Source organism: Thalia democratica, chromosome 2 (genome assembly GCF_965202585.1).
Source record: "Thalia democratica chromosome 2, ktThaDemo2.hap1.1, whole genome shotgun sequence".
NCBI lineage: Eukaryota > Metazoa > Chordata > Thaliacea > Salpida > Salpidae > Thalia > Thalia democratica.
Window position 1 is genome coordinate 24,802,030 of NC_139166.1, and position 72,089 is coordinate 24,874,118.

The 72,089-nt window shown below is 26.1% G+C and overlaps 3 protein-coding genes across 3 annotated transcripts; 1 reads left to right on the plus strand and 2 right to left on the minus strand.

The window, feature by feature from the left end:
• Positions 1–1,555: 1,555 nt before the first annotated feature.
• On the plus strand, positions 1,556–14,387 carry LOC145849912 (uncharacterized). The gene is made up of 18 exons (XM_082955016.1): positions 1,556–1,693; positions 4,238–4,282; positions 4,374–4,541; positions 4,811–4,965; positions 5,488–5,653; positions 7,116–7,270; positions 7,610–7,661; positions 7,728–7,808; positions 7,868–7,912; positions 8,496–8,675; positions 8,750–8,925; positions 9,175–9,334; positions 10,954–11,111; positions 11,488–11,557; positions 11,617–11,694; positions 11,954–12,100; positions 13,588–13,632; positions 14,144–14,387. The coding sequence occupies exons 1-18, from the start codon at positions 1,636–1,638 to the stop codon at positions 14,149–14,151; spliced, it is 1,947 nt and encodes a 648-aa protein (XP_082811142.1). The 5' UTR covers positions 1,556–1,635; the 3' UTR covers positions 14,152–14,387.
• A 3,644-nt stretch (positions 14,388–18,031) lies between these two features.
• On the minus strand, positions 18,032–23,596 carry LOC145828475 (uncharacterized). The gene is made up of 9 exons (XM_082936232.1): positions 23,290–23,596; positions 23,046–23,206; positions 22,786–22,987; positions 22,617–22,726; positions 22,321–22,507; positions 21,969–22,263; positions 21,620–21,910; positions 18,515–18,579; positions 18,032–18,158 (listed from the first exon to the last, which is right to left on the minus strand). Exons 1-9 carry the CDS (start codon positions 23,529–23,531, stop codon positions 18,032–18,034), a joined length of 1,680 nt encoding a protein of 559 aa, XP_082792358.1. The 5' UTR covers positions 23,532–23,596.
• A 9,472-nt stretch (positions 23,597–33,068) lies between these two features.
• LOC145828476 (uncharacterized) lies at positions 33,069–34,280 on the minus strand. The gene is made up of 2 exons (XM_082936233.1): positions 34,048–34,280; positions 33,069–33,351 (listed from the first exon to the last, which is right to left on the minus strand). Exons 1-2 carry the CDS (start codon positions 34,278–34,280, stop codon positions 33,069–33,071), a joined length of 516 nt encoding a protein of 171 aa, XP_082792359.1.
• Between the last annotated feature and the right edge of the window lie 37,809 nt (positions 34,281–72,089).

Genomic DNA, 72,089 nt, shown 5'->3' on the forward strand with positions numbered 1-72,089 from the left:
TTAAAACAATAAAACCATGTTTTTCTAATATAAAACTCAGTAACTTAGATTGTAACATTTGGAAACCTTAAAAGTTTAAAATTGTTTCTTTATTTTTTTTAATTTTAGAAAAGTAAACATATTCATTAGCTTTAAACTTGTTGCGTAATTTGTATTCTAATTATTAAAATACCATTTGTAGTTTTAATTTAAAAATATAGATTAATAAGTTTAAAATTTAAAAAAGATCAGTGTTTACTAAATTTAAATAATTAAACAACTAACAGAAAAATAAAGAAAAAAATACAGATTTTAAATGAAAATATTGATAGCTATCTAAACTGTCAGAAACTGATAAGCTCTTATAAATTTATACTAATATGGTGCAACTGCAAAGGCATGTTTTAACAAAATACTAGGTAGCGGATCAAATAAAATATTAAACATTTTAACTGATAAGAAGCTGTCAAAAATCTATTCAAAAAAGATACAACTTTATATTTTTAAGGTTATTATAACTTAAATTTTAGAAAATTGATGAAAACTTCAATTTAAAACTTTTTTTACAAATCTATTAGAATTCTACAACAAAAAGATTATTAACTTGTAAAAATGTATTTATAGAAACTGCTTATACTCTTCGATCGGATATATTAGAAAAATACTAATTTTAAAGGATTTAGAAATAATTTTTTTATACAAATAAGTTTACATAAACTAATATTTAGTAAAATTTCTTTAGTTTTAACTTTTCAAATTTCAAAATATTTTTTTTTTCTACCTTCGAATATATTTTCAAACCTAATGAAACACAAAAAGAAATGTGTTTCAGTAATTGATGTGATAACTAGTGAAAAATATAAAAATTTAAACTTAATAAAGTTTACATTGACGCTCAAACTTTTGAAACATGAGCCGTGATTTCAAATTTAACTTATAAAAACCCTTGTAACAACAGAAGTGAATGAAGTTTCAAAAGTTTTTCACTCATACAGTCCGCATTTAAAGTACTTATGCTGTTGTTATTAACTTTAAGTATTTTGTCACAATATAAAAAGTTTTAATCATACATAAACGCGACGTTTTATGAAAGTACTCAAAAAATGAAGCCCGATGAGTTTTAGCTATTCAAATATGCGTCAACTACACTAACAACTTTTGAGAGAAATGTTAGTTTTTAGTTAAGTCTGAAATACAGTTATAAAGTAAACTTACTTGTAACTTTTTGTTACAAATTTATGTTCAAAAACTTTTTTACACAAAGGTTTCTAGTTATATAGTTTTTATACGGAGTAAGTTTATTTTAAAGCAAACAGTTTAAAATTGTACCTATAGATAATTTAAACTACATAATTAAGACGTAACTTGAATTTTTCATTAGATTGTGGGTAATTGCAATACTCAATTAACGGTGTAATAAAGTTTAGTGAAGGGTGTATAACCACTTATAACAATCAATTTTTTCTATTGTTTATATAATTTTATCACTCAATGTCAGCAAAGAGCCACTAAACACACAAAACCGGTTGTTAACTTATTGCTTCGTGTAAAACAGTCTTTTTTAGTTTTCCTTAGTTGTATAAATAGATAGACTTTTTTTTGAAGTTTAATTGAACGAATGATCCAGAACTGAATAGAACCCAAAAGGAATAAAACATGTTTAAGTTATCATGTTCGACTACTTTTACTATTTTTTTAGTTTTGTCAATAACAGGTAACATTGTTTTAGCTTTAGATTATATAAATAATAGCTTTAAAATTGTTGTAAAGTTGGTTAAGTACTAGTTATAATTATATTTATAATAGAAATTTGTGACGTAACGTCAAATTACTCGATTTTCAAAACACCTACGTGCAGTACAGATAAGAGTATGTAATAATTTGATTTTTAAACTTTTACTGCTGATAATTGTTTTTGTTATCTTTCTTACAAGAGTTTATCGAGTGATAAATATGTTTTTATACTTACTAAAATTAAAAATTACGATTGTAAACAGTATACTAGGTAACAAAATTTCCAAGTTAATAAGTAGACGAGTTATTTTGCGCATGCCTATTGGTTAAGCAGGAAATTTATAATACCCGCCCAAGTTAAAATAGCGATTGATCGTTCGTTAAACGAGCTATTGCTTCCTTTATCTGATATGTAACTAACTTCATGTGCTCCAGTTTTTCACTTACGCAACTATTTAGCCCAACGTACAAACTATTTAAGAACAAAAACAAAAATTAATAGTGTTATAATAAGTAATTTTTTGCTACTTCATTTACATTATATAAATTGATTATTTATTATTGAGTTTGTAGATTTGATATAAACAAAACAAAAGACTAAGATCTTGGTCGAAAATTATGTTGTTTAATATAAACTTAAGTAGTTTTAATACCTCTTTAAGCATAACTTAAAACCAGTTTAAAGTTTACGAACAACTCACAGATTAAGAAAAGTTTTTGAGTAATCTAAATTAATCAACTTAGTTGCAAAACATTACTCCTAAAAAATATAATCGTTTCAAAGTCAAATTCTTATCTTTCAAAACTTAAGTTTCGAACTAAAAACTTGAACGTTATTGCTCGCTAGGTTTAAAATAATAATAATAATAACTAATATGTTTGTGATCAGATAACTTGTTGATATACAAAAAGAGTAGGAATTTGTATGATGTTACTTAATCAAAACTTATACTAATGATATATTTTTGTCGTTTCTTACATGAATTTTCACTGAATACTAGTTATGTTTCATTTAAATTGAGATACAAAAGTGAATTAACAAATAAAATCATTTATTTCAACTTAAAGTTGTCTAATTTACTTTCAAATACTGAGTAAATCTAATTAAATTCTGCTTAAAAATGGAGTCTTAACAACAAAGGTTTGTATTGAACTCAAAAATGTCAAAGTATCACTGTTTTTAATCTTTTTATGACAATTTAACTTATGTTTAAAATTATGGTTTCATTAGTTGTATATAGAATTGTTTTAATTATAAAATGAACTTTCTAAATAAATGCAAACTTAAAAGCACAGCTGTTAATAGATCTATTTAAGCTGAAAATTCCGTAAAACATATAATACAGCTTAGTAAATTAGATTATCGTAGACCTTTATTAAAAGAATATTTTGTAAAATTTAGCTTTTGTGCTACTTTAATATTTTAATTGTAATCAGTCGAAAAATACTACAAGCTGCCAAAAGAAAATCTAATATTTAGTTAAGTTAAATTTTAAAAGTAAGCTCAGGTTTCAAATGTTATAAAGTTCAAGCTTAAGTTTACCGTTTTTTTTCAATTAAAAGCGTAAACTTTGTAAGATATTGAAATTCTGACTGCATTACAGTACCTTAAAACTACATGTTGTCGAAGAGTCTTATATTTAAGATCAATTTTTTATTGAAGAAATAAAAGATCAACTATAATGATAACATGTTTAATTAAGTTTGCACAATTTTAAACTTTTTGTCTTGCTACGGCGATTTAATGGTAGACTTAACCTGCTTTAAATGGATCGTCTGTCATCTTAGGCAATTTACTTTTAGTTGTTTTAGAAAGTTATTCTTTTAAGATTTTTTTAACTGATTATAGAAAGGTGAATACTCAACAGTTATACAAACATGGTTTGATTAAATTAAACTTCGGATTTTAAAGAAAGTAGCTAAAAGGCACAAGAAAAGTAGATTAAAAAAGTTCTTAACATGAAACTTTAATGTTTATAAGTACAAAGCAATAAATTAAAATGTTTTGTTTTGGCAATGAAACATGATATGATAAGCTAATCTTTAATGTCGCAATTGAAATTGATTAAGTTTAGATTATGGTTCGATATATTCAAACAAAAACTTCGCTAAGTTTAGCCAAAAAAAATTAATAGTGTTGATTTAGAACAAACTCTTTACTAAAAATATTGAATGTAAAAAATAACAGTGAATTACAATTTACCATTTATATAGTTGTAAGTTCAGATTTGCAAAAATTTCTTCAGTCTGATTGTCTTAGTCAAACATTAGCTTTTGTTTTACTAATTAAACATGCTTAAGGCCAAATAAATAGTAGAAATATGTTTTTTAAGGTTGTACGTCATATTTTCGAATCGAAGTAAAATTATATTGAAAGGTATACAAGTAAAATGCGTTAAAAATATGTTTAAAATATCAACCAGTTATTTATAAAAAAATTTGTATTAAAAAGTTAAGAAAATCTTATAACCTAAGTAGAAAGAAGTTTGTGTATTCATGAATAGTTAGTAACCTAATTTTACAGCTACATTTGTTGAAGCTAGCGGATGGACTTATGGTGATGGTAAAGGTAGGTAAAATAATTTTTTTACAAAAAAAAAACTCAATTGACTTTCTTAAACTACTTTTTGGTTGAGCTAATAATTAATACTTGTAAAAAGGACCGGCTTACTGGAGTGAAAAACATCCAGACTGCGGATTAAACAATCAATCACCAATTGATATTTCCACAAATGATGTCGTTCCCGACCACAGTTTGATGCCGCTAAAGTTTAACGGTTACGATCAATTACTCAACTCGTCTACTTACACCCATAATGGACACTCCAGTGAGTTTTTTCAACACATTTATTTAGATGTAACGAGTTTTTAAACAATGTTTGGTTGTACTACTTTTTAAATGTCTAAAGGAAACCGAAAAATAGTTGTTAAGCGGTGCATATAAAAATATTGTAATTAATAATATTTGCTGTATACTTGTAATTCAACACCTTAAGAAACTATTCTTAACAAAAAAATTGTTTGGAACAAAACTAAATGTAGTTTGTTTGCAATCTGAAACACTTGTAAATTGAGCTGTCTAACCGAATTTTCGTAGTTACGCTCTTTACCAATCGTGATGACGTATTGGTCACTGATGAGCTTGGACAGCAGTACAAAGCTCTCCAGCTGCACTTTCATTGGAAGAGCGACGATGTAAAGAGCATTGGTGGTTCGGAGCACACCGTCAATGGAAAGCACTACCCAGTAGAGGTAAGCTTTTATTTGTTAACTTTAATTGCTAATAAAAAAATTTTAAACTTTAAGCTGAAACTCTTGCTTTCAACATTGAAAGTATTCAACTTTTTTAGAACTAAGAAGCCTTTTTGTATCGTTTTATGGTACAATATGAGTTTTTCGAAAATAAAAAATAATTTTGTAACCAAAATTACTATGGCAGTTAAAATAGAAAACTAAAGTAATTTGAAAAAGAAATTAAACAATACAAGTTGAATTTTTAAGTAATGTTTAAGTTTACTCAGTAAACTTGCTCAAAAATTAAAAACAACATTTTTGATATACTTCTTGAACAGTTACTTAACTTTTGGTAAAACTGTATTTAGTTTGACTAAAAATAATATTTCAATTCATTTAAGTATAATTAATTATTTTTAATTAAGAAAATTTTGAATTATGACAACAATATTTAAAAAATGTTTTCAAACGTTCATTTAAGTTCAGTACAAATTAACTTAATTTTTAACCGATGGAAACTAATTAGTAAATCCTAAACAGATGCATATAGTTCATATGAAGAAAGAATTAGAAGACATTAATCAGGCTTTAAAGATTAGAGATGGCCTTCTTGTGCTCGGGGTGTTCTTAGAAGTCGACCCGAGTCTTTCAAGCGATGAAGAACCTTTTTATAAAGTGTTGGAAGCTGCTCCAAAGTACCAAGATAGTGAGTTCCTTTGCAAATAATTTTTATTTAGATTGTTCAAAAAATTACCAAAATTAGCCAAGTTTTCCAAAATTTACTAAACACAGAAAAAAAATTTCTATAAGAAAAACGAGATGTAGCACTAAGCGTTACATGAAAATCTAAATTACAAAAATTCAAGTTCTTATAATAAAGTTTTAGGTATTACGCCTCGTAAAATAGTTAAAACTTGTAAGAAAAATGATCGAGTAGGCCTAATTCTTAAGAAATTTACAATATTGTGATTAAAAAAAATAATAGTATTTATAAAAAGAGAAAACTCATAGCTACTTTTATTTTTTATTAAGTTTTAAAACTGCTCATAGCCATATCTCAAAAAAGTATCTCAAAAACTAAAAAAAAGAGATGTTGTTGTAGAACTAGTAATTAATATTACGATACAAAAAACATGATAAAAAACTTAAACGAAGTAAGGAAATTAGAATCCGAACTGTAAAAAAATTTGAAAGATTTCTAATTATTCGCTAGAAACCGTAAACCATAGTCAAATGATCGATAGCAACACGTAAACCATAGTCAGAATTTAGGTTTCACTCAGTTCACTCAGTTTTTAGTACAAAAGTTAATTAATTAAGGTGATTTACTTATTAACACTCTTTCTCGTACTTATTAACACGCTCTGTTAAAAACGAGTATTTTACCCATTTCCGGTATAAAATAAGACATCAAAACGAAGTTTCTACTTGACAATTGTATGTAATTCAGGGCTTTCCAAAAGTTTTTGGACGAAGTTCAAAGTAATTTTTGCACACGACTATTGAAGGAAAATTTTATATAAATACAAACGAATAAGTAGTAGAAAGTTTAAAAATAAGAAAACAAGTAGGTAATGTCTAAATACCACATATAAAGCAAAGAGTAACTATAATTTTATTTTTTAAAAGTATGGAACATTTTATTTTGCTTGAAACCCTTTGTAAAAATATACTTCAACTGATTTTAAATTTGATTTTTTTGAATAAAAAACGACATAGTTTTGATTTTTTATATACTTCTGATATTAAAAGCTTTTTGAACATAAAGTACCTGTTACAATTTTCAACTTAAACAAAGTTTTACTATAACTGTAGAAATAGCAAAAGCATTTTTTCATAGTAAACTTATACTAAATAAATATATTTATTAAGTATAAGCATGTTTAAAGCAAACTACAGAAAAAAAAGGTAACTACTGTCATAAAATAGCTTGTGTTTTATACAGAACATCTCTATAGTTCAAGCTATGTAACTTTAACGTAAACTTGTTTAAAAAAAATCTTTTTATACTTTACCAGTTAGTTTTCAATTTTTACTACACGCGTAAAAGTTAAAACCAAGCAAGTATATAAAAACTTGAAGTAGTTTTTCCGTGTCAAACTTTTATGCAAACTGTAACAAAAACTAACTCATTAGTTAAAATAAATGTATACTTTTTTCTTCTCTAGAGAATATTGAAAACAAGAACATTATCAAACTTTCCGACCTACTCCCGACTTCCAAGTCATTTTACCGGTACTTTGGGTCGCTGACCACCCCTCCTTGTTCCGAGTCCGTCAAGTGGACCGTTTTCCAAAATACTTTCAAAATTTCAAAAAAGACTGTTAGTTTTTAAAAGCAGCGTGTTACTGTATAACTAAAGGCTAACATCGTTTAATTTAAATGTGATATTTTAACAAAACTGTTGAACTTTATTAAAAGTTTTGTTAACTTTCTTTTGAACTGTTTCCTTAAACTTTCATTAATAAATTCGTTTTAACTACAAGTAAAAGAGCATTTCTGACAAATAAAACAAAACGATATTGAACAATATTTATCACGTATGAAAACATCTTTTAGTTTAAAGTAAAAACCTAAAATTATAATAGTTATTTATCGTACTTATTACAGTGCACATAAAATAAAACTTTCAAGCATGTTTACTTTTTAAATATTTCAACAGCTCGAAGATTTTGAAAACAAAGTTTTCCTTGAAGCATTCGACAAAAGTAAAGGTTTAATTTTGTAGTTTATAATTTCATAAGTATTAGAAAGTTAAGTATTTATACTAAAATTTTCAGATTCTTACACAAAGCTTGGAGGAAACTATCGACCTGTGATGCCTTTAAACGGTAGACAAGTCACGGAGTACGTAGAATTCGGTATGATTTTTGTCATAAATGTTAAAAAATACAATTGTAATTTTTTCTTTAATTTTTAGAAGGAGATACATCACACCACGATTGGGCTTATCATGGAGACAAAGGTTGTTATTTGAACTAAATATAATCAGTTTGTGATGAATAGTATGAATTAGAACTTTGCTTCTATTACACATCACTATGTTGAATTTTTTAGTTTAATAATTTAGTTTAATAAGGCTGTTTCAAAAATACCTAAAAAGTCAAAGTGTCTCTATACTTACTAAACTTTTAAATTTAAAGCATATTATTTAAAAGTTAATAAAGTAAAAAAGCAAGTCAGTACGGGCTTTTTTAGCAATTAAATTTATTTTCAGTGTTTTGTTTTAAACTTATAGTACAAAATTTTTTGTACTTCTGACCATAGTATAATAACTAATTATGGCTTAGTTGATGAAAATATTTTCTTTACTCTTATTTTATACTAATTAATTAATCATAATGGATGATCAACTGTACATTACTTAAAATCTTATAACTAATAGCTAAGTATTTTAAGTTATATTACTCATCTAAAATAACAGAACTATCTTTTTGAGTGTTAGAATAACCCTTTAATCGATATCAACCAAAAATATGTTTAATTCTCTTTACCGTTTAACTTTTTATTTGTACAAAACGCAACTAAGCTTAATTGTTCTTTACAAGGTACTTCAAAATGGCATGAAATCAACGAAGTGAATTATCAATGTGCTCATAAAAAACAATCACCAATTAACATCAACACTGGTTCCAAAGAAATCAAAGCTTTCAAAGACAAGGCTTTGGAGTTTTCAAAAAGCTACAGCGAGAAAACAGTAGGAAGGATTGAGAACAACGGGCACTCAAGTAACCTTGCACCAAAAATAGTTTAAAATTAATTAGTCAGCTGCAGTGATATTGATTAACCTTGATGTTTTCAGTTACATACCACCTGAACGACACCCTCGAGCTGACATTCCAGCAAAACGAAAGGTCGTTCAAGGCGCTGCAGCTTCATTTTCACTGGGCACCTGTCGCGTTCGAGCAGTTCAACGAAAAGTTTTCAACGAAAGGCGGCTCGGAACACACGTTGGACAGCAACCACTATCCGATTGAGGTGGGTTTTTCTGTGAAAGATTGCATATGTGCGTTGATGAGAAACGGTTGCCTAACGATGTATGCTAATGACAAATAGTTGCTTGACGTTGTATGTTAATGACAAAATGTTGTTTGAGGAAGTATATCAATTACATGTTTTGCTTCTAGCATCTAAACGCGAAACTGGCGCTTTTTATTTAAAGTGCCATAAAATCCTTTTAAAAATTGTTTCTGTAGTATAATAAGCTTTTTACTCTTTTTAAAATAGATGCACATAGTTCACAAGAACAAAGACGAGGTTGTAGACGAAGACTTTTTGGCTGTTTTAGGAGTTTTTATGGTGCCTTCGGAAGACAACGAAGTCGACCAACGAGTAAACGATGCAGTTTCCCTGCTGACGTCACAATTCAAAAATGCCAAAAACAAAGGTAGTTATAACAAGTTTTCGCCGTAATTTGAAGTTTTAAAAGTATGCCGTGTTTAAATAAGTTTGTAAAAAATTCAAAATACTAAAATAGTTTTGTTTGATTTAAAATGTTTAGAAATTCGTTGGCATCTAAAATAAATTATAGCTTTAAGACTTAATTACGGAGGTATTTAATTTATATACTGTAATAACACTACAAGATTTAGTTACAACCATAGAAGAAACCATTAAAGAAAAAGAGAAAAAGAAAAAAGACCATTTGAGAAACCATAAAAACTTGAAAAAGTACCAATAAACCGGCAAAAAAAGTTAAAACTTAAAAGCTGTGATAAATTATGACAAAAAAGTTTTAAAATGATTTTAGACACTCATTTGTGGTATAAAAACCATTTTTTTGTTGCTGTAACCAGTATAAATTTTATTTTTTAACTTTAGAAAAAATAAAACACCTAATGGTTGAGTAACTGATAGAAACGTGAGAATTAAAAAAAGAATAGATTAAACAAATTGAACGTAGTAGTTAGTTATTTTGACAAAAAAAAATAAAACGTACTGTAAAATATTTTAGAATAAAAGGAAGGAAAAAACAAAAAATATGTATTTACGTATTTTACATGTACAGAGTCTAATAGTAATATATTATGCATTCACTATTTATTTTATGTAAAAAAGTGTATTTTTAAACTTGTTTGAAATGTCTTTTAAAAGCTTAATTTTACATGCCATAAAAAATATTTTGCTTTTTTAAAGTAAAAAACATTCTAAAATGTCGCGGTTACAATAAATCTTCTATTTACTTCACGTAACTAACATGGTGTTGGTTTTTAAAATTTTTTGCACCCGACTCTTTACTTTTTATGAATAAAATAATACAAAAAAAACATTAAATTGATTGTATTTACTTGGCAATAAGTAGCTCATCAATTAATTTCTAGTGCTTTTAAAACTTATGAGATTGACAGATTTTAATAGGCGCCTTTTTACCGAGACTTAATGAAGCATTAACTACTGTCCTTGAAAGCTTGAAAAATGTTCGATCACGGATTAACTTTAGTTTTTGGTTTAAATTCATTGTATGTATACATTAGCAAACTCAACTAACTTTTTTAAAAATTATTTAATTAATGTAACTACCTTTATTGCTCTTTTTAAGTGAAACTAATTATGTATTTATTTTACCTCGAAAACTACACGTACGATATTTTTCATTTTGATTGATGAGTTTGGAAAAATACTAAAAAAGGTTTAGTGCAGACTGCAGACACAAAACACGTGCAAAATTAAAATGAAGTCGTTGTTATTAAATAAACTTGAGCCGTGCATATTTTTTTAAGCAAAAGGAAAATAAATTAGTTTTTAAGCGTAACGCAAAAAAGTACTATTGTTGAACAAACAGTTTTTAAGGTTTTAAGAATTTTTTTAAAAGTAACTTGCTGAAATAGAAACTTTGTATTCTTTATCAAACTCAGCTTGTTTAGATAAAAGGAAAAATGTAATGTGAATAAATTTAAAAATCATTTTTGAATTATATGCGTGTGGAAACTCATCCAAGCACTAATAGTTGTAAAATAAACTTTGTACCAAAAAACTTAACGACAGTTTTACTAAAAATATGTCCAGGAAAGGAAGCAGAAATAAGTTTCGGACCGCACCTTTCAAACTTGCTGCCGTTGGACCAAAAATTTTACAGGTACTCGGGGTCCTTGACCACGCCCAAATGCAGCGAGGTGGTTATGTGGACTGTGTACCAGGAAGCTATGAAAGTGTCCAAGCAAAACGTACGTTACTTTGAAGCTGATGGTTACAAAAGTTGTAATGCAAAAAAAAAAATATTATTTACAATATTTTTGACTGAACATAATAAATTTTATCTTTGTGGTAAGATAAAGCTTGTAGAAATTTTTTACGTGTAAATATTTTCAATTTAAAGCAACATAAAAATAAAAGTATGTTTTAAAATGTCGTCTTATATAACTTTATTTTAAGTTAAAATCCAATAAACGATCAAAGTTTTTACGGCGAAATTTTACCGTAAAATCATTATTTATTTTACTATGGCTACAAAAATATTGTTCAGTTCTAATTATTTTCTTGATTTAGATTTAGAAAACTTAAAGTATTACTAACCTCTAACTACAAAACAAAATTCCGCAGTTTTTCGAATTCCAAAAAATGCTTTCATTTACCGAGGAAGCTGGTAAAGCTCCAACAAGCAAACAAGCAGGTATTGTTATTAATGTTTATATAAAACAAAATAATTAAAACTAAACTACTTAAAAATAGATAATAAGGAAGCCTACATTTCGGGAAATTACAGACCTGTACAAGATTTGAACGGACGGGATATTTATTACTTTGATGGTTAGTTTTTACAAAATTGCGAATTGAACTTGTTGTTTAGTATAAGATATTACTTTTAGTTACTTATGTTTTCCTGAACTTGCTAAACTAGTTTTATAATTAATAAAAGTTACTTAAACTTGAGCATGTTAAAATAAAAATCATGTATTTGAAAATAAATGATTTTAAGAATGTTACTGAACTTTGTAAAAAAAAAATGTTAAACCTTTTTAAGTAGTTTTACAACAACTATTGCAAAATAATATAAGCTACTAAACAGATACTATAGGAAGCAAAAATGAAGGATTGGCGTCTGGAAGTATAACGTTCTATGTAATCGTTATTATCCTAGCGCTGTTAGTGATCGTAGCCGGTGTATTTGTGTACAAGCGATCTTTGTCTAGAGGTCGTTCAACCTACACAAAGGGTAAGTTGATTGAAGTTTTCAAAATGTATTAGAACTATTGAGCTTTAAGTAATTGTCTCACATTTTGATGCGTATCCAAATTAAAAAAAATACTTTTAAGTATCAGGAGAAAAAAGTATATACAGTCTTTTTGAGCTTAAATTTAAACATTGACCTTTTTAAGTTGTTACATCTGTAACTTTATTAAACAAATACTATAAAAAAAGTTAGTCACTCATTATGGCACAAATCAGACGTATTGTTTTTACATTAACTTAATTTTGTTAATTCGTATTAGTGTTTTTATTACAAGTTTTCAAAAGTTTAAATTGTTTTAAATACTAAAACTTACTAAAGGTTAGGAAAATAAGTCTACTTCTCATCTATTACCACCCCTTGTTAAAGTGAACTTTAAAAAGTATTTACTTATGAACAAAAAAAATTGAAAATAAAACTATCAGTGCTTATATTACAAATATTAAAACCTGCCTTTTTTAAAACCTCACTAGTTGTTTATAAACACCTAGATGACACGTACTTAATATAAGTAAATTTAATTTTAATTAAGGCGATTATCTCTCAAATGAATTGTAGTTTATTAAATGCCGAAGTAACCAAATTTCTTAAACATCCTAAATACATTTGTCATTCAACCTTTAAAGGTTTAGTTTTTCAAACTAGACATTTCAAACGTAAAAAGTAACATTTAACTGCAGGCTAATTAATAACTTAAGTATTTTTCATAAATGGTAGCTGAACACACTACGTGCTCAATAAACTTGTGGTAAATTCCAACTAGCATATTGGAACAACTTTAAAACTATTCGTCTGAATTATGAACATAAATTACTAAAGTTTTTTACGCTTAATACCAAATCAATAAAATAAAAACGAAAATTTACAACCTTTGTTGTGTTGATTAATTGCAAAAGTGATGTATTATGCCATATGCGTTCGTATTTTATTCATTTTCCTTTTATTCAGTTTTAAATTTATATAGCGTAATATAAAAGTAAGTGATTATTTTGAAAAGGTCAAAATAAAACAAGATAAAGTTACTTGTAAAACCTATTTTAATTTTCTTATTATGAAAAGAAAATTAAATAAGTTTTATAACTAAAGTTTTAAGTTTTATGTATTTTAAATTAAGCTTTTAAAAATAACTTTTATAGCATTTTCATCGTGTTTCCACCGTTTTCACAAATTAATTTATTAAAAACTGTGTTATTTTTTAAATTGAAATTTATATATATAAGCTATTTTGTTTTTAAATCAATGTAACATATTGTTATTATAGTTTTAACTACAATATTCATAAATGATGAAAGAATTGCTTGCTTGCAGTAAGTTTGATCTAGTTTTTCATATGTAAACCAACAACAGGAACTTACTTGACATATTTATTTGAATAAGTAAAATAATAAAAATTTGTTCTGCTTTTGTAAACTTGTTTCAACTATGAGTTGTTGTTTTTTAGCTTAGAATTAGCAAAAAATATATTTTAATAGGTAACCAAGAAGATCAATCACCTGAAGCTGAATTGACAAGCTTCGGTTAGTTTTTCTACCAGCATTATTAAAACAATTGTTTATATCAAAATAGCTTAATATAAGTTTAACGAATTTTAATATATATAGTATAAGACAGTTTATATTTAAAAAAAAACATCTAAAGTTTTATAATTAACCAAAGATTCACAATTTTTGAAGTATACTTAGACAGTCACTTTTCATTGTATTTTAAAAACACTATTGATGTCTTATAAGACTTTAATTACAAACTTGACATTTAGGTTTGTAAGAAATTATTTCTAGTAGCGGTATCTAAAAAAAATTAATAAACAAAAATAAACGAAAAATATAAAGCCATTACAACTAAAAATTTACGTTTATCAATAAATCTCACAAATTAAAAAAAAAACAGACCAATATTTTCAAAATTACCTTGTAATATAGACTTTTACTTTTTAATTTAATCCAGATGTTTTAATTTTTTTTTATTTTATGCGTTTAAAAAGACATTAATTTTTGAAATTCTGATGTTAAAATAATTTTTTCAATACAGAGGCATAAACAGTTTCAAAAGTGAACATACAGCAAGTATGTTTGGCAGCAAATGGAAAATTGTTGTATAAGCATTTGTTTTATAGACTAAAGTTCAGCACAAGTTCAAAGGCTTTTTTTCAAGCAACTTAAAATATTCCATAAAGCTTTTAGACAAGTGTTATTTTATGAAAATGTTTTCTTGTTTTTTTCGAGTTCTTGCCATCGCTTTTTAAGCTTTGAAAAAATAAAAATACGTTTTAATAGTTGATTTTGCTTTCTTTACGGTTGTTCTATTTTCGATTAGTTAAGCTGGTTGTACTACTTACTTTAACATAAATGTATGATCATACCACTCGATCATTAGACCACAAGTCTTTAGTAGATCTATAGAGAGCTCGTGGTCTGATGATCGAAGTGGTATGATCAAGTTTTAACTTGGGCTTGTCTTACAGCACACGTGAGCTTAAGCTTTTGCCTGAAAGAATTGTTTTCTTTGATTATACTACTTAGAAAAATAAATTAAAGTAATAAGTCTTAAAATATACAAAAAATACTTAACAGCTTTTCAAACAGTTAAAATAAAACATTTTAGAAACGAAATAGAAACGAAACGAAATAGAAATTTTAATTAATCTGAAAGAAAGTTTATTTTTCTCTAACAGCTTTGCATTATTGCTAATTGAAAAAAATTAAAACTTTGCTAACATAAAATTAGTACTTCGAAATTTTAGTAGAACTTATGTAAAAAAATTTCAAGAAGCTTCAAATGTTAAATTATTTAAAATATGAATTAAAAAAAAAAATTGATATAATTTAAAAACTTACTGGTTAAACAAAATTTATTTAAGTAAAAAATAGTTCAAAACATAAAATTAATAACTTTTTCCAGAAAAATATTTTTTAGCTGGTTTTAATTTAGTGTTTAAATTATAAAATCGTGCTCGTTGTATTATCAGATAATTTTCGCTTTATAGCATCGTAAATGTAAAAAAAAAAATTACAATAAAGTTAAACAGTTATGTAGAAAGTTGTATAAATTTTATTTTAATAGTTAGTATTTGAAAAAATATAATTACTACAAGCATCAAAAAATTTATATTGCTCAAAAGTTTAATAAACGTTTTTTTCAACTTCAACAACTTTAATGATAGACATCTTAATTAATACTTCATAACAAAATTTACTTGTCAAAAATTTAATACTTGTAATCAATTAAAGCAATAACATATCAAAAATAAAAAAATATAAGTATACTTGAAAAGTTTGCGTGAAATATTTTTAATTTCTGTTATCTATTTGTAGTTTATAGCTGTATGATATAAAATAATTATTTTTACAATAAGTAAATTACTTTTCGGTTTTACAAATATTAACTTTATTGATATAAACCTTTGTTCTGTAACGACTTTGCGTTTAAATAAAAAAGGGCGCTAGAGAGTTTTCTAAAATTAGGGACTTTTTATCTCTTTGTTTACTTATCGAACTGCTTTAGCATGACGCGGCAGTCTAGTTTTACCTTTGTACTGATAGTATATCATTTGAAAAGATTTTGGTCGCCTCGTACTTCTTGTACGAAGGCGACTGTTTTTTATATTAACTTGTAAATTGGAATAGCTTATTTGTATATTTTGTTATCATGTATCGCAGTTTATATTCATTTAAATACAATTTGTGTTTCTAGACTCGATTTCTTATATACAATTAGTTAAGCATTCTAACAATCTAACTATTTAATTAAACTAAGCTTAAAAGATAGTCTAAGTTTAGTTCGCAATTCATTAAGTCGACTTAGCTAAATAACTTAGCTAAGTCATATCTAAACATTTAAATAACATCACCGATAAATACTTATAACGCGCACGGAGTCAGATAATAACCAGCATCGCGCGTATAAGTATCATTATAAGTAATTCGGGATAGTTAAATGGTGAACCCTAGTTGTGTAACACGTACCTTATTTAAGTCCGTAACTTCTTTTTATTTTCCACTTTTCGTGGTGGTGACCCAAAATTAGTTTAAAACTTTATTAAGAATTTAAACAAAATCTACTAGTATCATGGATATACTTTATTTTAGGCTTAGCAGATGCCAACTTTATAGGGACTTGAAGGAATTTAAACAAGACAAATATAAAACATTAATAACAGAGTTTTCCTCGTCTGATTCACTCGAACCAAATCTTTACAAGAATTACGCGAATTAGAAGCCGAAAGAGCCGAACTCGATAGAAGTGAGGCTGCTAGAGAATCAAAACGCAATCGCGCTGTCGCCATACCAAATTATGACGTCACCAGTACTTCGTCAAGTAATGCAACAAAAATATCTATTAAGAACCAAAGTTCTGAGCAACCACGGCCAGAATCACCAAGGCCAGAGTCAACGACCAAAGCCAAAGATCAGAGCCATGCCAACCAGCACCAGAACGGGCAGTCCCAACGGTCAAGGCAACCGCAGCCAGAATCGACAGGGCCAGAGTCAACAGTCAGAGCCACAGCAGCCAGTACCTCCACGACCGCCAGCAACGATCAGAGCCATCATAGCCAATACCACATCAGGACCCCAACAACCTGGGCAACCGCAGCCAGAGCCAGAACAGTTAAGGCCAACGGCCGATATAGAGGCTTACAAAGAGCCGTCTCCACCCGTGAGAACACAAGCATTACTTGCACCATCAGATAAGGATGCAGAAACAGAGCCAATCATAAAAGGAAGCACAGCAGCGACGAAACAAAACAACAAAACTAAAAAAAATGTTAAAACTAATCGCGAATTCTTAACAAAAAAACACATTTCTTTCTCTAAACGCAAAACGATTGCGAATAACAAATAACCTTTAGAAATTAGCTTACAGCAAATTTCTAAAACAAACCACGAATTAGTTTAGTTTATATTTCACAAATGGCGTCTTAAAACCAAAATATCTTTGAACAAAATTGAAGCACGCATTTTTTAAAAATAATCGCGAATTATTTTGGTTCATTTTTCACCGATGGCGTTTTGAACATATCAAAATCACATACTTGTCAGAAACCGTTGCAAAACTTTGAGTTTTTGTTCAGGCGCTATTTTTCACCGCTGGAAAATTAAACTAAGATGTTATTGAAACTTGACGGTTAATTAACTTTTACAGCAAAACTTTAAAACCACCAAAAGAGTAATGAACTTTTAAACGCAAAGTTAAGGCCACCAAATAGTAATTTATTTTATTTAATTATGGCAGACAACTAGTCTAAGAAGCTTTCTGAACAAAGCTTAGGACGAAATCGAGTCATAAGAAATTGAAGGAGTATTTTTAAAGTTTATTCTTTAACTTAAAATTTTATTTTGAGCTCTTACTAATATAAAAAATTGCCTTAATTTGTTAAGCTTTATTTCAATTTTTTTAACAACAACTTATGTTCAAACTTGAACTATAAATCTACAGTTAAACTATAGTAACCTTAGTGATTGATGTTAAGAAGGTTTATTGCCTTGTTTTTTGTTGTTATACACTTCAGCTTACTTATAAAAACACAATTTCAATAAGGTCATTTGAGCTATTAAATATCTTATTCAACATTTAAACGCTAACAACAACTTTGTTTTTAACTTTCTTAGAATATTAAAGTTTTATAAATTAGTATAAAGTTCAAGAGCTATATATTTTTACGAAAACAAGTTTAAGCTTTTGAAATGAATATAATTGTTTGTTTTGTCAACTAACTCATGTTGAATGTGAAATGTTTTTAATATACTAAAAGTTTATATAACGAATAATTTGTTTAAACTGAAGCTATAAATTTTTTTAAAGTTTCTTATAAACATACTTAAAAGTACTTGAAAATACTTGAAATAGTATTTTCTTTATATTTTTGCTTAAACTTTTTTTTGAACTTCGCACGAAAACGGCTCGAGAAATCGAAAGTCGTCAACAAGTCGGCGAAGGTGTCAAAGAGATCTGATCCACCATCAACAAAGCGACCGAGTGGAGTACAGATGAGGAGACCGTGAATGCACGAATAGCGTCTACGGGAAACAATGACTCGCGAGCACTACTAGCGAATAAAATTCTAAAAATTCTTTCAGTTTTTTTCATTTTTGTAAATTGTTAAAACTTTTTAATTCTGTGCGTCATTTACGAAATTTAAAGCATTTACAAATATAATTATTGGATTTTTATAGTGGATTTTAAGGTTTTTTTTTAACTTAACCTTTTTTAACATCTTAAAGTTAAAATTTTTAAAAACGGAAACCAAGTTGGAACATCAAATTGGTTTCCGTAGGACAAGAAATGTAACGACTTTGCGTTTAAATAAAAAAGGGCGCTAGAGAGTTTTCTAAAATTAGGGACTTTTTATCTCTTTGTTTACTTATCGAACTGCTTTAGCATGACGCGGCAGTCTAGTTTTACCTTTGTACTGATAGTATATCATTTGAAAAGATTTTGGTCGCCTCGTACTTCTTGTACGAAGGCGACTGTTTTTTATATTAACTTGTAAATTGGAATAGCTTATTTGTATATTTTGTTATCATGTATCGCAGTTTATATTCATTTAAATACAATTTGTGTTTCTAGACTCGATTTCTTATATACAATTAGTTAAGCATTCTAACAATCTAACTATTTAATTAAACTAAGCTTAAAAGATAGTCTAAGTTTAGTTCGCAATTCATTAAGTCGACTTAGCTAAATAACTTAGCTAAGTCATATCTAAACATTTAAATAACATCACCGATAAATACTTATAACGCGCACGGAGTCAGATAATAACCAGCATCGCGCGTATAAGTAACATTATAAGTAAATCGGGATAGTTAAAGTTCTAAAGGTATACAAATCAACGATTTTTTTCGGATTATTCGTTTATCAGTTTACTCTGCTATAACTTGTCTCGAAACGTTTGAGTTTTTTGTTTAAACTAATTTGCGGTTTAATAGTGTAAATATTACTCAACACTTAATCAAATAGTGAAGAAACAATATATCCTATCTTAAAGTTATGTAAACAAGCTATGATAATGATTGTTTTTTACGTAGATTCAAAATATAAGTAAGACTATGCCATTTAAAAAAGTTTAATTTATACGAAATTCAAGAAACATTTTTGAGATATGATATTTAACAAATTTTTGTAAGATTTATAGTTTTTATGTATAATTATCCGGTTTAACTTCGTATACAAAAAAAATAACATAACTTATTTACAGTTTAATTTGTAAAGGTTAGATAAGTAAAATTAATAAGTTTTTAACTTGTGTTCAAGTGTTTATACAACAAATAAGTATTTATTAAAAATCATGAACTAATAATCAAAAATTTAAAATACATTGTGGTTTAAATTTTAAACTCTCTTTTTGAAGAAGTATCTACTTTATAATAACAAGTAATTCATTTAAAATCCTTCTAACAAACCTGTTTACACTTTTCACACGCCTAAATTTAAAAAAAAATCGTGAGTTGGTTTATTATTATAATGTGCTTAAAGTGTTTCAACTAACAATAAAATACTTTAAGATATTAGAAATATAACTTAATTTGTTTAAACATTTAAACTTCTTAAATTATCTAAGTTGTAAAAACACACGAAAATAATAGTTTTAAAGTAAACTTATAAAACCTCTTTTTTCTTTGTTGATTTTGATGATTAAAATTTATAAAACAATTAAACCATATAATTTTATATGCTCTTCTTAAAATTAGTAAACTACCGGGTCCGGGGCTGCTTTTCAAGTTAAAATAAGGACCAACTTATCAAAAACAAAAAATAAAATTTTTAATGTTAAACTACACATTTAATTTAATTTTTATTCGTTTATTACCTTCAATAGAAGTAAGCAATGCTTTAATGTGACGTACCAGATTTACCTGAAAACTTGATAAGTGTTACCGATACGTAGTATGATATTAATAGTACATTTGTTTTATATAAAATTAATGCTAAATATTAAGTGCAAGTTGACTTCAGTCTTAAAAACTCATTGCACGCCGGAGGCTTTTGCTTGGCGGGTCATGACCATCCAACGGGCTGTAGGTTTCCAGTCCTTAGGTTATCGTTATGTTCTATAACCTAGATACTAAAATGAAGTCAAGTAAACTACTTTTAGTTTATAAACTTTCAGCTCAATCAAAGTATAGAGGTAGACAGCATACGGCTTGCAGGTAAAACGCGGTAAAAATTATGCACCCTTAGATATCCGGAATCAAAATATTCGTAATGGAGATAATAGTTGCAACAGTTTAAACGGTTTACTATTTGTTATAAAAACTATAGTTTTGTAACGAAACTTGTGTAATCTTAAGTGGCACAAACAGAACTAATTAGTCAGAATTCAGCGTAGTTCAAAACTATAAAAATACAGTTACATAAAAACTATAAATCTTACAAAAATTTGTTAAATATCATATCTCAAAAATGTTTCTTGAATTTCGTAAAAATTAAAAAACTCACCACAATGTCTTATAAAAAGTTATGAAGTTAAAAAAAAACAAAAAATAAAGTATTTAAAAAGAGAAAATATTTATAACTACTAGAAATAGCCTTATTCTAACAAGTTTCAAAACTTTTTTAAACCGGTTATCAAAAAATAGTTTAAATTTAGATAAGAAATTAAAAGCCTATTTGAAGGCATAATTAATATGATTGAGATAATAAAATATATTTTGAAAAAAAATAAAAATAGATAATTCACATTTAACACAGTTTTAAGAACATAAAATATCGAAGTGTTATATAAAAAAAACCGAAAAATTCGTTGACTGCTTTTACAAAAGGACTTATGAAAGAAATGTGTATATTTCAAAAATTTTTGAGTGAATCTTGAAAATAAAAAGATTAGACAGTAAAATGAATATTAGTTGTAAAACGTTAATTCCAGTTTTGTTAAGTTTTAAGACTTTATAATTGTAAAAACTTTGATTTAAAGGATTTAATTCAATTTTTTACCTTAAAAAGTAGCAAACTTAGTTACTTTAAATCCTTTTATTATATCATATAATAGTCATGCTTGTTTTGGTTATTTAAAGCTTATCGTACTTACACGCTGCAACTTAAAACTGTTGTTGAAGTTTCACTTATTATTTTAATTTGTTTTAGTTGTACCGGATTAAAGATTTTTGTTTTTGGCATAAACTCAAAAACACAATATTTAGACTGCTATATTTTGTTTACTTTTGATCTTTAATAAGTATAGCTCTTTATAAAAAATGGAAATTTAAAAACAAATAAATATCTTAATTTAGTAAAAGAATATTCTTTTTTTTTTGTAAGAAAATCAAAATTTGATCAAAACAAATATGTTTATAAAAAGGATATTTAATATTAATTTTTAATACAACAGCAATAGTGTTTAAAATTTATTGTTTGAACGTAATATATACTGTACAAATTGTAAATGTTTCTTGATCCATGAAATGAAGGACAGGTCAAAATTTACACCACATTTCATTTTTATCTGAAAAAAAAGCAGGATTATGAAAGTTGAGAACTTTAAAGAAAATATAAACTTACCTAACAAACATAAAATCTGCAACTTTCTACACATGGAGCACAAAAGTTCCATTTGTAGCTGAGTTTAAGAGATGGAGTGGTGACCTTAACACTGCATTTCAAGCTGCATACATAATGTTCTTGCAATTTTGGTTCCCATTCGTTCCAAAAGTCGTCGAACTTTTTTAGAACATCGAGCACTTTTTGGTCGATCATTTGTTTGTAAGCCTTCTTTTGTTCAACCCAAACTTCTTCTTCTGGAAGATCTCCGAAAGTGCAATCGTAGAATTTTTCGAATACTTGCATGTGACATTCAGCAAGCTAAAAAATATTATTAGATTTATTTTTTAAACAGAAAAATTAAAAATGAGTTACATACTCTGTTCAAGTGTTTTTCAAGTTTGGCACGTTGGGCAGTTCTTCTTTCATCCAAACACTTTTTGTAGTTAACAACCTTTGTTTCTTTTGAAGCGACGCATTTATTAAATTGATCCTTAATTTTGCCAATGAAAGCGATTGATTTAGCTTCCCAGGCGTTAATTTTTTCAGTGACTCTATGTTGAATACACTCAATTTGAGTAAGGAGGTATTTTTCTTGAGCTTCAATCCAGACATAAGCTTGTTTTTGCAGTCTTTGACGGAAACAGTCGATTTCTTCTTGAGTTGGTTCAACTCTAAAACATTATCAAGTTAGTTTTCTACAATATAATAAATACTATTTTGTGACTTACCCGCAGTAGGTCATTGGAAGCATTTTTGAAACTTTTTCTTCGAGACATGTACTAGCTTGTGCTTTCCAATCAGCAACTTGTTTGTTCCATTCTGCAACCTTTGCAGCAAGTTCAGCTCTGTTTTCTTCAGCAGACTTTTTGATAGCATCGATGTGTGCTTGTTCATCAAATGATTGACATTTTTCAGCTACAAAAAGTTATATAAATTTGTTAATCTTTTCAAAGTTTGGTTTCTTAAATTGTTGCGGACTTACAATTTTTTAATTAGTTTTTTGTATAAATAAAACAAAACTTACCTTCAGTGCAAGTAGTTAAGCACTTGAAAGCGCAACCTTTCCAGTCAGCATTGAATGCACACATTCCAAAAAGCTTGTAGCTGCATTTTTCTGGGGTTGGGAATCTTACACTATAAAAAATTAACTAGTTATTCTTGATTTGAGCATACACAAGTAAGATCGATCTTACCAAGATCTTGAGTAACTCTTTCTTGAAAATCCGTAGCATCCAGTGTTAAATGAACATTTGTAGCTGCATCTGTAGCTTTCTTTCATTTGAGCGACAGCTTTGTCTACTTTACCGTTAAAATCTCCAGTAAAAACAGCCATTTGAATGATGAGAGAACACTGCAATTTTTCTACAGCAGCATCTGCGTTTCCATCGGTACCAGCTGTTTGAAAAAAAAAATATTAAAGAAAGTTTAAATAATAATTAATACATTCTTATACCGTAAAGCTTTTTGAAGACTTTATCAGCCCACTCAACACGTTTAACAATAATATCTTCAAGTTTTTTTGCGTATTTTTCTTTAATTTCTACGGCCTTAGCATCAATGTCAGCGTTGTACTTTGTGATTTTGCTACTTCTTGTTTTAAGACAAGCTCTGAAACTGTAGTAAATTTATATGTTTATAAGTGTTTGTATTGTTTAAGAAACTTTCTTTTTAGTTTTAAAAATATTAGAAAAATTCACCTAGCAATAAGTCTATCATGGAAGCACACAATCCTTGCAATAGCGTTGTTGACAGCAGTTTCGAAGTTTTCTTCAGCTTTTTGTCTTGAAACAAACAATTTTTCTTTGTATTCAGCAACTGCATTCTTATATTCATCACTTTCTTCATCGTAGCAGTTTTTCAGGTAAGTTTCAAAGGTAGCAAGGTATTCAGCTTGAGCGTTTTCGACATACTCGAGGAATGCATCTTTGTTGTTAAGCATTTCTGCTCTGATGTTTTCTCTGGCTTCAGCAAGTTTCAATTCATATTGAGCAACAAACTCGTCCAAGTTTTGATACTCTGTGAAAATATTTTCATCAACGAATTAATTTATCATGTTAATTAGTAAAGATAGATATCAAAGAAGAAAATATGCATGCTCCCATTTCATTTTTTTCCAGAAAAGTTTTTATTAGTAAAGTTTTAAGTTTTTAAATGCTGAAGACTTTAAAAAAGTGATGTAGGTGAACTTAAGAACAGAATCGTAGAAAATTATTTTATAAAGTCATGAAATAAGGTTTTATAATAATTTAATTTTATAATTTTTAAAATTTGACTGATTCATACCAGCGTCACATGAGCCTTCTTTGCTTACAGGGAACTGAACCAAGCAATCAGCAAAATACTTTGAAGAACACCAAACATTTTTGAAAGCAACTCGGTAGCAGTAGTAGCTTTGTGGTGGGAACACTTGTAAGTTATGAGCACACCAATACTCATAAGATGGTACAGCAGCTTGCGCAGCCTGTGAAATTTATAAAGTTTTATAACTGTACTTAAAGAAGAAATAAAAAAGTTCTTACAAAAATGCAAGCCAGAAACACGCAGACTAATTTCATTTTTTAACTTTGTTTAGTAAAAAACAAAAATTGATTTGAGTTTATAACTTCACCTGAGCTTATATACTATGTGTAAAAACATCAAATTTGTTTAAAAGAAAACAAGTTTTAATCATAATTAAGTTAAAATAACAAGTAATGTACTTGACTTCTCTATGATATTATTCATACCTTAACAATAAAAATAAAGCTAAACATTTCGAAATAACATAAGTAATTATTACTATATAGGACAGATGATTGATTAACAATTTATTACCTTATTAATCATAGTTGTATACCAGTTAAAAGAAAAGAATCACAAGCACACTAAAAAAAGAGTTATTTTTAAAATAAAAGTTCATATGTTTTAATTCATCCCAGCAATCTTTTTATTTACGTACTATTTTATTAACTACTAGTATTTTACCATAACTACGATTTATCATCAAAAAACAAATTCTAATAACTTAATAGCTACTTTAATAATGCTTTAGGTGTTAAAGTGTTGTATATAAAAAATTAAAAGAGTTGCTGTCAGACAACCACTTTATGTTTATTTTTATTTTTAGGCCTAGTTTACCAAACTGTTTGTATTTAAATTTCCCGATAGAAAAACTATTTTAGTTATTTAAAAAACAACTCTTCAGCAGTTTTTTAAAATAATTCAATAAGTTAACAATTCAAAGTAATGTTTTCAAGTATATTATGTATTTCTTCTGTTCAAATCAAATTATATTTATTTGATAAAAGCTAATTTTACGAATTTATCAAAATTCTAAGCTAAATAGTTAAACTTTTCTTATGTAGTAAAAGCCATATTAATTTAACATAAAAACATGCATCAGCACAACAAATAATCTACAAATTAAAGTATAAGTCCTGGACATGGCATAAAACTGTATCCTGGTGTATGACTCAACAACCGAAAGGTTTTTTTGTACACCAGATTCTGGACCAAAAATTTTTGAGTGGTGTTTTTCGTTCAATAAATAGCATATGTATATACAATTTCATTGTATTTAGCAAAACCTATGTAGTTTAGTTTTGTTGTTTTATGGGTAAAATTAACAGCCAATTAATATCTAGTCTGTATATAAGTATATAAAAATCTTAACATGTAAAAATATATTCCTAATAAATTATCTATATTTATCGTAAAGCTAAATTTTATCATATTAAGAGAAGGGTTGCCAAGTATATCATACCTTGAAATCAGCCTGTGCAAAACAATTAAACTTAAGTTTTTCTAAAACAAGAATCTTGAAATATTTCTTCAGTTTTGTTTTCGGTACACACAGTAGAGATCTTTTTGATTCAATAATTTGAAAGAAGTAATAATCTTTTTTATAGAAAAAAAAACTTCTGTATAAAAATCTAAAAACATTTCAAACAAATTAAAAACAAATAAAAATAATTGCTATAGGTTTTTACAGGTTAATGATCTATAATAAATGAAATACTTAATATTAAATCTGACTGTTATAAAACTATATGATATTTGTAATTATAAAGTCTACATTAAATGAATTTAAATATTTTGTAATGGACACATGTATATACCTACTTTAGCTCCTATTCTTTCCTTACAATATTTATTTTTTTAATAGAGCTCCGTTGAAGTCTGTTAATCCGTTAACACACAGAAACATGTGTTAGTGTAATAAAAGAAGATACTGTATAACATGTTATTGTTATATATTCCAGTGAACTTGTTTCGCCAGGATATTTTGTTAACAAACGCTTAAATTTATATTTTGAATAGTCATACTTTATATATTAATATATAGTAGTGTTGGAAAACATCTCTAGTTGGTGAGTTAGACGTGGGATTACTTATTTAGTACTAAACGGTACGAATTTGTCCGACTAAGACTTTTTAGTTTAAAAAAGATTATGCATTATTTTATGCTGGGTGTTGTTATTATTTTATAAGTCGTGGACCAATTTTCGTAACAAAAATGGGCCACAGTCATTTAAAATGTTAAACAATATAAAAATAATTTTTACCCAAGTTTGATATAAAAAAGCAATGATAAATCACTAATAAGTAATAATTATCAATTTTTAAACCTAATTGTATGTTTTTACTGCAAAAACTTAATGTTTAAATTTCTTGAAAGGAAGGTTTATTATAGCTGAAAGTTACATCTCAGGAAGTATATTTTCGCTTTGTGGACCTCAATTTGCTAACTCCTGCTCTAGTTTAGTTTAGTTTATTGAACAAAAACGAAAAAAAAAAGTTCGCTCAAAAATTTTTTGGTTCAATGACCTGGATAGTAAAAAGACTCGGTCATCGAAAATTATAATGAGCTAAAAATGAAAAAGAAGAAAAATTTAAACTCTAAAACGAAAAACTCTATGAAAAATGAGACTATTGAAATTTAGAACATTAAATATTCTTCTAAAATAAAAAAATAAATAAATATCCAAACAACTAAAGATTTTTTTTTGGATATTCTAGGCAATGCTTATAACTAATAAAGTCTAAAAAAAAAAGTACAATTATATTTGTACTACTTACATTACAAAAAATCAAAAAAGTAATCATAATTAGTACAACAATTTACACCTAGTTAAATTTTAGTGTTAGTGTTTATTATACAAAAAATAAAAAGAAAATAAGGCAAAGTAAACGGTGTATAAAAATTTTAATAAATTAACTATAATAAAAAAGTTTAGTTGCATAAACTATGGTAATAGATTAAAACAACAAATTAAGTAAAACATGTTAGCAAAACATATATTCCAAGACTTATAAAATGCTGTCGTACCCCTTACTAAATGCATGAAACACTGTATATTTTAACAACTCCAAGTATAAAACTATAACTTTGTTATCTTGTAGCTTTACTAAAACAGAGTTGTTAGTTTTTCTTTGCACCAAACTATAACAGTATGCTTTTGAAAAAATACTATTCCTTACTTTCAATATAGTTTACATAATACATCTAAATTTTTGTTCTAAAATATTTTACCATATCTTTGTATAGTAGAAATTGTTATCATTAAAGTTTTATTAACAAGCCGTATTCTACATGCAGGTAGTATAATGTTAATTCATGTTCTATAAAATACTAATTTATCTGAAAACTAATAAATCTGTTTTTTTACATATATATTTAATTCACTATTAAGTAGTACACAACCATGGGTTAAGGATCGAAAACGTACGGCCCACGGGCTTGACTTAGTCTACAATGCAGGAACCTCTGGCGTGCGACGAACTTTTAGCTAGAAAACAACTTGTGAAGAACAACTAACATTGAGGATTTTTATAACAATTGTGCATTAAGTTTGAGTTCCGTACATAGTACTTATACTTATAAAAAAATACTTATAAAATGAGTGTTTTAGTACAGTTTGGCGTTAAAAATTATATTTTATGTACAGGTTTACATAAATTCATAGCCAACTTAGTTTATTTAAAAAAACTTCAGGCCTGCAATCTTTTCAAGCAAATGTAAAATTTTGTTACTTCTTTTACAGGTTATAAACGAGTAAAAAATTAAATATGAAATGGAATCTGAAATAAAAAAATTCGTATTTTTATTATTTTTCTTTGAATGAAACTAAATAAGATTGCTTGAATCGTAGCTAAAATCATACCTGTTCAAATTTATGAATTGCATCAATCTTATTAAACATTTTAGAACTTGTTTCAATATTTGTTTGATAATTTTTTATGTAGAAACTTGATATTAAAAATATATAAACTATTAATATTTTAATAAAACTTCAAATATTTATTTACAATTCAAAATTAAAATTTATATTGTAGTAATTTACCAAAACAAGCTTGTTTGCACGACAAAGTTTTTGTTTTGTCAAATGATATAAAACTATAATTAATTAGATTTTAAACTTTTAATTAATCATCTGTCCTATATAGTATTAATTAAGTTTATTGTTTTGAAATATTTAGCTTTGTTTTTATTGTACAGGTATGAATAATATCATAGAGGAGTCAAGTAGATTATTTGTTATTTTAACTTAATTATGATTAAAACTTGTTTTCTTTTAAACAAATTTGATGTTTTTACACAAGAATATATAAGCTCAGGTGAATTTATAAACTCAAATAAAATTTTGTTTTTTACTAAACAAAGTTAAAAAATGAAATTAGTCTGCGTGTTTCTTGCTTGCATTTTTGTAAGAACTTTTTTATTTCTTCTTTAAGTTCAGTTGTAAAACTTTATAAACTTCACAGGCTGCGCAAGCTGCTGTTCCATCTTATGAGTATTGGTGTGATCATAACTTACAAGTGTTCCCACCACAAAGCTACTACTGCTACCGAGTGGCTTTCAAAAACGTTTGGTGTTCTTCAAAGTATTATGCTGATTGCTTGGTTCAGTTCCCTGTAAGCAAAGAAGGCTCATGTGATGCTGGTATGAATTTGTAGCTTAATTTAGTAAAATTTTAAAAGTTATCAATTTAAAATATTATAAAACCTCATTTCATGATTTGGTGAAATAATTTACTCCGATAATTTTAACTCTTCCTTACTTCATTTACTTCGACTTTTTAATGTCTCCTGCATATGTTTTTAAAATATTTTAAACTTTATTTATAATGAAGTTGAAACAAGTTTTTCTTTTTAATCTTAATCTTTACTACTGAACACAATGAATTAAATTATTGATGAAAATATTTTTACAGAGTATCAAAACTTGGACGAGTTTGTTGCTCAATATGAATTGAAACTAGCTGAAGCCAGAGAAAACATCAGAGCAGAAATGCTTAACAACAAAGATGCATTCCTCGAGTATGTCGAAAACGCTCAAGCTGAATACCTTGCTACCTTTGAAACTTACCTTAAAACCTGCTACGATGAAGAAAGTGATGAATATAAGAATGCAGTTGCTGAATACAAAGAAAAATTGTTTGTTTCAAGACAAAAAGCTGAAGAAAACTTCGAAACTGCTGTCAACAACGCTATTGCAAGAATTGTTTGCTTCCATGATAGACTTATTGCTAGGTGAATTTATCTAACTTTTTAAAAACAATAGAGAACATTTTTTTAAATAACACAAACACTTCTAAACAAATAGATTTACTACAGTTTCAGAGCTTGTCTTGAAACAAGAAGTAGCAGAATCACAAAGTACAACGCTGACATTGATGCTAAGGCCGTAGAAATCAAAGAAAAGTACGCAAAGAAGCTTGAAGATATTATTGTTAAGCGTGTTGAGTGGGCTGATAAAGTCTTCAAAAAAATTTACGGTATAAGAATATATTAAATAGTATTTAAACTTTCATTAATATTTGAACTTTTTTTAAACAGCTGGTACCGATGGAAACGCAGATGCTGCTGTAGAAAAATTGCAGTGTTCTCTCATCATTCAAATGGCTGTTTTTACTGGAGATTTTAACGGTAAAGTAGACAAAGCTGTCGCTCAAATGAAAAAAAGCTACAGATGCAGCTACAAATGTTCATTTAACACTGGATGCTACGGATTTTCAAGAAATAGTTACTCAAGGTCTTGGTAAGATCGATCCTACTTGTGTATGCACAAACCAACAATAACTAGTTAGTCTTAATTTTGCTTTTTTTAAAGTGTGAGATTCCCAACCCCAGAAAAATGCAGCTACAAGCTTTTTGGAATGTGTGCTTTCAATGCTGACTGGAAAGGTTGCGCTTTCAAGTGCTTAACTACTTGCACTGAAGGTAAGTTTTGTTTTTATTTATAACTAAGTAAGAAACTGTAAGTCTGCAATAATTAAAAAATTGAAACTTAAAAAGATTAACAAATTTATATAACTTTTTGCAGCTGAAAAATGTCAATCATTTGATGAACAAGCACACATCGATGCCATCAAAAAGTCTGCTGAAGAAAACAGAGCTGAACTTGCTGCAAAGGTTGCAGAATGGAACAAACAAGTTGCTGATTGGAAAGCACAAGCTAGTTCATGTCTCGGAGAAAAAGTTTCAAAAATGCTTCCAATGACCTACTGCGGGTAAGTCACAAAATAGTATTTATTATATTGTAGAAAACTAACTTGATAATGTTTTAGAGTTGAACCAACTCAAGAAGAAATCGATTGTTTCCGTCAAAGACTCCAAAAACAAGCTAATATCTGGATTGAAGCTCAAGAAAAATACCTTCTTACTCAAATTGAATGCATTCAACATAGAGTGACTGAAAAAATTAACGCCTGGGAAGCTAAATCAATCGCTTTTGTTTGCAAAATTAAAGAACAGTTTAAACAATGCGTCGCTTCAAAAGAAACAAAGGTTTTTAACTACAAAAAGTGTTTGGATGAAAGAAGAACTGCCCAACGTGCCAAACTTGAGAAACACTTGAACCTAGTAAGTGACCTATTATTTCCTTCTTTTTTATTTTTTTTTATAAAAAAATTTTCCTCAGCTTGCTGAATGTCACATGCAAGTTTTCGAAAAATTCTATGATTGCACTTTTGGAGATCTTCCAGAAGAAGAAGTTTGGGTTGAACAAAAGAAGGCTTACAAACAAATGATCGACCAAAAAGTGCTCGATGTTCTGAAAAAGTTTGACGACTTCTGGAACGAATGGGAACCAAAATTGCAAGAACATTATGTATGCAGCTTGAAATGCAGTGTTAAGATCACCACTCCATCTCTTAAACTCAGCTACAAATGGAACTTTTGTGCTCCATGCGTAGAAAGTTGCAGATTTTATATTTGTTAAGTAAGTTTATAGTTTTTTATTAATTTTTAGCCTAAATTTAAAGATCAAAATTTAATTTTCAGGGTGGATACTTGGTAGCAAATACTATTTGAATCAAAACTTACCGTCTATTATTTAACCTTAAAAACAAAAACAAAAAGCATGAATTTTTAATTTGTAATAAATTATGAACTCAAAATGTGATTTTTTTGTATTATAGTTTAAAATAATATATCTAAAAAGTCATCTTAATATGAAAAGTAGCTTAGATAAAAACACAAAAAGTTTTGAAAGTCTTTTTTTATTAAGAAAAGTTTCCTAGATACTATGTATTTATAATTCACAAAAATTGATTTTACACATGTTCCGGACTTGATTCTCTATTCAAGTTCGAAACCAAAATTCTGAAAAATATACACACTCGGTGTTTGTTTATTATCAGCATATGCTGTTTTTTGTTTTGCTAATCAGTACTTCAAACTCACTTTATTATAAATAACTTTTTATCTATATAGTTTACATGTGTGTTTTACGCTTTTTAAGGCACAAACCAATATTAATCTTCATCTGAAATGAAGTATTTTTGTTTTCAAAAGTATAAAAGCTGAACTTGATATCAATAAGATATGTAAAAAATATTGAAGCTTAGAAGTGTTTCAATGTTATAATCATAAACAGAGGTTTTTAAGAGTGATGGTTTACCAGAACCTACTCATTTTTATGAAAATATAAAATAAAATAACAATGTATACCAAACTTTGCCAAAAGAATACATGTTTCAAAAACTGAAAATAAGATAAATTTTGTTGTTGTAAAGTTATTAAGTTTAATCAATTATAGACCTTAAACATATTTTTTTAATAAGTTAAATAAACTTTTGGTTTTTAGTACTACTACATACTATTTTTTTAAACAATTAAATAAAGTTATAATCAAAAGTTATTTATAATTCTTACAAACTTTACTGTACTAAACTTACTTTTTGCACTTTCGTAGGCGAATTAGCTTTTTTAATAATATTATCTTTTTTGTTGTTCAAAAAAAAGTTAATTTATGTTATTAATAAATCCTTAAGTCAAGTTAGAAAAACAAACAAACAAGGGGTAAAAAAAAAGTTTTAATTTAGTTTTAAACAATAAAAACTCGTTAAATTTGGAAACAGTAGTTGGTAAATATTAAACACTTAAATTACTTTTTATATGTCTTCAATGTTTTTAAAGCTGGTCCATGGTACCTTTTCAGAATTATTTCCTCGTTTAAAACAAAAACACAACGTGAAGCATGTGAGCATAAAAAAACAAAACTTTACGCTAATAGTTTTGTTATAAACAACTGATATACGAAGAAAATTAAGTAATTTTTAAAACAAATGCCATGCTTAAGTTTTTTTTTCAGTTTTATTCAAGAAAGCATTTAACGTAAACGTACAGAAAGTTTAAAAAATAACTCAATTTGTAAAAGAAATTGATGACTAGTACAGTTAAGCAAAGTAGTTTTTTAGCTCTGCAAGCTTTATTTAGTTAGTTAATATAGAATAAATCTTGACAAATTTATAGCAAAATATTTTTTTTTCTATCGGTTGATTGAAAAATGATTTTTTTTTTAAACGGTTTAAAAAAAAGTTTACTAATGGAAAGAATGATGCTTTGTTTTTGATGGTATTTTTGGTTTGTTTTTTTATAACTTAAACAATAATATCTTAGTATAATTATGTTTTATTTACTTTTTTAAAACAAGTTAAATATCGGCTAACAGAGTTTGAAAAAACCTCATAAGCAATTAGATTTTGTTTTGCATTAGTCATTTAAATGTTTTCAAATGACCTTATTGTTTTTATTGCAGTACAAGATGAAGTTTTACTACTGAACAATATGCAACTTAAACATACTTACTAGTTTGGTAACTTTTAATTTACTGAAATAGTCGACTAATTAAGTAATACTGAACGTACATATATATATTTGAAAAGTAAAGTAGTAACAGATTTAATAATTGGTGTAAATAGATCACCTATACAAATAGAATTTTTACCAAACTAACACAAACTATTTTCAAAAAATTACTTATAAAAGTTATAAAAAAAAACTGGTAATAAAATGGAACTCTTTAGTCACTTAAAAAAATTAATTTTTTTTATGTTGTATCGCTTATGTGTTAAAAAACGTTTTGTGGATTAATTCATTAATATTACTATTGAAAACAAGCTTTAAAAAGTTTTTGAAAATTGAGCTTTTTTTTTGAAAAACAATATACCTATTTACATACCACGTCATGAAAACATGGCAACGAAAATGCTCAGTATCTTTCGCAGTCGGCGCTCGTGTACTGGGTGCACCTGCTGTTCCACGTTTCCTCGCTGTAACCCTTCAAACCCGAGCCTTCCACCAGGTTGTGCAGGTTGCAGTAGTTGGTGCCGAAATCCAGGAAGGCGTACCACAGCTGGGAGGTGGAGAAGGCCTTCACCCCGCACGAGCCTTCACTCGCGGCAAAGTCGAACGTCAAGTCGTCCACGTAGAGCTTGAGGGGGGTGGTGTGCGTCGCTGTCACTTGCCGCTCGCTCTCCGATGTCAAGTTGTACCTGGAAGTTGTAAAAGTTTTGTTATATTTTGAACACAAGTAGTTGTGTCAAGATTGAACTTGAAATTGTTTCAATTTTTTTTTTTTTCAAAAAACCGACTGGCTTTAAAATATTAATCGTTGGATCAAGAATTTAAAGTTTATATCAACGTTATCAGTGTTCTAACCACTGAGTTATGTTTATATTCTAATAATTTAAACATAATTGTATTATTCAAATTTCAAGAATGTTTTGTAAATAGTTCAATGTTCTAGTTTTGAAAATCAAAAAATAAAACTTTAAATCAACAATAAACTACAGCATATTACAAAGTTAACGATGTAAACTTACTTATAATTAGTAATTAACTAATTATTTAATGAAAACAACGGTGAAAGTGCTTAAAATAGTGGTTTTAATTTTTATTTGACAGTTGTTTAAAGCTCTACAAAACTTTAAGCGTTATTTGTATCTAAACATATGTAACTGAAACTAAAAAAGCTAAATTACAAAACCGTTGAAATAGTAATTACATGCAAATAAGTACATACTTATTAAAGTTTTTATTACCTTTAGTTTATTACTTAAATAAATAGTTTAGTATCGCCATTAATCCTGAAATAACTAGCATGATTCAAGTTCAAAAAAAAGTTTAAAAAATTGTGCTGAACATTGTTCTTTAACAATAAACTTTAAAATCTAAAACTGATAAATTACTTTTTCTTCAAAAAGTACCTGCATCGTTGGTGAACTTGATCGCCGTTATTGCAGTTTTTGTGGTTCCAGTCGCCAATTTGGCGCACCAACGTCGCTTTAACGTCTTCGCATGTCTGATTATCAAACTTGTAGTCTATTTTGCAAGACGCGTGCAAGGGATAGAAGCCGTTCACATGAGCCGCACAGCTAATAACAAGCATCACAAATACTTGTGTGTGAATTCCACAACTCATGTTTTTTTGATGATCTAATGATCAAAAAAGTATTGTAAAATTCAAAATTATTCTCTAGTCTAAAATAAATAATAAAAAATTATTCAAAATAGTCTAATTAATGAAGAAAAACTTTTCACAATCTAAGACTTTCTGGATGTTAATAAACATAGAACTTTAACTTTACTTCACATGCATATTGCTAAAAGAACTATCAAATATTTTGAAAAGTAAAAAATATTTTAACTACAAAAGAAATGTTTTTTTTAAATTCATTCAATTTAAAAAAAAATCGTGCTTGCAGTAGAAAAAAAAAATTAAAACAATCAAACTCAATTTATACTGAAACTACTTCGAATTCACTATTGCAGTCTTATATGCAACTAAGCTCATGCTTGAATTGTTAGATAACAAAATCAAAGTTCATTAGTTAGGTAAACAAAAGTAAGCATTACATAACTTTTAAATATATCTTGATAGGATTTACGTGGTTTTGCTACTTCATTCGGAATTATTATCAAATAATGATAAATGAGATACTTTTGGTAAATAATTTTGTTCTAAACATAATTATAAAACTTTTTAGACCTATCATCTATTACTGTTATAAAATTAAGCGTCTGTTATATTTTTTAGTTTAGCTTAGTTTTATTATAAGCAGATTTATACAAACTTTTATATTTCACTCAATTAGGTGTGGTATTTCTTGGTTTTATTTATTTCATGTTATAAGTTTATCAATGTCGGTCTTTTCCGTGTTAAACAAACTATAATAAATGTTATGGTGTTTAAATATTTCAATCTGTTTTTAATGCTAAAGTAAAATTATGTACTGTGCATTATGTGAAAAAATCACAACTAATAATTATTTTTTACTTTTTGTAGCTTTAAAAGTATTCAATTCTTTAAATAATTTAGTTTTTTTCTTAGTTTTTTTAAGTTTTAGTTTTTTTACATTATTATCAAACTTTTTTTAATTTTTATCATTAGAAAAGAAGTTAGCGTTTTAAATAAAAAAAAATCTATATGGCCGCTAACTCTACTACTTAGTAGTTAGTTTTACTAAAAGTTTATGTAAAATGTTTAATCTATTATAAAAAGTTAGATTTACTAAAAGTAGAACTATTAAATCCTTAGCATGTGTGGTTACCATTGCTGTATTGTTTATATAAAACTTGTGTTGTTAAAATTGTTACATGTAGATATATTTTGTAACACTTCACGTATTTAAAGCACCTTAGTTTTTGAGTTTTCACTTAAAAATCGACACACTAAATAAAGTAATTTTAGTACTTCGCAAATGTAAACTGTTAGTCTTACGTCTTACAATTTTACAATAACGTTTTAAATTTGTTTAGACTATGCCTTAATTTGACTTATATGTTCAAGTAGTTTAAGCAAAGTTATTTGCATTATTACAAAGAGCATATGTACACTTTAACCAAAATTATTGATACACTTGTTTTAAGCAATATACAAAAGACTCGGTGCAAAAATTCAGATATATTTCACGCTATTTTAGTTAGTGGATACATAGCAATAAATAAAATATAAATGTAACTTATATAGTAACGGTACTAATAATCATAAACAAATATTAATTTTATACAAAGTCAATTGCACCTGATTATTTACAAGCATATAAACACCAAAAAGAGCATTAAGTAAACAAAGCAACACTATTTTCAAATTCGTTTTGCCTACTAACGGTAGGTTTTCTATTTAAAATACATATAGCTTCCATTTTGACTAAGTCAAACACGTTACAACCACTTTTAAACACCTTAATTCTCTTCAAATTGAAGTTTTCAGGACAACTCTGATTGTTTACAAGTATTCCGCAATAGCAGATCTTTTGCATTCATAATTTTATTAGACTTCTTTATTTTTTTCTTTTTCAGCTATCAATGCAAGCAGGTATATGTCCTTTTACCCTATATTTTACTATTTATTTGACACATAGTCAATTAAATTATTTTAAACATTTCTAACATTAGTATAAGCTTTATTTAACCAACGAAAGTTTAAAAAACAATAATTGTTAAGTTTTTTAGAAAGAATTAAAAGAAGGTGCTGAAAGATGATTTGTTAACTCAGTTCTTTAGCTAAATTATAAAAATAACTTTACTTGAAGCAAAAAAACTTGAGTTAAAGTTACATAAAACCGAATACAGGAATAACATTAGAGCATTTTTATATATATCTTAGAAAAATAGTCTTACTGGAAGCCAAATAGTCTGTCTAACTCACTTTTTTATAACGTTTTACTTTATGGTTTGCTATTTAAATCTTGTTTAAAACCTTTTTAGTTTTATGATAATAAGCTAACTACTTACTTTAGATAAGTGCCAAGCATTTCATATACATACATATAAGGAAAATTATATACCCACTAAACCAGTGGTCGTCAAGGTGTACACTGGTGCACACTAGTGTACACGAAACTTTTTTTGGGGTGCACGAAGTTTTTAGGGTAAACGAAACACATTTAGGGGTGCACGAAATATTGAAATACACTAAAAATACATAGAGTTAGATTAAGTATGTAGTTAATATTCAATAAAGTATTTACAGAATACTGAACTGGGGATTTTGTAGTAATTGCAGAGAAGTGTTCAATTAATAAGTATGTAAGACAAAGCCATATAACTAAAATACCATTGTGAAAATAAGGTAAAACAAATAGGAGGTCAATTAAAAAAGAGGATGAAATAAAAAATTTTTAGCTTCAGTTGTTAAATGGTTTGCATGTAAATACAAACTGAGTCATGAATTTTAAGGAGAAATGCACTAATAAAAGTGTTTACGCTAGCGGCGCTTATTAAAATTAGATCTTGGGGTGCACCGATTTTATTTTTTGCAGCTTGGTGTACACAGAATTTGATTAGCTTGACGACCACTGCTTTAAACAACGTTAATTTTAACTTTTTTTATTTTTTAGGACTGTTGATATATTAGTCAACTGTTAAAACTGACCCAATAAAAATGGATTTGAGATAAATAATACTTTTGTTTTTTAAAACAGTATAACATTCAAAAAAGTTATAAAGTGCTGCTTTAGATAGTTTATCTTTGTATTTTAATTCGGAACAAAATAGCAGATTTATTCTAAAACTAATTTTTTAAATAATTTCATTTGAAAGACAGAAATAATAACCCTTTCATTCTACACAATAAAAAAATCAATATATCTACCAAGTACAGGTACCGATTTCAATGAACCTGAAAAAAAACCGGACGTACTAAGTGAGGTAAATGACAAAAATGATGACGTGGCATTCGGAAAGAGAATGTGTCTGTGGAAAAAGTACATTTTTATTAAAAGCGTATTTTTACAACTGTTTGCTAACGTCAGTTGATATTTATTTAAACATGTAACTTTTTACATTAAAAGAAATAATGTATCTTCTATTTTCACTAATAATAAAAAAAATATGTTACATTAATCAAAAAAAAGTAAGATATATATCTAAAATCTGTTTATTTAAATAAGCTTTTTTAAATTTTATATACACATCGATTAAATATTTACTTTGAATTTGCTAATAAAATAGTTATAGCTACAATACTACCTGTTTACAATTTTTAATAACTTTTTGTTTAGTTGTTGTATTAAATAATCAAACATGCTGAAATTTTTCTAATGCCATTTAAAAAAAAGTTCTTATTTCATAAACAAATTCAAGTTAGATTGAAGCTTTTAAAGTTTTATTAAGATATAAAGTTAGACTCGTTTTATGTAATTTCATAATTTCATGCCGTCAAAATATTAAAGATAACGGAGCTCATATTTAGTTTTGGTTAACAAAAATTGGTAAAGTTTTTTTTTAACGCATTAGCAAAAATAAGTAGTTAAGTTATTATAAAGATCAATATTTTGGTTAGTTAGTTAAGTGTTTTAATTTTCTATACACTTATGAAAAGAAAACCTAGTATATCTTCTTAAAACGTTAGGTTAAGTTAAATTGTAGAGTACGGTTTTCCAAACTTTTTTTTCAGTTTGCCCCCTTTAAAGAAATTAAAAAGGCTATTGCCCCCTCAAACAAGACTACTCAAAAAAACTACCATTTAAAAACTCCTAAGATCTTTTTTTGCTCTTCATCAAAAATTTTAAAAATCTATGACTGCCCAAATTTTAAAAATCGCCTTCCAGTTCGATCCTTTACAAGTTGTTCCCCACTACTTACTTAAATCGTCCCTAGATGCGATTTCACCCATTTTTAGTCTACTTTGTCTTAGTGAATTAAAAACCAAAACTAATTTAACAAGACGATGTAAATAAGTGAATCATGTTAAATTCTTTCTTTTTTAACTTTAAACTTAATATTGATTTAGTTTGAGCATAAGTTGTACAGGATCATTAAATGATAAATATTAAACCTTTGCGTTGTACTTTGAGTGGGAATGCTTCTAGCCTAAAACTTTTGTACCTTCTTCTAAATACTACAACTACATTAAATTATAATACACAACAATTTTTCAGCTTAAAAAAACAAAGCTAATATACAATAAATATTATCAATTTTAAACAATCACCCTTTATAACCCAATAATACTTTTTTTTTAGAAAATATATTAATTATTATTTTTTAAGCTTACCGTTGTTTTTTCAGTCTAAAAAATACATGACAGAAGTTGCTTAAATTTGTTTTTTCTAGATCAGCCGTGTTGTTTGGTTTAAAATTTGATGTTTGATGATAATATAGAGAACAAAAAGAATGAAAATCTAAACTAAAATGTAGCTTAATATAGTAAATATAGTTTTAGGAAAATTACAACAAGCTTATTTCTTTATTTATTTCAAAAACTATTAAAAAAAATTGACTGATTTTTTCGTTTTACAAATATTTAAATTTATTTTTCAATCTACAGAGGTTTAAGCTAGTCTAAGTTCAGCATGTTGGGATGCACACTATATAAATAGTTTTTTGGAACCTTTCTTACTTTTTTTGTAATATAATTTACGCTCTTAAACCATTTTTATACTTATTTCTTGAATAATTTAAAATTTCCATAATCTTAGTAACAAGTAGCTTCTATGTAGGACAGGAGTCGGCAAACTGCGGCCCGCGGGCCATTTGCGGCCCTCGAATGGTAGATCTGCGGCCCGCGAGCACGTTTTATTTTTGAATGGAATGCGGCCCGCGAGAGAAATTTCTGCGGCCCGCGAGCATGTAAATATGGCCCGCTAAGCAAAAACATATTTTAAGTTAATTTTTTTTTGGTAATTTACTTTAATTTGATTAATATTGTTTTAAGTCCCTGTACAAAATTTTAAAACAGTTAAAATAATTTACTGGTTTTGCTTAAAAATGTAGAAAAGACAAAGTAGCGTTCGACCAGTGATTTTCTATAAGTTTCACAATAACTTTCTTATTACAACAGCTAGTAATTAGCTTTATTAGCTGAAAAAAGAGTGTGAGAAATGCTTGGATTCAGTAGGTTATTTTATAACACATATCTAGTAAATAAACTTAACGCAAATGTTTCCATTATGTACAAAAGTGATGTTCAATTACTAACTTAAATATATTTACCTTAAAATTTAAGTACTATGTTTAACATTTAATTTATACCTAAGTTTTTTAAATAGATGTGTTCTTACTATAAGTTGTATTTAAGAGTACACAAAAACATTTAAAACAACAAAATAATAAAAATTTACGTTTATTTAATTTTGATTTTTGACACATTTTTGTTTAGAGTTTTCTGTGAACTTTATTGATTACTATTCACATCAATGTACAAGGATGTTTTTAACCATTTTTTGATCTTTTTATTATTAATTTTTAATTAGAATAATTTTAATTTAAATATAATTTATTATTATTATTGCTTCAAGATGCAATATTAAGTGTGTATATAGACTATTTTAAAACAGTATGACATAAATAAAAATATTTTTTGATAGGTATAACTTAAAGTTATTTAACAATATTTTTTAGTAAATCATGTTTATTTCTTTTGTTTGCATACTAATATACACAGATACTATTTTTTAGAAAAATCTTTTTTTAAATGTACTAAATTTAGGGATGGCAAATTTATTAAGTCTACAAATTGGTAATCAAAATAGTTCAAATTCGAGAAGTTTAGCAACTTAACATTGCCACAAATTCAGACATAGTTTTGAACACTTTTCAAATCTCAGACCAACTTAGGCATTTTTATAATATTTAGCACGAATTGCTTTTTCTAAATCTAAATCTAAATTCTAAATCTTAATCTAAATCTAAAGTATCAAACTAGTTTTTGGTCACTCATGCTGGCTTTTTTGTTTTAAAGAGTGGCAAACAAAACTTCGGATGTATGTTTTGATATATTTATAGTTTCGGTTTTAATTATAATATTTTTATATTTTAAGTCTTTAGCTGCTACAGTTTTTATTTTTATATTCAGTAAAGATCCAATTTTATTCCTTTATTCGTAGACTCTTTTTAAAATCAAGCAAAAACTTAAGCAAAAAAGAAGCTAAAAGCAAACTAGGACAACATATTGACTTTCCGTTTCTTCTAATATTTCTCAAAACTGTAGGTGGTAAAGTTTATTTGACAAAACTGTGTTCACAACTTTAACAGTTAACTTCATAAATATTAAACTTGTTGTCTTCGCACATAATACTTCTTAGTTTATTACTAAATGAATTTAATTGATAAGAAGATAAGTCCAAGATCTAGTTTTTAAACAAAATCATATTACTATACTGTATTTAGCAATAATTGCAGTAGCAACACTGTTTCTCACAAAAACTTAAGATCAACACCCTTTATAGTTGTGCACTGCACCACTGCTTTTAAAATGTGTTTACCTATGGCTGTGTTTTGAATTGAAATTAAATCTATAAATTTTTCTCAAGTGTCAAAGTTATTAAAGCATTCTTATAAAAGTTCTCAGATAAGCACTATTTGTTGTACCAGTGCTCTCATCTTAACAGATAGATTAACGTCTAATTTGATTTATGTGGCTTTCTGATATTCAGACATTTCCTCCATACCACTTCTTGTTGACATTATAAAAATAAACAAAAATCTTTTACTACCGCCAATAAAATTGAAAAAAAATTAAATTCTAAACCGTATCTCCATTTTAGTAACTACTTCAGCTATTTCATAAATGACTTAGCAACTTTTTCTAGTCAGTCTGTAGTTACTGGAGATAGTCATATGCTTTGTTAAAACTGGCTTAAATAGCTTGTTTATTTGTTTTTCGATTTTTGCAACGACTGCTAACTAATATAGTTAACTTCTTATAGTTTGTCTTATATTTTACATTTACCATTTTTAAACACAATACTTTTATTGCGGATAAAAAATTGTAATAGTGCTAAATAAGAACTAAATTTTCTACTTTATTAATGGCTTAATTAATGTTTGTATCTTCGTTATAAATGTTTAAGAAACTTAATTGTCCATTTAAGCTGACTTTTAACAATACTTTTTTTTTGCTGTATATATTTAATTCACTGTTAATTAACTTTGTTTTTTCTTTTTTTTGTGAACTTTATTTTAAACAGGGTTACGAAACAAACAGGCTACTTAAAAAATTTGAAAACTCAAAACTGGTTTAACCTGTTTAAGATTTTTTTTAAAACTCAGATTTGTGTGAAACTTTTATTTCAAGTACTTTGAGTAAATATTCAAATTCTCAGAAAAGTTTTTCTGACTTTAGTGTAGTTTATTTATTGTATTATAGTTCTAGGCTACTTACATATTTTCTTCTTTTTAACGATGATGATGTTATAGTCAGGTATATGATAATGATTAACAGTAAGTTTTTAGCTTTGTCCAACTTTTATTAAATTTAGACTGGTTTGATATAACTCAGACATTTTTTCTGTTAAAGTTACAAACGTGTAAAAGACTAATAAATTACTAATAAGCTATTCGAACAATCATTGTACTTAAAAAATTGTTTTAGACTTTTACAATACAAATAGGCAAAGTTTTTTTTAGTAAACTAATTACTGAACTTATTAAACAGTACAAACTATTAAAAACGCAAAAAATATTACAAACGGTAAATATTATTTAAATATGAAAATCGGTTGATAACAAAAAAATGTATAAAAGTGACCCGTAAAGTGGTTCAAAATTGGTTTTTATAGAGAGTTAGGTTGTAAGTAAATAATAAAAAATATCAAGTTAAACTTATTAACTGTTTAAGATAGTACATAATTTTTTAAGACTTAATTGTATTAGTCATCGTAAATTTAATTCCTTAAATGTTTATAATTTAAAAGGCATTCTATGTGTAGCTAAAAGCAAATTAAATTAACAAACTGAATAAAAGTAACTTAAAACTATCACTAAAACTATAACCAAAAGATTATTTAAATATCACTAAAACTAAAACTGCGGCCCGCGAAGATTTCTAAAACTTGAAATTTGGCCCGCGAGCACCAACTGCCTGCCGACCCCTGATGTAGGAGTTGCTCTGGTCCACAGAAAAGATGTAAACTGCATGTGACGTTCGCGTAGATTTTTTCTGATCACTTAAGTTTAATGTAAAAACACTCAGACACTTATTTTGGTAGTGTATCCTGGATTGACTGTTACGTTGTGTTTTTTAAAACAGATCTTCTTAGCTTTTAAAATTTAATTTTTTTATATATTTCAGGTCAATATATTAAGCTTTTATTCCTAGCTTTTTAGCAACTACTAATTGGCTGCCTCCTGATAAAACATATTCTAATTTTTAGAATAGTCTTGATCAAAGTTACTAAGTAGCTCCAATATATAAATAATTGGAAGTGTGTAGTACTAGTTAATAATTTATAATGTTTTTAGTGAAGTTGAAGCGTGTTTAAAAACTTACCGGAAGCGAAAAAATATAATCAGAATCGTTTTAGTTGAAGCAAATGATTAAAATAACTTATGATGTTACTCTGAACCAGAGTTACCAGAGTTTTGAATTTGCACATGTATAAATGCAATTATATTAAATTCGTATGGCTTTTAGCAGATTAAGATATAGCAACTATGCTCTAACTAATCTAAGCTTACTAACTAATCTAAGCTTACTGTTATTTTTAAGCATTTGGTGTCGTTGACTTTAAAATATCAACTTTATTTGTAGAATTATAACTTTAAAATTTAGCTGGACTAATTTACTTCCAAACTTAGTTGTATCTTATGCTAAATAACTTTTTATAAATCTTACTTTTTTTTTTGGTTTTATATTTAATATATATTTTAAATCATCTTTAGTAAGTCTTAACCAAAAAGTTGTATGAAATTTTTGTAACAAAAGTAATACTTTATTAATGTTATGACAGTAAAGCTATCACGTGTCGATAAAATCAAGAAGTTATAAAAAGTTTAATCAAGGTTATTTAATCTGTTCTTAGAATTAAATATAATCATATTTAAAAAAATTTTAAAAATAATCATAGTTAAAAGTAACAATTTAACTTTTTTTAGTAACTAACAAAAAAAATCAAAACGGCAGAGTATATTTTAATATAAGCTGCTATTTCTTCAAATGGTTATGCAATTGTAAGTACTTTACAAGACTGTGATCTACCATCGTTGTGGCTCCACAAGTTCAGCATCGTTGCAGGTTCTGCGTTGTTATCTGCGCACGTAATCTTTCCAGGCTCCCCTGTGAGTGATCTTCCGATCCAAACTTTGTCACCTCTGTAGTCACGCCCTGAGTATACGGCGTTCTCTGGAAAAGTGTCACCTCTGTTTATATCTACCCATTTACAGACACCGTTGGTGAGTAACATTTCACCCGACTGTCTACTGTTGTAACCATGCATCCAGTAGTTCCATATTTTGCCATTGTCTAAGTTAACTTTACCGGGAGTGTTGTCAACTCTTCCAAAATACACAGCTCCGTCAGTACCAGTATTGCCTGCATAAACAGCGTTTTTTGGTAGGACGTCACCTCTGTTGAATGTTTCCCACTTTATGTAAATCTTCTTCTCCAGCGTGATAGGAACTTCCAAAACTGTTGTGTTTTCCACACCATACCTCATTTTCATGTACTTTTTGGCTTCTTCGTAAAGTTGATCTACAGTGTAGCTTTCTTCCAAATTCAGCACAATGACTTCCTCGGTATTTTCAACCATCGCGTCTTCGATGACGTATTTGAATTTAAGCGATCTTACCAGCAGAGTCACGTCGTCGTAATACTCCTTCAACATCTCGTTAGAAGTCATCGTTTCATCTTCAGTCGAAGTGGAGAAAGAATGAGTGTTGTTCCAGCTGGTTTTAACGGCGCCAGAAACCTCAAAAGCGGGGTTTTTGTAACTGGCGCTGACCTCTACGCTTCCCGAGTACTGGTCGACTGTCTCCTTTGCCGATTTGCTTCTTCTGTAGGAAACTGTTTTTTGATACTCTTTTTTCGCACCGGGTCTGGTGGTGTATTCGCACTCGATTACGACTTTAGCTTCAACAGATTTGTTTACCAAACTCATGGTATTTTTTATAAACTGAAAAAAGTTTATTTTCATTATAAATTTTTGTATAACTTACATCGATAAATTTTAAATAAAATTGATTCTATTTCGGTATTAAATTAATAAAACTAATAAAAAGGTATAAAATAACGGGTAGGTAAAAAGTTTGCAAAAATTTTACAAAAAACCTGTTAATGCTGAGTCTGCTTTATTTTTTATTATTATTAAATAACTTGTTTATAATCTATACTGTACCCTTATCCCTAACCAACTTTACCCAAGCATATAATAAAAGCATAAAATAAAAAGAAAATTTTTCATAATCAAAAGAAAAATAACATGAATAAAATCAAAATTTGCTGACTCAGCATTTGCAGGTTTTTCTAGCTACCCTAAAAGGATTACGTAGCAAAGTAAAATTTATCTAATTATTATAAACATTTAATTATTCTATATACACTTCTTCACAATCTAAATGTTTAAAATAACTTTTGTGTAATATTTATTCGTTACAGAAATTAATTAAAAGTTTATACGTAAAACAACATTAAAAAAAATATATTTTAGTGCAAAAAAATATTTTTTTATTACCTCAACTAAATTATAGTGCGTCATTTTTAATATAACTGAAATTTTATAGACACATGAATCAAGATAAAGTTGTTCAATTCATTTTGTTAAACACAGAGCTAACTGATTTTTTATATGTCCTCTTTGAACAAAAAAAAATCTTATTTTTTAGACATCGCCCCTTTACTAATTAACTACTTATTTAATTTTTCGCCCTATTACTAATAACCGCCCTGGAATAACGAAGTTTAAAACTATTCATTAAAACTATTTTTAGTGTAAAAGTTTTGAATTACAGTTAATGTTTATTAGACTCACTTTCATTAGTGATCTACCGGATTAAAAATATAGTTCCCTGATGGATCCGACTCTAGTTTTGAAATTAGGATCCGGATTACAATCCAATTTTGAAATTAGGATCCGAATCTTATTTTGTGATCAGGATCTTATAAACCTCTCAAAATTTCCCGTAATAACTTATTTAAATACTTATATGGTGTAACTTTCAGAACTACCCTAAAATAGGCCAAAAAATTTTTTTGCTCTTCATCATGAAAAACCAGAATATCTAGTGTAAATTTAATTTTCTCGTATTACTTGGTGTAAATTTCAAAACTACCCTAAAATGCGCAAAAGACATTTTACCTTTTTTTTGCAGAAAAGACTAAAAGGAATGAAATATTTTAAGTATACCGGATACAGACTGTTTCTTTTTAAAATTTATACCCTGCCAGATCCAAATACTATTTTTAAGTTTGGATACGGCAGGATCCGAATTCGAACCCAAAAAGGCAGGTCGGATCCGAATCGGAATACTAGGATCCAGTAGATTACTAGTTTCTACAAGAAAAAAATTATTTATGGCTTTTAATTGTCTAGTTGTTTTAAAAAACAATTTACACGCTTTTAAATAAATAAAGTTTAAAAAAAAAGTCATTCCTTAGCTAAAATAAAGTAATAACTGAACTTATCTTAAATGACTATTAATAAATAAATATATATAATACTTATAGATTATAGATTAAAACATATTAGTTGTACACAAACTTTTTTTATATAAACGTTTGGAGATAAAAATTCAAGAAATAATTTAAAACTGGAATTAATTTAAGGGTTATTGTACGCTACACAAGCTTTTTTTATTATCTTTTTTATAACTACGTTTATTTTATGAGGAAATTACAATATTTTTCTGTTTAATTAAAACTAAGGGCGTTTTCTTTAGTATTTTATGGTATTTAATTGATAAAAGTCACTAACAGTATTAACTATATATTACCGACCTATAAGTAGTACATAAATGTTTTATGAATTTCGTAAATCTAAATTATATTCAACTTAACTTTGTTAGCTTGATATTCACCTTCAGAGAAAAATATAAGTCTTTAACTGTTTAATTTTACGATTAAAAATTAATTGCGGGTTTTATCTTTCTCTAAAAAACATACAAATAAAAAGTATTTTTCACTTTTTTTTAATTAACTGCGACTATTAATCAAAAGCTATTTCATACAAACTCTGAAAATTTAGTCAAGTAATACTAACAATTATTTGCACAGTAAGCTTAAAAGTACCTTTATGATTTTTTTGTTAGTTATTCTTTTAAAAGATTTACACTGTTTTGAAATAAAACTTCGTAAAAAAACATGTCATAGAATAAATTGTTTTAATCGATCTTCAAAAAGCCAGACTTTGAAACATCTGTTTGCATATAAAAAAACTAAGCTTATTTTAGTTAGACATAACCAAAAAGTTTTTAGTACTGTTGTTTGACAAGTCCGACTAAAAGTATTTCTTTTTGAAGTGTATTTCATAACCAAAAAAAATATTCATCTATTTAGAGTATACATTGGCTGTAAGTGCTAATATACGCCTTATAATTGTTTTAATTTTTCAAATATTAAGTTTACCCACAATAAAAGTCTGTTTTAAAATAAGACTGTTTTTTAAATCACCGCATTTTCGTATGAGCTACGTTATTAAAAAGTAAGATAAGAATACTTATTACAATATAAAGTTGTTTATCAATGAAAGATAGATAAGTAACTTTTTATTGAAAGTCAGCGTAACATAGTTTTAAAAAATTCTTAGTAATAAAAAGAATATGTTGTTTATACAAGTAGTAAGTGTTTAATTTAAAATAGCTAAGTCACTCTTTTAAACAACTATTTTCAAAAAAAGACAGTTAACAGATTATTAGTCTTTGAACTTTAAATGCAAGTACTAATATTAAAGAAAGACTAAAAAAAATTAGGGTACAATACTTGGTAAGTAATTAATGTATGGTTAAATTTATAAGAAGTAAAATTTATGCTAATGATAATACAAATGCTTCTGAAACTATTTTAAACAATAAAAAAATGAAATTACTTAGAGTAAGTAGCAACACGTAAGTGGGTGGAGCGGAGTTATCTCAACTTTTAATGCTTTTTCCTGCTTACATGTTCAATTTAAACGTTGTTAATGTCATAAATTAAATAAATATAAAATGAATCTCAAGAACTATGTTCTAAAATCTAAAACAGCTGGTTTTGCTATGCTTCAAAATGTTTTTCTCCTATACAAGCATGATCATCATTTTTAATTTAAACATTTGCCCACTTAAACAATTGTATTTAACAACAGTTTAATGGTTTATAATAGTGTTCAATACAAAATTTATACTTTAAGGGGTTTCTAAACTTAACTTTTTAGTTCTTTTAAGCTAAATAGTAGTTTTTTATTTTATGAAAATTTAGGTTGTGTTTTATATAACAGCCTATTTTTAAAATTAAGCAAGTTATGTAAATTAACAACGAGCTTGGGAAAAAAATCATTGGTTATGGAATCATAACAAGTGTTTCAACTCAAGATTATATGCATTATATAGTTTATTTAATTCTAACTTAACTATACTAATGTGGTTATATAACTTTATAAATATATCTTATCCTTAATATAAAATATTTACAAACTTATTTCTGATGAAACTAAATTTTTTTTTTTTGGTCAAATTTACATTTCAGTGTTATTATAAATTTTTCAGTCCAAAAATTTTGTCACGTTTTTTACGTCAAAACTAAAACAAAACGGTCCAGATTTTTTTATTTCTGTATAAGAAAAACTATTAATTATGTATAACAATTATGATTGTTAATAAACTATGTTAAATTTCAAGAAAATATTTCATACTTAGTTTTTTGTCAGCTATAAGAACAATCAACAAAAAAAATCAAAATATTATATTTTTTAGTGCAACATACTAGTAAAATAATGAATTTGAATCTATAGACTAAATTGGTCAAATAAAGTAGTGTTATCAAAAGTTATGCTCATAGTTCTTTTAATGGATTCTTATTTTTAATTAACTTGTTAAAAAATAGCTTTTAAAATAAGAAAAAATATATGCATAGCTATATGGTTATCAATTATCGCAGTACTTTTGATCTTAAAAATATGACTTTTACTAGTTTAAAAATAAATAAAAGGTATTTAAAAAGAGTTAAAAAGTTTTTCTTGGTTATGATTAAATGCGTACTAATCTTTGACTATATTTGGACCGGTTAACTACAAAATTTTATAAATTTTTAATGCAAATTTGTTTTTTAAAAAGTTAACTTTTTATGTAAATTGTTTTGATAAATTAAAATTTTTTAGATTTACAAAAAAAAGCTTGAAAGGCTAATGCAACTTATATTGTCAATACCTTTTCCTATTTTTTTTTTCTTCTGCACTCATCAAAACCTTACAAATGAAAATCTTAAACTGGCTGTACGTTTTTGTAAATTTGAAATAAAGTTATCTAACTTTAGTTACATAAAATCACCTTAATTTTTTTAACCTCCTTTACAAGTAACTAAACTTCAAACTGATACCTGTTTTCAAAAGTATCTAGCTACTTATACTCCTAAATAAATTATTGTTTAGTATAAACAATAACAATACAATCTTCCACGTAGAAGCATGTAATATGCGTTACTGAAAATTTTATTACTCATTGTTTATTGTTTTGGACATTCATTTCCGCACGTAATACTTATTAATACCTTTTTAATAGTTATTGCATACAAGTTAGCTAATACTAAAGTAATTGCTGTTTTTCACTAGGTAAAAAACTGCTTGAAAAAGTGCTTTCAGATTTGTTTTAATAATAAGTTGTATGCAATCATTAACATAACTAAAAGTACATAATATTTTATATTCAAATTAAATGTACTTATTAAATTTGCTCAAAGACTAAAAAGTTCGCACCGTGGATTTTCATTTTTCGCTCAACAACGTCACGAAACGCTTTCTGACAAACAAAAAGTTTCATTTTTCAGAAATGAATTCGAGTTTAACAAAAAATAAAAGTCCCTTCGCTTTGCTCACAATTACCCCCGTGTTTGCCTGCAAAGCACATGGGAGTGCAGAGAACGGGGCAAAAGCTGCGAAATTGCAAGCCAATTTTTCTTTTTTGTTTCGAACAGGCAGTTCAATGGACCTCGTGGCTTCAGAAAACCGACTGAAGCTTAGTTTGAAGGTTTGCAGGCAAACACGGTGGTAATTGTAGGGAAGTGACTTTTAAACTTGGTTAAACTCGAATTTATTTTTAACTTAACCTTTAATAAATTTTGTGCAGAAATAATCTTAGTAGTTCAAGGTAGTGATCTACCAGACCTACTAATTAGGAACCGGATCCTAAACATTTTGTGTTTTCTGTAGTGTTAATAGAGAACAAAGCTTTCAAAAATTAATTGCTAAATTACAACTAATTAGTAAAAAAATAATAAATACAAATATCTTGTCTAAAATTAAACACACTGTTACTGTTAAACTACTTTATTAATACCAATTAAAAAAAACGTCGTACAATTAAAACAAGAAATTATATCTATATGAACTCTCAGTTTAACATTTCAAGCTACTTATACGATTGTCCTTAGAGTTTGTACCTTTTACGATGTAAAGGAAAAAGAAAATAAATGTTAAAACACTCAAAAAACAACGAACTGTAGTTGAATTTTTGTGATTAACTTAAACTAAACTTTTATATGCAAACGTTTGATTTAAAATATGATGATAAAACTCTTTTGCAAATGTTTCGCTAATGTTTAAATGAATTTAGTTCACTTTAAATAAGATTTAATTTAATATAGTCTTCAAGCTTAATGATATTACAATTTTGTTTTATATATGACTTAACACTTATTTAGTTTTAAAACAGAACATTATTAAAATGAAAATAATGTTGTATTATTTCTTTAAACATAAACAAAGGTTAAGTTACTTAAAAAACAAAATGAACTTTAAAAGCTCAAGGTTTGGCAGAATTTAGGTTTACAACAAAATGTTTCTTATTATTGTTTGTAATAAATTGCTTAAACTTTTTTAGCTCAAATACCTGGATACACAAAAAGACTTTTCGGTCATCAAATTGCAAATCTAACTTAATCAAAGTTTTAATAAGCTAAGAATGAAAAAGAAAGAAAAAAAATCTTAAAATTAAAACTAAAACTCTAAAACGAATCTATGAAAAATCAGACTATTTTACTTTACAACAACAAATATTTTTCTAAAATATATCCAAAAAAAAAAAGAAAGTTTTAATAAAATAGTGTCTAACATTATACACAGATAATGTATATATTGAACTCTACTTTAAAAGGTAAAGTTTCAATCTGAAATGTTTTCAATTAAAAATTCTAGCAATTATTTTAGAAATAATTTAACCTTTTCTATGGTTGAAAAAAAAGAAAAAAAAAAACTAAAATAATAAATAAATTCGAAGCTTTTTTAAAAAGTATGTTTGACACTAAGTCTTGGAGTTAAAGATTTAGATTATACTAACAACTTATTTACACTTATTAAAAACAAGTAATAATAAAATGAAGTTATAACACTAAAAATAAATAATAATAAATAGATAAAATAAAACTGCAATATTCAAAATATATAATAAAATAAAGCTGTATCCAATAAAAACAAAAAAATAGTAAAAGTTTTATACTTCAACTTGTACCGTTTTTCTACTAAACTTGAAAAAGTTTTTTTTGATACCATCCGGTCCTTAAATCCTTTATGTACACTTCTCATTAAAAAACCTTGCAGGTTTGTAACAAAAAGCTCCAACTAATACAAGAACTATAAGTATTGTTTAAGATACAACCGTGGCAATTAGTTCTAATACTGAAAAATAACATGATTAGTATTAGTCTGTATATATTTAATAAAAATTTTCTAATGCCGTAAATATATTACAGTTTTACAATGAAAATATTTTAGAAGTACTTAAGGGTTATTTATTAAAACATGAACTTTCAAGAAATGCTAGTTATATTATAATAAGTGTATTACAAAAATGTCAAAAAAAAGTATTTTATTGGTTTACAATTCAAGTATTTATCTATATTAATCATTTAATCAAATTTGAAAGGTGAATAACTGAGAAAAATTATTTTAACAATTTATACGAAAAATGTTTATACTAAAAACAAAAAGATCTAAAAAATAAAAATTATAAATTCAACACTTTGCTTTAATGATAAAGAAATAATTTTAAATTAAACACCTAATAAACGATTTACGGTTAAATAGCTTTTTATTTTTTATTGTCATGAATTAAATATTCTTTTATGAATATTACCTAGGTTTAGTTGTCTATTGAAGTCAGTGTTTGATATAAATTAAAACTATATAAAGAAAACAGCTAATACAATTTTTTTTTTTAAAGTATTTTTGTTTTAGTTACTTATTTAATAAAACGATTTCTTGTTTGAAATAAACTTAACGGTTCTTACAGTTTATAAAAAAAATTATAGCTTGAAACTAAAACTCAAAAGATAGAAAAAGCAAAAAAAAAAACATAACTATGTTCAAAGATAATTTTTTTAGTACGTAAACTTTTAAAACAAAAAAAAAACCATATGTCAAAATATTAAAGTCTTTACTTTATTGAAACCTTTTTATTTATGTTTTTTGATTAACTGTAAAAATTATTAAAAAGTTAGTATTTTTATTTTATTTACGTTTACTGTTGGTGAAAAAATTTTATATAAAAAAGGAAAACTATTAAAAAACTTCTTAACGATAAAAGCAAAAAATAAATGACTTTTTTATTTGTAAAACGTTGTATTTTATACTTCTACAAACTTAGCTTTTGTAATTTAAAGATCTTTTTGTAGTTATATTCACCTCTCGCGAATCGCACATTGTGTCCACTAAAAAAACCGTAATTAAATGAGAGAATGTAACTAAACGAAAGGTAGGTAATATACCTACCATAAAGCCTATTTTCTTATGTTAGATCTGATTGAATACAGTTTGTGGCCTTTCCCACTTTTTTTGTTAACAAAAAAAGTTTTTATTCAAATTGTACATATGTGTCAAAAATATTTACACAAAATTCCTTTTGAGTTAACAGCTTTTTTTATACTATGTTCCTTGCCCACTTAAAATTGAGCACGTATTGCATGGTATTAAAAAAAAATCTTTCTCTAACACCATGCAAGACAAGTTTATTTTTAGCTGGGCAAGAAACAAATTAGCTAAAAATAAGAGACAAAATGAGTTAAAATAAACTTTATGCTATAAATATTTTGAGTAAAGTAAAAATTGTACGTCTTTTAAATTAAAGGTATAAAGAGGGGCTAAGACACTTTAAAATAAAGATCAAAACCACAGAGAAAAATAGGATATGATTAATATAGTTATGAAAGACATAGACTAAAAACGCAAAAATCTCAATTTTTGTGAAAATCCATCTCCTCCCATATTAGCATTTAAAATAACAGATAAAAAGTTAAACACTATATTACTAACACAATACGCTCAAAAACTTTCAATATTACAGATTTTTTTTGAGAATTCTTAAATGCGTAAATAAATGAGAGTGCGTAACCAAACGAGTGTGTAGATTCGCGAGAGGTTACTGCATTAAAAAAATTAGAAAAAAGTTATAAACTTTCACCTATTAAACACCATTTTACGATATGGTAATAATTTTAACTTCAATGGTATTTTTTCAAAGCTAACTTATGTAGACTATTGTGTTAGGGCAGCACAGTTTGTTTTACACCTTTTATCAGTCATGTGTCAATACAACGTCGTTATTGAATATTGAACAAGTATTGAAAATATGCGAAACAAACAGAGCAGAACTAATTTATTGTAGAGCTTTATAAATTGATTTTTTTTTTTAATATAAGCTTGAACTGAAAATAAAACATGTAAAATTTTTAGACTAAATTAAACGCGTTTATATAAAAAAAACGATTTTGATTTAATATAGATTCAAAACTCTCATGATTCTAATAAACTGTCTAAATTAAACTAATACACATTATAGTTTTTATACAGCGTTAATTAGTTAAAGATATAATTCAATAACTTGGTTACGACCAAATCTCGACAATTTACATTTAACTAACATGTTAAATACTTTATGGTTTATTAACTTTTTAAATTTTTTATAGCTTAATTTTTGTTGGTTTTAGATGAAAAAGTTCAAAAAAAGTTGTAAAAAATAAATTTCAATTTAAACTGTTGGTATGCTTAGAAGTACAGATCATTCGTACATAGACTAGCGATAAAAAAACAACTGTAATGCTTACATAAACTTGATTACTCTCTGAGAAATTCATACAGACTTGTTACTAGCTTTTACATTGTTTTTCCAGTGTATTAATTTTTTTTAAGTCAAAAAAATTTGAAAGACTTTGTATGACAAAACAACTTAAACAACTATTTAGGTTAAAGTGTACGAGTGTTCTATAAAAGCTGCAAACAACGTTGCTTAACCTACTTATACACGTAACGTCTGGCTAATACATTGTTCAAACAATCTCTCAAATGTTGGCTCATATTATGAAAAAAATATCGACCACAAGTTTTGCAAATACATTTGTTTGCTTTTAACTTTATAAAATATTTTAAAGTTTTTTTTCTATGTATAGTAGTAATCTTTATCCGTAAATGATATAAATAATTTTATTTAAAAAAATAACAGGAGTTTTGTTTTTAAATTTCAACATAAGATAAGTGTAAAAAACATATCTAAGCTTATTCGGTTAAATGTTATATACAGTTGTTCAACTTTAGTCAGAGTGAAACATTTAAAAACAGTTCAGCATGAATGATGACTTTTTTCTCCACTTTGAAAAACACTATACTAAAGGAAACTAGGTAATGAAGGAAGCTGTTTTATCAATAAAAATAAAAATTAAAACATCCAGTACCACTTTCTTATTAGACTTTTCTGTTTAAGATATAAGTAGTGTGTTATCTAGCTGTATTAGTTTTCAAGAAAAAAATGGTTGTGTTTTTTTTATCAACGTGTGTCTAAAAGTTTATTTTAGTTATGTTATATTCAATATTTATTTTAAACTAATCAGTTAGTTTTGCTTTTAAGTGAATTATGCTTCGCTTTTTATCAACTTTTGTTTTATAGCAATAGTTTGTTTTGTATTTGTTTTAGCTTATGATTGTTCTGTATAATGATATGTATTTCTTTTTCAAATCACCTGATTAGATTTTTTTTTTTTCAGAAACATTTAATTGTTAAATAAAGTATGTTTTAGAACAAATTTTCAACAGTTCTACATTTTACGAAAAAAAGTATTTAATTTTAATGTGATTACGAAATTATACAAACCAATTTATATATAAACTTTTAAAAAAACTTGTTTACAAACAACTTAAAGGTAGATAAGCCTAAAAATAATAGTTTAATTTTAGTTAAGACTAAAAACTTTGCTAAGATTACAACTATTTCAAGAATTTAAAGTTTAAGTATTTAGTTAAAATACTTTACTATGACCTATTTGGAGTTATACTTTATTTTTTTGATTATAGCTAAATGCAAAAAAAAAAAAATAAGAGAACTAATACTAATCCTTTTAAACTTTGTTTAAATTTAAACCTTAAAAATACTTTATAAAATTTACTTGCTGAAAAAAAAAATTGTATTTAGCAGTTATAAAGCATTTTTCTATAGTTTTTATAAACTCAGATGCATTAAAAAAACAAAGCTTTAATATCTTAAGTACTTTTTTTGTTACTAATTTAAAAAGGTGAAAAGTAAAGTTAAAAATAAGAACTTAAAAAATTTTTTTTTTTTGAAAAAGGCATATTAGACTAAGAATGAACCAAATTTTATTGATTTGTTTTACAAACTAAGTTTTAATTTTTCTACGCTTCTTAGATTTTAAAGCGTCAAAAAGTGTGTATTAGCCTTTATTCTAAAAAAAACAAAATGTTTTATAAATTATAACTACGCGACTTATTATTTTACTTATAATAACATTCAACTTATTAGTTTACAAAAAAATAAATACTAGTTTAAATATTTGTTATTATATCAATTAAAGTATCATTTCATATCTTTGAAAACTTTTTTTTTAATACAGTTATTATTTACAATTGTAAAACTTTCAGAAAATAAAATTTTAAATTAACATTTAAAAAAAAAATATCACTGTTGTTCAAGTAAGATAATTTTTTTAAATTTAATGGTAGTTTAGTTTTTTAAATGAAACAAGGCCGTTATCATTTTTTAATTTTTTTCAAAATTACAATAAGAAATTTTAGAATTTTATTTTTTACAAAACTTTTAAAGAATAGTAAACGAAAATATAAAATTTCTTAATGGTAGCTTTGTATGATTTTTGATAATGAGGGTTTATAGTTTGAATAAAATTTTGAATTTATAAGTTGCAAAGCATAGATTCTGCAATAACTTATCATTAGTATGCGAAATTTATCAGAAATTCGATAGTACTTAAAACCTAAAGTTTGTATAGAATACTTTTATATATTAAAGTAGTTTAATTTTATTCTTGCTACTTATATGTAATAGACTTTATTCAACTTGTTTTTTTTAAGATTACAACTAAAGGTAATTTTCATATAGGTAGTTTAATCGATTCTTGGACAAAAAATTATAATTTTTAAAACCAAACGTCTACCAACAAAATCAATAATAAGCAGGATTTTCGTATCAGAAAAAAAATCAACTGTTGGTAAGGTAAGCTAAACTTTATACACAGTTAAAAATTAATAAAGCTAAGTTTAATTTTCAGTTAAAGTATTTACCTGAATGTCTAAAAAATATTAATAATAGTCTTTAACTTTCTTCACTACTTAGTACTAAATTTTTTTAACTATTTCATAAATATATATTTTTATAAAAAAGTAAAAGGTAACTTTTGTTATAACATTGACCTGTATATCTAAATATTGAAAATAATAGTTTTCAACTTCTTTTACAATTTAGTATTAAATTTCTTTAAACTGTTCAAAAAATTGTTATACAAAAAAATTTAAGAATTATGATTATAATTAGAACAACAACCTGTTCATTTGTTTTATATAAATCACTTTAAAAGTTTTTTAGTGATGTGTAAGAAGATAACCTTTTAAAGTTAGTTTTTAGGTTGCTAAAAGGTACTTTCTATACAGAATATTGAAAAATTACCCTCAGAGCTTATAAAAGTTGAATTTTTTTAAAGATTACTTCTAATTAAACTGAGTTCATTAACAATTTTTTATTTTTTTTAAACATGCTTAGTTATATTTGTCCTGAGTTTAACTCTCCAAAGTATTTATTTTGTTTAAAACAGTTAAAATTTTCAACCATTTTTTTATTGAGCATATACTTTTCTGATCTTTAAAAACTTTTACTTATCTAAAACAAAAAAAGTTAAACAAAGTTAATAATATATATAACATAAATTACAAAACTGTCTTAATAAAGTTTTGTTGCAAGTTTATTGCTTGTTTAGAGAAAAAAAACAGTATATAACCTTATTCTACGTTTGATTATGGTTTCATCATTTGTTTTTGTGTATATTTGTGTGTTGTCCTGAATAAAACGTTAAAAGGTATCCGTGGTGTACGACTCGATAATCAAAAGGCTTTTTCGTGCATCAGGTCCTATGACCAAATATTTTGAGCGTATTTTTTGTAACGTAATAAACTATATATATCTTTAAAGATAAATTTGATTCGATATAATGCAGTAACTACTAGATTGTGTAAGGTATTCTTTTTTTTTCTGAAAGTTTTTGTTAGTAAAAATGTTTGTTAGTTAAACTGTGTTTATCCAAAATATTATAAAATCTATAGAAATTTTGAAATACTAATGATGTCGAAATCTTTTAAGGAAAAAACAGTCAAGAACAATTTTATACAAAATTTTCCTTTTTTTATTATACAAAATATACCGACTGCTAATTCAAAAGACTGTTCAAAAGCTATAAAGTGCAAAAATTATTTTTATCAAGCTTTCTATTATAACAACTACTTTTGCATTGTTTTAAAAAAATGTAAAAACTTTTTTTATAACAATCAGTTTGGTTTTTTGTAATACGTTTTTCAAAGTTAAAACTCAAAAAAACCTATAGCATTTTTTTTTTGTTAAAGTTACTGAAACTAAGATAAATTAGAGTGTTACTCAAAGTTGTTTTATTAGTAAATTAGAAAATTTATGTTGTTTAAGTTTATCAAACTTTAATTTAAAGTCCTATTTTGTGATTTAATATCTTCAAACATAGTTTTTCTTTCATAAAATAAATACGATAAAAGCTTAATTTTACGGTACTAACATTTTCTCTTTATAGAAAATAGAAAAAAAATTAAACTTTGAATTAGTTAGACGTTACATGTAAAAGTGAGTTAAGAAAAGTTGTTTACCATATTATAAAAAGCATTTGTACACTTTAACCTAAATAGTTGCTAAAGTTCATCACAAACTAGAAGAACTCAAAGTATTTCAAAAAATTATATTGAGAATATTGTTTTTTATATTATATTTTATTGAGAATATTGTTTTTTTAATTATTCTTTATTAAGATGTTAAACACAAAGCATATCAAAAAATTTTAATAAACAACTTGAATTTAGTTTTAGATAAGCTTAAAGTAGAGAAAAAAAAACACAACTTTAAGTTTTTTGCTTTAGTATATTATTTTAAACTTAATCAAAAAATTTCACTACATAATATTTAAATATTTGTGATTAATTTTATACGATTAGTGAGAAGAAAATAAAAATGTACTAAATTCTATATAAAAAATGTATTTTTGTAATCTCGCTTTAGTAGAGCTGCTTTTTATTAGATATAGAAAAATAAAATTATGGTTGAAGTTGTATCAAAACTAGCATACAAGACTAAACAATTATTTTTTTCACAATCGTTTTGTTTTTAACGAAGGATAGAAAATAAATGTTTAGCTAAATGCACGTTATGGTGTTGCTAAAATCACCATGGTATTTTTCGTCAACAGACAAGATACGTACCCGAAGATACTTGTTATTTGATGGTAACTTCACTTTAAAACTATTGGAGTCTATTCTCAACACATCATTTTCTATGCGATCATCAACAGTAAATTGAGGTAACTAGATTATTATTAAATGTTATGTTTACAATACAATTAGTATAAAGTTACTTGAAGGTATTAAACTTTAATGAAAACATGTATATTAGCTGTATAAATAAATCATCTAATTTAGTTTACATACTTGCAAAAGTAAAAGTACAGAAAAATAATATATAGTAGATTCATAAATATAAAAACTTTAATTAGTTGAAGTTTTTTAAGAAGTTTTATATTGAACATTGAGTAATTTAAGATTAAGATATGTTTTTAAATCTAAACTGTGTAAACAACATAAATGCATCTTAATGTGAAAACAACATTATAGAGACAGTCAAAAAAATACTAAGTGTAAACTTAAACTTAAAAAAGAATTCTTTGAAACGAATCTTTAAATATGGCTTAAAACTTTTTTTAAATTTTATTAAGGGAGTTTTTAAATAAGCTATTTTTTTAAATCACATTTTACTAATTATACAAATGTAAGACATTAAAGCTTTTCTACAGACGAAGACAACAAATTTTGAAATGATTTTTTAAAATCCTAAAACCAGTAAAAAAAAATTAAAAAAAAACTTCTTTGAAACTTACAAAGTGCTCATAAGTATCAGAAACATCAACATTAGATGGAAATTTGACATTAACATGGCAATATGTTTCGTCAAATCTCTTTGAATTTAGTAGTTCCGGAACATTAGGTTTTAATGATGAAGATTTAACATCAAGTTTATAAACTATAGTAAAAGGTATCCCTAAAAGAGTCCAAAATGGTGGAAAAATATGTACCTGTAAAAATATTTTTTTGATTCAACTATCTACCATTGTCTTTTTTTATATAATTAAACCTTATCTGTAAAACTCATTTGTTCTTTATTAGGAGTGAGATAGTTTTATATACTTTTGAGTAAACTACTTATAAATAAGTGAAACATGTTAAGATATTGATACAAAGTCTTTTTAAACTAGTTTAACTACAATATAAAAACATAAAAAATCAAAAGTAGCTGCGTAAGTTTATTTTTAAGTTGGCGTGATACATATACAAACGTAAAAACAAAAACTTAAAAAAACATAGTTAGTATTTTTTAAATAAACTACTTTTAAATGCTACAAACTATTTCGTATCAAAGTATTATTACTTTCTCGAAGTTATTTTATTTTTAAAGAAACTTTTATTTTCTAAGTAAAACTAACATTGGCTTCATAAACTTTGTTTGGCTGTAAATCTATCCAGGAGTTATGGCTATCTATAGTTCTTTGTTTTAATGTGTGGTCAATAACAAAACTTGAAGTTGTAATATTTTCTATGGTTGACCACCAACCATTTTTTTCAAAAATAACTACTTTAAAAAGTGCATCCTTTGGTGATGTTAAGTTGTTAAAAATGCTAAATGATATAAACGGGTTTGGCTTAATGGGTAACAATTCTGTTGTATCCATAGGTTTAAACCCTGTTTTATTTTTCATTTTTTTAAATAAAAACTACATACTTTAGAACTATAACACACTGTTTTACTTAAAAAGAACTAAGTAAAAAATGTCTATGCTATTTGTAATGATTGAATAAGTTTAAAAAATTAAAAGAATATTTATATTAGAGTGATTTTTTTTGAAACAAATTTTTTTTTAGTTTTTCTATTACATCTAACATAAACAAATGCGAAAATAAATAAAAACATACTTCTAATCAGGTTCAAATAAAATAAAACTTTATAATTATTTGATACAATATAAAACATTTAACTGCTTTATATATTCTGTCATGTTATAGAAATCTATAAGACTATCACAAAAAATTGAACAGTGTTATCATATTGTACATAATTAAAAGGCCGTAGTTTAAAATATAATAAAATTAAAAAATCGTTTTGGTTATTATCAAATGGCTACTTAAACATCATTATAAAACTTTCTTAAAAAAGATTTCACTAATAAAAATTCACTTACCAAGAAAACTACACCCGCAAGATTGACCTGAAAAAAAGTTATCACAAAAGTTTAGTTTTGTAGATTTTAAAATTAAAAATCTACTGAAATATTTGTCAACCTTTTTTTTCACACCCGTCGATAGATAACTCCCAGCTTTTACAATACTTTTTGAAGTTTGTAATGCTATACGTCGGTTCTTTAGTTTGTTCAATTTTTTCGTACTTATAATAAAATCTTCCTTGTTTATTATATTCGTCTGTCATTCCTTTTAAACGAAAAAATTTAAAAGTTATTTATTATAATGAAAATTTGAGCGAAACGATTTTTTCAAAGTTGTTCTTGTATTAAATGTAAAACTAACAGCTATTATTATAAGTAGAATGGGCTAATAAAATAAATTTTAAATATTTCCCTACTTGTAAGACAAACTCAAGTTTGAAATAAATAAAAAGTCTGATTATTGTTTAAAAAAAAAGCATTGAAATAAATTAGGGTTATAAATCAGATATTACTAGCTATAAGTAGCTTAGGTAAACTTTTCGTTCTAAAACAAGCTTTGGACTTTATAGATTAAATAATAATAACTATTATTATAGTTGTTTAGACCAACCCTCAAAGGTCGGAAAAGAATGACCTAATTTTTTCATTTGACATCGCACTGTGGCCAGGAAATATAAAACTTTTGGGTGTAAAATTTCCATTACGCTTATAACTAGATTGCGTTTCTTTTTGTACTTGTGAGTCACAGAAAACTCAGGGTACCCTTCAATGTTTTTATCATTTAATGTCCATATGACATTTTTATCTTCCTTTGTTTTAAATTTGCACTTAAACTTTAATCTTTTAGCACCAAATCTTCGTCTTCCAACTAGATCAATTTTGCTTTCAACTGTTTAAAAATAAGTATGTTATATTATAGAGCTTTTTAAATAAAAAATAAAAACAAGTGTACACCTGCTTTATGTTTTATAAACTATAAGTAGACAACACTCGTCACCATATCTAACCATAAAAACTGATTAATCATATGATTATTTCCTATGAGCTTTAAAAACTAAACACAAATAAAAATAAAACTTAAAACATATTAGATGATATTTTTTTTGAACATAGTTTTAATTTTGTTAAGTATGGTAATTCAAGTTGACAAGAAGTTTTTTATTATTTTCACGATAAGCAATATGGAATACCTATTTATAACTGTTAAAAAAATTTCTACTTACAAAATATTTTAGAAGCAAACAAAAACAAACCATTTTCAAAAAAGGCAAAAACAATTGAAAGAAACAAAACTAGAGCTAATATTCTTGCTTTCAACATTCTGTCCTAAACTTTTTGATAAAAACTGCAGTATTAATTTTGGTTTGATATACGTAGTTTAAAAATAGTTTCTGAAAACTTCAAAGATATTTTTGGTATTCAGTGTAAAGGTAAAACAGTTATTACTTGTACAAATTTGTGTTTTTGTTAGTAGTGTAATACCTAAAAAAAAAGTTATAATGAAAAGTTGTGTTTTTTTAGTATTTATAGTTTGATTGATGATTTGTACAAAAAAATCTAAGATAATATTTAAAAAAAAGTAAAATGTTTTATTTAAATAAGAATCTCTATTAATTTAAAACTTACAAGCTATTCTACCCTAATATATTCATTACTAGTGTATAAAAATTTAAAACTAAACTTAAATTTTATAAAGTGCTAGGTACTCAACAAAAACTAAAAAACTGTTTTCTATTTAACTTTTACGTTGCATTTAAAAATATTTTTTAATAAAGTTAGTTTTTATTTTTATCGATAAAAATAGAATTTGATCAACACTTGACGACGTTTTGAAACTGCTTTAGTTATAAAATTTACTGAAAAATGCGCTTAATATGTGTTACAATTGTTACAATGTTACAATTGATTTGACAAACGATGTAATTTACAACTTTACAAAATCTTGAATCATTATGTGTAATTTTTAATATTATATATACTATTAATGAACTAAACTAAAATGAAAGTACTAAAATTGTATTTTAGAATTTTTGTAGATTTATGCTTTAAACTATACGTTTTTATACTTCAGTTACAACGAGTTAAAACGCTGTTGATAAAATTTAGTTTGTTCAGTTATTTTCAGCTATCATAACGTTTAGTACTTAGCTTTTTAGTTTGTTATTTTTTAGAATGATATTCTTTAACTCTACTTATGAAAAGAACTCATTGTTATTTTATTACTACAGGACCTTTTAAAGCACTTTGTTGAAAAAAAATATTAAGTATATGTAAGTTTTAAAACATAAACGTTATAGAGAGATACACATTGTAGATTTATAGTTTATAACATACTTGTGACGTTGACGTTTCGACTTTTATCGGTCATTTTCAAACAAAAACAGTGCAAAATAACTAAAAATTAGTGTTAAAGCAACTAAATATACACGATAAGTTAAATAATAAGAAAAATACAATCAGTTATTACAGTTATAAACTAAAGTAAAATTGCAGTTTACAATAATGTTTATAAAATGTTAAAAGAAAAATATATCTAACTAGTCAAAAATTTTTAGTGTGTGGGTAATACCCGGTTTAGATAATTGTTTGTTTAAAATTGAATTATGACATTTGATTAAAATAATTCGCTGATCAGGTCTCAAGTTTGTTTCTACATTTTTTTAAAATACTAAAGTTATTAACAGTATTCATCTTTACAAGTATTACAATTGCTAGTGTGGTCAGATACAGCTGTTTCACCTTTGATATGTTCTTTAACTCTTTCTGTTAGTGGTCTTGCTGTGAATCCAATAAAGTGGATGCTCTTTTCCTTAGAGCACTTATATTCATAATAAAATATTTTAGTTATTTTGCACTGTTTTTGTTTGAAATTGACTGATGAAAAGTCGAAACGTCAACGTCACAAGTATGTTATAAACTATAAATCTACAATGTGTATCTCTCTAAGATGATATTTGAAAACTCCAACATTCCCTCCTGTGTTTTATAAACGTTATAACAACTTTTTTTATCAAAACAAGTACAATAAAGTATTATCGTCTTACGTAACGAAATATGTTTTAAACTTTAGTTGAAGTTAATAATTTTGAGTGTTTACAATAAAAATAAACAATTTTTTTTGCAGAACTAGACAAAATTGATATGTTTGAAAATTACTTTATGATGTTGTGTACATTTATAATGTCAAACGTTGGATTAGGTATGTTGTGTTTTTTTTTTACTTTATCTAAAGTGTTAAGAATTTTCTATATATTCTATATTTTATAAAGTGACTATTTTTTTTGTAATAATTTTTAAGCATTTTTAAACTATAACTAAGTTTTATAAACAAATAAAACTGTTTTACATTACCAAAAAGTATTAGTCAGATTAATAGTAGCAAATCAAACCCTGGACAAATAGATATTTTACATGTACTTAAAACTTACAATCTAAAAATAATTTTTAGTTAAACTTTGAGCTTAAAACAAACTTGTTTTTTATACCATTTAAAGTTTTTTTTTTTTAATTTTCTTAAAGTTGATATGTAGCTAGTTCACATAAGTACTACTCATAATAAATGATTTTTTTTTATATATAACTATACAACTGTGTATAATAACTTCTAGATCTTACTTAAAGTTTTTAAACTTATAAACTTAAAACCGAATCATTTCTTTAAAGCTGTAAATAAAACTAAATGCTGAAAACAAGTTAATATCAAAAGATGACTGTATAAGTTTTCAATATTAATCCACTGCTTTTGTTTCTCTTTCTTTTAAATTAAAGTTTTTAGCACATGTTGTGTGTTATCTAGTTTTGCGATTAACTATATATGTTTAAAGAATTTGTGTAACTTTTTTTCCAATTTATGTATTACTTTTGTGTAATTTTGTGTAATCAACTTCGCATCATTAAAAAACAAGAAGTTATAAAGTACTTAACTAATGTTTAGATAATCTAGATTCTAAAAAATTGATATAACTTAAAACAGTTTTTCGCACTTAGGTTTTGGATAGTCTTTTATTGGAGAATACTTCGCTCAAAAGCCGACGAAAATGTGTTGCAATACGAGCACTGCCGCCGAAATCTCATGGAAGGAGATAGAAAAAAATATATATACAAACTTATATACAACTACATTAAGCCATTGGTCACTGATAAAGTGTACTATAAGTTAATACTTAAAAGAACACAACCTTGAAAAATGTATGGTTTTGCTAAAAACCATAAAACTAATTGTCCTCATAGTCCAGTACTATCAGCAATAAAAACCCCAGAATACGCCTTATGTAAATGGCTAGAGATAGAACTTAAACCATACTTAAAAAGTGATTGGATTATTAATTCCAGCTTTGAGTTTGTTAAAAAATTGAAAAAACAACAACCGCTGAACACAGACATTTGTGTCACGTTTGATATCAAGAGTTTGTATACCAACGTCCCGTTGGAGGAGACTATTAATAAAGTTACGAAAGTAGTATACATAGACAATCCGAGTTCAATATTTGCTCGATCAAAAATGACTCAAACAGTATTTAAAAATCTTCTAAGACAAGGCTCACAAAGCATCTTAATGTTCAATGGAACAGTATATCAACAGACAAACGGTTTATCAATGGGATCACCTCTTGCCCCTTTACTGGCCAACTGGTCTGTCAGTCAATTAGAGACAGAGCTGCTTAATAAAACTGCAAGGCCTAAAATGTATTGCAGATATGTTGACGACAATTTCTGCATTTTCCAAAACAAATAACAAATAAATCAGTTTGATGAAAAACTCAACAATATGCATAAAGATATGAAATTTGTAATCCAGACTTGCCAAGAAGGTAAACTACCATATCTCGATACACAGGTGGCAACAAAAAACAACAAGTTTATAACATCAATCTACAGAAAACCAACAAGCACGGGCGTGATCATGAATTTTAACTCGTGTGTACTGCAGTCGTGGAAAAGAAATTTAGTAAAAAATCTGTTTTACAGAAAAAAAATCCCGTCTCAGAAGATCTACAAAATGACGAGCGGCAAAAGGTCAAAGAACTGTTGATGAAAAACTCTTTTCCGACCAAATTTATCGATGAACAGATACAAAAGAAATACAACTTTGAGACAGAAATAATTGAAAATAAAAATGATAAGAAACATTACATTACAATACCAAATGTTAAAAAGACGTCAGAGAATTTCTCCAGGAACATAAAAGCTATATTCGAAGGCATCGGAGTAAAAATACGTATTGCATATAATACAGAAAAAGTAGAGAAATATTTCTCCCTAAAGGATTCAATAGGTCGCTTGTATCAAAGTTTTTTAGTCTATAAATTTACGTGTCCAGGTGATCTGAACAACCAATATATTCGTGAGACTGAAATACAACTTTTCGTAAAAATTAAAGAACATGTGACTCCAACTAACAGCGCGGTATTTAAACATATCGAAAATTGTGCATTTTGTACTATTTGTAACAACATTTATAACTGTTTTGAAATTGTTAAAACGTGCAGTTTGTATAATGATTTATTATCTTCAGAAGCTTTACTAATAAAAAAACTTCAACCAAATTTAAACAATCAGCTTAGTCTTGATAAATAGTAACTATTAATGTATTTAAATAATCGATTTTGTCCTAATTGTTTATTAAAAATCCATTTTTGGTAATTACTTGTCGTTTTAATAAGTTGTGTTTTTTACAAATGATTTAGTTTCACTCTATTTACTTTATGTTTAATTAACTAGTGAGTGTATAGTATTTTTGATTAGGGAGTTTGTAAATTCCGAAAGCACTAAAATTTTTATTAAAGTTTATAATGAAAAAAATTGTTTGTCTTGCAATAAGATGGTACTTAAGTATGACAAAACTCTAAATGTACCGAGATAACACAGCGAAATTTAAAAATGAGCTGCCTAAAATTGTAAATGTTATTTATTTTTGTACGGTTTCTAAGTTTTTGTGCTTTACAAAAGACTCCAAGTTTGAATTTGACGAGTTTGTGAGAGCAATCCTTCGTATCTTAATAAACTTTTTTTTAACTTAACTACCATAAAATACTAAAAAATATGCAGATTATAAATGTATAAAAATATTTTAAAGATTTTGTTAAACCGGAATTTAAAAAAAAAGTTTATTAGTTTTGAACAACTTGTATATACGTTTTGTTTTAATTACTTTAAATAATTTATGCTATTAAATAATTAAACTATAACTATAAAGTTGCTTACTCGCTACATATTTAGATAAAATAAAAAACCAAAACGTTGTTTGTACAATACTTAATTTTTTAGACACAATAGTATATGATAAAAAAATTATTTTCTACAATTTAATTTTTGTGTAAGGGGAAAAAGAAAATATTTAAAAACAAAACGGAATTGAACTAAAACCAAAAAATTAATAAAATGTTGTCTAACAATAAAAATTTTATATTTAATACCTATTTTTAAGCTATTTTTTAGCAATAGTAAACTACTAAAAATTTAATTAGTCATTACTAAATTATTAGTTAGTCAATTATTAAAAAATTAATTAATATATTAAAAAAATAAATTAATAAAAGAAAAGTAAAGTAAAACATTATTTAGTTTAAATATACAGGAGTTGTCAGAAACTTATTTAATTTTAGCCTAGTCTGTGTAGATAATTTTTTTTTTTAATGATATCAAAAAAAATATATATAAATAAGGAAAGTGTGGAATGGAATGCATCTTTATATGCTATATTGATGTTGAATGTACGAAATAAGCCAATCAGAATGAATCGTAAATATACTGATGAATTTGCTTTTGAAATACACCAACAAAAAATATATTTGTATTATTGTTAGTAAAAAGAGCTTGTATTTGGACTTTGCTTCAAGTTGTTTTTAGACGTTAGACATGTTTTAAGAATTCCATGTTTTATTTTTGTATGTTTGTTATTTAAGCATTGAGAGTTTTGAATTACCAATACTTGAATGTTTTACAGTTCTTCAAGTAACGTAAAGCTCACATTATTTTAGGTTTAAAACTATTTATTTATTCCAAGGACCAAGTTATTCATAAAAGTAACTTCTATTTTTGAAATAGTGTTGCTAAGATAAAGTTTTGTGGTTCATTTACAATTAGATATATCACCCAACTGTTTGTCTGATAAGATAAGTAGACTTAGTAGCACCTAGTAATCATAAGAAAATAATCAAATAAATATATTGTTTATTGACCGACAAAAAACGCTCAAAAAGTTCGGTCCAAGGGTCTGGTGCACAAAAAAACCTTTTGGTTATCGATTCATACACCATAACAGTTTAAAGTCAAGTCCAGGACTTAGTAAACATTAAATTGTGACTAGTAGTCCAAAAAAATTAAGTATACCAACAAATATTGATTGCAAGTGAATAAAAATGATAATATATTAAAAGTATAAGACTTTCTTATCAATGAGACCTAAGTAATTTATGCCTCTATAAACTAAACTTTTTTTAAATGAATGATGCTAAAGCTGTTGTAGCTATACTAATTAATGAAAAATACTATATTCAAAGTAGTTTTTACTTAAAGCATCATTTTGAAAATCGATATTAATTTCAACTATAGTGGTAGTTTTTTAAAATCAAACTTAAACAGAATTTTGTGTTATGGAATCGCAGTTTGTTTTGAATATTGTATCAGTTAGGTGTCATTATGATGTCATTATTGAATTTTGAACAAGTTGTGCAAGTAGTCGAAATTATCAGAGGAAAACTAATTCGCAGTAGAGTTTTATTAACAGATTGTTTATAATATATTACTATTTACTAGTTTAAATTAAAATACAATCCAAAATGTTTTTAGTCGTTTTCTTAAATCTTACAGTAGTTTAAATTAAACACTTTAATAAAAAAACTATTTTATTTTATTATGTTTTCAAAACTCTTATGGTATCAATAAACTCTCTACTTTTTACTTAATAAACACGATAGCTTTTAATAATGATAATCATTTAATTAAAAAGTTTCAACTATAAAACTCTAAATAGTATTTTTCTAATTAACAAGTTAAAAGTTATATGGTTTTATAGCTTTTTAAAGATGATTAAAAGTTTTTCGTTGCTTACATAAGAAAAATTAAATAAATACTTCAAGAAATTAAATTTAATCTAAACTAAAAGTACGATTACAAGTACATAATAAAATCAATCATACATAAACTAGCGATAAAAATATATATATATTTATTTAAGTTTAATTACCTCTATAAAACTTGTTAATTTGGTTTTGATTGTTCGTCCACTGGCTCAGTTTATTTTTCAAAGTAAAACATACAAAAGACTTTGTATGACAAAACAACTTAAACAACTATTTAGGTTAAAGTGTATGAGTGTTCTATAAAAAGCTGCAAACAACGTTGCTTAACCTACTTATACACGTAAAGTCTGGCTAAAAACATTGTTCAAACAATATCTCAAATGTTGGCGCATTTTTATGAAAAAAGTATCGACCACATGTTTTGCTAATAGATTTGTTATCTTTATTTTTATAAAATATTTTAAATTCTTTATTCTATGTGTAAAATCAATCTTTATCCGTAAATAAAAAAAAATTAATAAAAAAAAACAGGAGTTTTGTTTTTAAATTTCAACAAAAGATAATTGTAAAAAACATATCTAAGTTTATTCGGTTAAATGTTATGTACAGTTGTTCAACTTTAGTCAGAGTAAAACATTTAAAAACAGTTAAGAATGAATGCTTATTTTTTTCTCCATTCTGAGAAACACAATACTAAATGCCATAAAGGAAACTAGGTAATGAAGGAAGCTGTTTTATCAATAAAAATAAAAATTGAAACATCCAGTACCACTTTCTTATTAGACTTTTGTGTTTAACATATAAGTAGTGTGTTATCTAGCTGTATTAGTATTCAAAAAAAAATTGTTGTTTTTTTTTTATCAACGTGTGTCTAAAAAGTTTATTTTAGATATATTATTCTACAAAAGTTGCAAAGCATGAATTCTGCAATAACTTATCATTAGTATGCGAAATTTATTAGAAATTCGATAGTATTTAAAACCTTAAGTTTGGATTGAATATTTTTACATATTAAAGTAATTTTAGTTTTATTTCTTGCTATTTATATGTATAAGATTTTATTCAACTTGTTTTGTTTAAGATTACAACTAAAAGTAAAAAAAATGTTTTCATATAAATATTTTAATCAATTCTTAGACAAAAAATTATAACTTTTAAAACCAAACGTGTACCAACAAAATCAATAATAAGCAGGTTTGTCGAATCAGAAATAAAAAAAAATGTTCTGTTAGTAAGGTAAGCTAAACTTTATACACAGTTTAAAATTAATAAAATTAAACTTAAATTTCATTTGAAGTATAAACCTAATGTCTGAATAATATTAATAATAGTGTTTAACTTTTATCACTACTCAGTACTAAATTTCTTTAGTTATTTCAAAAATGTATTATTATAAAAAAGTAAAAGGTAACTTTTCTTAAAACATTGACCTGTATATCTAAAAATTAAAATAATAGTTTTCAACTTCTACTACAATTTAGTACTAAAATTCTTTTCAAAAAAATGTTATACAAAAAAATATCAGAATTATGATTATAGATAGAACAATAACTTGTACATTTGTTTTATATAAAACTTAAGCCTTTTAGTGATGTGCAAGAAGATAACCTTTTAAAGTTAGTTTTTAGGTTGCTAAAAGGTACTTTCTATACAGAATATTGAAAAATTACCCTCAGAGCTTATAAAAATTGAATTTTTTTAAACATTAGTTATAATTAAACTGATCATTTACAAAAGTAAACTGTTCATTTACTGAGCTCATTTACATTTTTTTTAAACATACTTAGGTATATTTGTCCTGAGTTTTTATAAAACTCTTTAAAGTATTTATTTTGTTTAAAACAGTTAAAACTTTCAATCATTTTTTGTATTTAACATATACTTTTCTGATCTTTAAAAACTTTTACTAATCTAAAACAAAAAAAATTAAACAAAGTTAAAAATATATTAAGCATAAATTACAAAACTGTCTCAATAAAGTTTTGTTGCAAGTTTATTGCTTGTTTAGAGAAAAAAAAAAAAACAGTATATAACCTTTTTCTACGATTAATTATTGTTTCATTATTTGTTTTTGTGTATATTTGTGTGTTGTCCTGGATAAAACGTTAAAAGGTATCCGTGGTGTACGACTCGATAATCAAAAGGCTTTTTTATGCACCAGGTCCTAAGACAAAATATTTTGAGCGTATTTCTTTGTAACTTAATAAACTATATATATGTTTAAAGATAAATATGATTCGATATAATGCAGTAAGTACTAGATTGTGTAAGTTATTTTTTAAAAGTTTTAGTTAGAAAAAATGTTTGTTAGTTAAACTGTTTTTATCCAAAACATTATAAAATCTATAGATCTTTTGAACTACAAATGATGTCGAATTCTTTTCAGGAAAAGACATCCAATAACAATTTTATACAAAAGTATTTTCATAGAAATTTTACTTCACACTAAAAAAAATAAATAAACTATCATTTTAACGAATAGTTACATTAAAATCTTTTCTTTTTATAAATCAAATATACCAACTGCCAATTAAATGTTCAAAAGCTATAATATGCAAAAAATATTTTTATAAAGCTTTTTATTATAAGAAATATTATTGCATTGTTTTAAAATAATATAAAGACTTTTTTTATAACAAATAGTTTGGTTTTTTTAAATACGTTTTTCAAAGTTAAAATTCTAAAAAAGCTACAGCTTTTATTTTTTTGTTAAAGTAACTGAAGCTAAAAATAAACTATAGTATTACTCAAAGTTTTTTTATTAGTAAATTAGAAAAGTTCTGTTGTTTAAGTTAACAAAATTTAATTTAAAGTCCTATTTTGTGATTTTATATCTTAAAATATAGTTTTTCTTTCATAAAATATATACGATAAAAGCTTAATTTTACGGTACATACCTTTTCTCTTTACAAAAAATAAAAAAAGTTTTGAACTTTGAATTAGTTATACGTTACATGTAAAAGTAAGTTTAGAAAAGTTGTTAACCATAAATTCTTATTTTAAAACAATAATAAATAAATATATTAATACAGATCGGGTTAGATCGGGCTAGAAGTTATCGGGTAAGAAGTGATCGAGTTAGAAGTGATCGAGTTAGAAGTGATCGGGTTAGAAGTTATCGGGTTAGAAGTGATCGGGTTAGAAGTTATCGGGTTAGAGTGATCGGGTTAGAAATGATCGGGTTAGAAGTGATCGAGTTAGATGTGATTGGGTAAGAAGTTATTGGGTTAGAAGTAGTCGGGTCGGGTTAGAAGTGATCTGGTTAGAAGTGATCGGGTTAGAAGTGATCAGGTTAGAAATGATAGCGAGTTAGAAATGACAGTAAACCGTAAAAATTATGTTTTTCTTCAAAGTAGATACAGTTTAAATATATATTGTGCTATAAATTCTAATGTAGTTAATCTAATGTCTAAACTTTGAGTATTAAAACATATTTAAGTATTTAGATCTTCTGAATATTTGTTAGTTTTTGTAACATCCATATCAAAGATTTTGTGTAAGTCTCAATTTAAATTCAAATGTTTGATGAAATCAAAGATAAATAAAAAAATGAAAATGCTGTACCTCATGT

Bases quoted from the DNA above. Each gene is read 5' to 3' on its own strand.
- LOC145828475 (XM_082936232.1), bottom strand. From the start codon at position 23,531: ATGCTTAACAACAAAGATGCATTCCTCGAGTATGTCGAAAACGCTCAA. The intron at 22,264-22,320 runs GTAAGTCACAAA...ATAATGTTTTAG, and splicing joins CTTCCAATGACCTACTGCGG to AGTTGAACCAACTCAAGAAG. The intron at 18,580-21,619 runs GTTTGTTAGGTA...TATAAAAAACAG, and splicing joins TAGAAAGTTGCAGATTTTAT to TCGCCTTCGTACAAGAAGTA.
- LOC145828476 (XM_082936233.1), bottom strand. From the start codon at position 34,280: ATGAGTTGTGGAATTCACACACAAGTATTTGTGATGCTTGTTATTAGC. The intron at 33,352-34,047 runs GTAATTTATCAG...TACAACTTCCAG, and splicing joins AGGTACTTTTTGAAGAAAAA to GTACAACTTGACATCGGAGA.
- LOC145849912 (XM_082955016.1), top strand. From the start codon at position 1,636: ATGTTTAAGTTATCATGTTCGACTACTTTTACTATTTTTTTAGTTTTG. The intron at 8,676-8,749 runs GTAACCTTGCAC...TGATGTTTTCAG, and splicing joins TGAGAACAACGGGCACTCAA to TTACATACCACCTGAACGAC. The intron at 9,335-10,953 runs GTAGTTATAACA...AAATATGTCCAG, and splicing joins CAAAAATGCCAAAAACAAAG to GAAAGGAAGCAGAAATAAGT.